Source organism: Mytilus edulis, chromosome 5 (assembly GCF_963676685.1).
Source record: "Mytilus edulis chromosome 5, xbMytEdul2.2, whole genome shotgun sequence".
In the NCBI taxonomy this organism is placed as follows: domain Eukaryota; kingdom Metazoa; phylum Mollusca; class Bivalvia; order Mytilida; family Mytilidae; genus Mytilus; species Mytilus edulis.
In genome coordinates, this window is record NC_092348.1 from 14,032,533 (window position 1) to 14,093,982 (window position 61,450).

A 61,450-nucleotide genomic window follows, 5' to 3' on the forward strand; every position below is an offset into this window, starting at 1 on the left:
TCGGGGCCTTTTATAGCTGACTATGAGGGGATTTGCTCCTTATTTAATGCATTATGATGACCTATAGTTGTTTATTTCTGCTTCATTTAGTCCCTTTGCAATCATAATACATATTCCTTTTTATAGATAGCGATGTTGTTAAAACGACATCAATTATTTTTTTCGAATGACCCTTTTCGGCTTCCGTATATAACTTATTTGTTTTTACAAACATATTTGAAAGGGCTCCGTTCATCATGTGAAGGTTACTTACCATTGTAATTGGTATAATTTGAGACTTGTTACTTTTAACTTCTATAGTGGAATATGGGTACAATGGTTATAAATATCGTTGAATCTAGTTAATTAGTTCATTCATAAAATCTTAATTCTATTATGTAACAAGTTTTGATTTAGTCTTATATGCACGATTTTTTTATGAGTTGTAAGTGTCTTTTAACTAACTATCAGTAACTGCGAGTACTCTTAGGTATGTATTTTTAAAATATCTTTTTGTTGTTGGGAAATACAAGTACCTGGCCACGTCCAATTGTATATCTGTTTGCATCCATCTGATGAGTTGAGCCTTTTTCAACTGAGTTTTATAGTTTGTTCTTATGGTTCACATTGGTTCATTTTTTGTACATAAATTAGACTGTAAGTTTTTTGGTTGGAATTATTTTTCATTTGTCATTTCGGGGTAATTTTTAGCTGACTATGAGGTATGGGCTTTGCTTATTGTTGAAGGCTTATAGTGACCTATAGTTGTTAATTTCTGTATCATTTGGTTTCTTGTAGAGAGTTATCTCATTGGCAACCATACCCCATCTTCTTTTTCATATTTGGTTAAGCTATACGGAATGCATTGTAGGTGTATATTCAGTAAAACATTTCTTAATGACTAAATCAAAATTATGCTTGAATTGAATTGTTACCTGGTTTACCTTTAGAAATTACAAAAAAATAAGTCTGTGTAGTTATTGCTATATTAAGCCCGGGTTTATAGGGTGAAAAATCTCTGACTTAAACGACAAGTTTGAAATTCCATGTGAAGTAAACATGTGAACATGTCGTCATTCTTGCTTTTGTACCATAGGTTCTTTTTATTAGAACTTTCGTCAATATCTTAATATTTAGTTTTTTTTCTAAATTTAACCCATACAAAAAAAAAGCAGAAGGAGACTGGATAGGAAATCTTCAGGAAGGTTGACAAAGAAGCAAGTCTAAAAATTAGGTTGTTTCCGACCTCATTTAAACCGGAAATAAAAGGAAACCCTATATCTGGAAAAACATCCGTTTCCTGAGGAAAGATTACTATTAATTGATGATGTTTACTAAATAAAGTGACACATATGCGTTGGTTGTTCTCATTTTATTGAAGCTTGTGGAGTCGATTCAAGGTAAATATATAGAATTTTATGTTAAATAGTTTTAAACTTTTGCATTACATTTGTCAAAATAGATATGAAAAAATATTTGAAAACATGATACAGTTGAAACATCTTGTAAAATTGATTAAAGTCTGAAAGAATACAAAATATTAATAAGTGAAAATAATCTTTCATTTCTATATTTAGAATTATATCACAGCATTTCAATTATTTCTTTTAAGCGTTCTTCGTGCAGGGTAAATTCCAGTAAAGCGATTCGGACGCATCAAATTTTTAGAGCGTATTGTTTTATTTTTTTATTTGTGAATTGAATTGAATTCTTCTATCTTTATTCCAACAAAATCTTTGTTAAAAAATTCAATACTAAAGTGATGTTTCTCGATTGGAGTAGCAAATCACATGTTGCAAAATGTAAAAATCAAAGGAAAAACTGCTTTTGTAGAGATATTTGTCCATTTTAAGATACTCTTGTATCAACATAAAGTTTAAACACTTCCAAGTTAAAAATATGCATGGTATATAAATTTAAGTCTAGAGGACTTTTAGTTCTGTGAAACAGCGGTCCAGTTTACACATAAATAATGTTCAATCTTGAAAGTCCTTAACCTAAACATATGTTGTTTTTGCTCTGTAAAACACATAAACGAACTTTTATCAAGAATTTTAGATACAATAATTATAGCACAAATCTTCAGTTTAATTCGACTTTTAATTAATAGTTTGTTTTATTGGTTTTTTTCAGGTACAGCTTGTGATTTTTGCCTCTTGTTTTGTTTTTGCAGTACTGATTCAACATGGTGAGGTTTATCTATGTTTTTATTTATTCATGTATGCTTATTTGTACATTGCATAATTGCTTTTTCTGATTTTATTAAAAATAAAAGTAATAGAACAACTTCAGATGTAACAAAAAACTATGACAAAAGAGAGAGAAAACGAATTCCCACCGAGAACCAACATAATACAACAAAGCATTTCGCCTCGTTGTGTCCCTATCTCTTTGTCAAAAAGCAGCACACATCTCATTGTCTGTTATGAATGCAAACTGCAATTTAGAAATCACTAAAATATATAACATTACTTGAGTATGCCCCAGCAGGCAAAGCAGTTTCAAATCCAGGAACTTGTCAAAGGTATTTGAAAATGACTATTATCTTTTTATATTTCAGTCTCTGGATGTGGCCTGATTGTATGTGAGGCTAGGTCTGGATACATCAAATGTCCATATCCATCGAGAATATCGGTCTCGTCAGCAATATATGGGCGATCAACCGATGCATCTATTTGCCCTGGAGCAATCAGAACAACTCATTGCCGTTCAGCAAGTTCAGATTGGATGGTCAAAAGGCAATGTAATGGCAAAAGAATTTGTAGAGTGGCAGCAAACCATCATCTATATGGGGATCCTTGCTACGGAACAACAAAGTACTTAGAAGTGGAATACAAGTGCATTTAATTTAAATTTGAAATGAAACACAAAATTCAGTCATATTATGATTTGAAGATTTGTAATATTTGCATTTGGTTTTGTTTAAATGCTTTTTCAATGAATACAAAACATTTCAGGTTAAGAAATAAAGAATTTATATCTTGATTCTTGTTTGTAAATTTGCATTTTCCGCTAACCAACTCATTTTCAATTTGTTCCTCGTATTCCCCACAAGAAAGACCGTTTCATAACAATAACATTAGATTACAAAAGTGCATATAACATTAACGGTGCCAATGTAACTCTTCACCAGACGAACATGTTGGCAATTAATGTCGCTTTTGTTATGCTAGAGACCATTATATTTGAAAATTAAAAAGTATATATAAAGGTGGAAGAGAGGATTCAAATCCTTGAAAAATTAGTTTTAAAATCATTTGATTTTATTTATTCACCAGATTTGTCTCCCATCCGTTAAAGTTTTAATGACATCTCATTAACTCCGACCTGTCTTATTTCCATTTATGGACGAAAAATCGATGGATTTGTTTTGTTGAATTTGAATTATAAACTTTATTTGTACTTATGATGCTGAAGCATGACGGTACTAAAATAGCGAAATTTTTAATTAATAGGATATCTTTGCATTCGCATTTGTCTTTATGTTTTGATGGAAAAACAATTTGTTTGGACAATTGTTTTTCTAATAATTGCATGTGTAATCTTTTCTTTGTTGTTCTTTTTCGTATTTGTTTCGTGTGTATGCACATTATGATTATAATCACCAATCCAAACCTAATCGAGCCTAACAAACGTGTCCTTTGTTGCTTTATCTTTATTTGGTTGAATTGACATCAATTCTGAACGATTAATTTTTCATCTGACTGAATTCAGTATAGTACAACCGACAACGAAACTAGGTATCTTCGATAATTTAACTTTTTTTCTGTGCAATGTGCAATTTTGATAAAATTCAAGTTTATTTCATGTAGCACTAACAAACGAGTTAGCTCTCAGTGACAAAAAAAGATATATGTTTTCTTCGACTGATTACAGTCAGACAACATGCAAAAATTAAAAAAATAAACAAAAAAGACAAAAACAATTCAGAACTCCGAGGAAAACTCATAACGGAAAGTTGCTAATAAAGTGGCAAAATCAGAAGCTCAAACACATAAAATGAATGGATAACACCTGTCATATTCCTGACTTAGTACAAGCATTTTCTTGTGTAGACAATGGTTGATCTAACCTGGTTTGAAAGCTAGCTATAAACCTCTCACTTGTATGACATTGATGGTTTATATCATAGAAACAATGTGTCACCCTTGTACTGAGAATAGTTCATCTCCAGCTGACAAAGGCCGTTAAAATTTAATAAATCATTCGAAAAAATATATTTCATACAAACGAAGAATACCTAATTTCCGTGGCACGTAGTGTAACGGGAATTAATTGTCTTCTCACGTGGTAGTTCGAAGGCGTATGCTTTTTTTGGGCGTAAACAAAAATCATTGTGTTAAATGATAGGTGTATATATGGTCATTTATAGACCTGCCTTACTTGAGTGAACATCAAATTTGTTCTGAGTGCCACGATGGATCCGGGCGTCGACGATAGTGTTAAGCGGGTTGTCGGGGAAGAAATTCGAAAACCACAGAATGATTTATTGTCACAAATGGAAGGGATGTTTTCAATAAAACTACAGGAATTCGTGGGTTAGGTAATTTAGTTAGGCTTCGAACTAGAGAATTGTATAACTGTACACTGTTAAAGGCAAGTTGGAAGTCACTTGTCGCTCTGACAGCTCCGGCTGTCAAGCAGCTCAGATACTGGTTCAATTCAGTAACGCAGTTAAATGAGCAAGGTTAAATGATCTGCTTGAGTCAGATGCATGTGATTTAGTCGCGTTCACTGATGCCTCAGAAGTAGGTTTTGGGGCTATTTTGTGCCCGCAGTTGATGGCATATGTGCCGAGTCGGTCTGTGACTCGTTATAAATCTAACTGACTGTGGTCTAGAATTACCAGGTAACAGTTTGAATACTGTAGTAGGAAGTTGGACAGTATTGGAAAGTGATAAAAGTTCAACATGGCGTGAGCTTGAAGTAGTAAGCAGCACAGTGAAAAGTTCGTTAAGATGTTCAGAAAACCATTGTTTAAAATTGAATACAGATAATAAGAATGTAACTAGTATGGTTAAAAATGGTAGCAAACTTGTGAGCTAAATTACTTATGTTCAGAGAACAATATAAAAATTAAACCTCATTGGATTCCAAGAGAATAAAATAAAATTACTGATGGTCTGAGTAGATATTCAGATTGCGACGACTGGGGTATTAACACATCTGTATTTCAAATGTTAGATAAGTTATGGGGTAGACATACACTAGACAGATTTGCTACAGATTACAACGTTAAACGTTCGAGATTTAATTCTAAGTGTTGGCGTAAGAATACAGAAGTAATTCATGCGTTCTCACAAAACTGGTTTGGTGAAAACAATTGGTTAGTACCATTACCAAATGTTGTTTGTAAAGTTATAAGAAAATTGTGCAGTGATGAGGCAAGTTGTACATTGGTAGTTCCATTGTGGTAGTCTTCACCTTATTGGTTGATGTTACATGCTATTTTTGGAAATTTGAAACATTTCATAACAGACAAGCATCATATTATGAGCATTAGTCCTGTTGTTCCCGGAAGGGGAAATACTGGTGTATTTGGGAAATATATGAAACTTTCCTTGATTGCATTTAAGATCAGATTTGATTGATTTTATTTTGTATTTTTATACAGGGTTAACGCTTGTACGTTTTGTAACAGAAGCCACTGAGGATAGTGGTATCGGAGAGGATCATCCTTTTCACGATTTGGTGGATAGTTTTTCGTCGAGACTGCTTGATGCCAGAAGTGACAGTACTGTTAGAAAATATAACTATGCTTTTAAAAAACGGAAAACATTTTCGAAAGAACATAATTTGACTCATTTGCCAGCATCGCCTATTCATGTTTCCTTATATTTAGTTCATTTAATTGATTCAGGTGTTACATACAGTACAATCAATAGTGTGTTTTATTCCATTAAATGGGCTCATGACATGTCAAGTCAGTTAGATCCTACAGAGAATGCTTTTTTTTAGATAAAGTTGAGTCGGCTAAACGTACTGCTAAAGCTCCAGTTGTAAAGAAAGATCCCGTCTCCAATGATAATTTGATAAGTTTATGTTCTATGTTTCATGATTTCACAGTAGTAAGTATGGTGGCCGGTTAATGCCATTTCGCGTTTTCGCTTTTTCGCCCTTCATATTCTAAAGGGCGAAAACGCGAAATCGCGATGTCGAAAACTATTTCATGGTAAAGATTAAAAAGAGCAAAACTGACCAATATAGAGTTGGAGATGAAGTTTTAGTTTCTAAAGGTCAATCAATGGCTTGTCCATTTGACATGTTAATAACGTATGTTGGTATGGCGCATTTAGATATTTTTCAGACAAGTATTTGTTTCATCCATTGTACAAATCTAAGAAAAGGTCTGGTTTAATCCAGGTTAATAAACCGATCAGCTACAGCACAGCTAGAGAATGCACACTGAAGTGTTTGAAATTAGTTGATCTAGAGTTAAATCTTAGTTTGCACTTTTTGAGGTCTGGTGGTGCCACTGCGGCGGCTAATTCTGACGTTAACGAAAGGTGCAGGAGGCGCCATGGTAGATGGAAAAGCAATTCTAGTAACGATGGTTATGTGGCTGATTCTATTGAAAACAGATTTAAATTGTCGAAGCAATAAAATTTATGATTTATGTATCACAAGTTTGGTGTTAAGAATTATTTTTTGTTTAATATGAAATTAATTTGTTTATACAGTCTAGCTATCATTGTTGTTTTCTATATACACAAGCAGCAAGCTAGTCGACAAACATACGTTTGTGTTTTAGTTGTATATTGGTAGAAGTGTTGCTATGTTAGGAACATAAGGTTTAGAGAAGTCTTCCTAATTTCCAAGGCACGTAATGTAACGGGAATTAATTGTCTTCTTACTTAGGATTTCGAAGGCGATTTTTTTGGGCGGGAACAATTAGTGTGTTAAATGATAGGTGTATATATGGTCATTTCTAGCCCTGCCTTACTTGAGTGAACATCAAATGTTTTTAATATGGACGTTAAGAAACGTTTTTTTAAATATTTTGTATATGAATATGTTCAAATTAGCATTAAAATTAAAACTTTTTATTATATGGGTCATTTTCAGTACACCCATACTAAAATTTTTATTTCTAATGGAAAATTCAGTTGTAATGGTTTAAATGAAAGCTTGTCGGATTTGTGATTCAGAACATTAATAATAAACACACCTTACATCTATTTTGATAAGATTAAACAGTCCGATTTTGGGGGTATTTTATGCGTACAGTGTCAGCAAAACACATTTCAAATGAGTTTTTTCCGATTTACTTATCGCCTTGATACCTGCAAAAGGGACTTTTTAAAAACGTTAAATATTACTCGAACGAAAAATCGTAGCTTCTTTATCATTGTATATTTATAGATTATCGGTGATCATCTCAACGAGAAAGGCAATCGAGTTGAGATGAACAATGATAATCTTTTTATCGCTATTTAACCTATGACGACGTTGTCATGTCAATTTCATGTCAATTTCATGTCAATTACGTTAGCAACGCCACGTTCATGCTTGTTTTCTAGCGATAATTTTCCATCTCAAGCTAGTAGCATGATATGAAAATTATCACAAAAAAAGATCAAAGGAAAAATGCACAAAATAGCGATAAAACATATTATCTACAAACTAAGTTCAATCAACGCACGGGAGGTTCATGTCCATTCTGTTACCGCTACTCAAATCAGCCGTTAAATTATTCTCCCTATGAATATTAACTCAGTTAGTGTTGATTTCAAAAGTGCAAAGTAATCTTTACATTCAAAACGCCTCGTTTCTTGAAAGACAGTGTAGAGAAAAGAAATTTCAAGACATTTAGTGAAAAAAATAGAGTGTACTTTGTCATGTCTATGCTGTTACCACCAATTTTGATTAATTACACCAACAGTATGCTTGTAAAAAGTGCAATAACGTGTTGGAAACCAAATTCAAAATAGAAAACCATTATCACTTCACCAAAGGGAGTAGTTATTTCGCAACAGCAATCAAAAACGAAGAAATTTGTCTATCCTGTTATGTCTATCCTGTTACTATTGTTGCTATGGTTACAGTAACAGGATAGACAATCGTAAACAAAAACGTCGTTTAATTTTTTATCTTAACATGTAGGTGCAAAACGAATGAAATATTTCGTTGTTTGAAATCATCTTAAGGTTATAACGTCTTACTCTTCCCAATTAAGCATTTGCAGGTGCAATATACTGATATCGGTAGCAGGGTAGACAAAAAGGTAACAGGATAGACTTTTATATAGTGATATATCAGAAAAGTACGTTCCTGTTACCAATGAAATAAAGAGAAAAGTAAACTAACTTATGACGGATTTACTTGATGTTGGGTTTATTTGAAAGGGTGAAAAAATGCCGAACAATATAAATTGCTATCTTAGACTTGCATTACTGGTGTTAACAACCTTTGAAAACCAATTTTTAGAGGCATTTTGTCAGTACAACCTGGAAAATTGGCAAATAACCTATTATCTTACAGAATGAATATATATAGAAGTTTATTCTCTTGAAAATCATATAATTGGCTACGTAAAACAAGCTTAACATTTTATCTAAACCTTTTTTTAATGACCCAGAATTTCTTTTGAAAATGGTAACAGGATATACAAAATATTGTACCACCGATCAAAAAATGTTTCAAGATATTCTTGTATGACATCATTGAGGTTGCATCTTTTAATATGTTGTTCTAAAAGTACTGTTTGTTTTGATTTGCTTATGTAGAGGGTTGTTTGAATAAGTAACTTTTAATAATTTTTTTAATTTCAAAATTAGAGATTTTTGTAAAATGACCCATATATATAGGCGATATAGCTATACAAACGTTATCGGATTTGTTTATTCAGACTCATTTCTGTCTTCAAATTATTTTCATTTAACCGCAGTCTTTTGACTGATAGCAGATATTTGGCATTTAAATGTTCTTTAACATTCTTATATCAAGTGCGGTCCAACACTTTGGGTTTCGCCTGACATTGACAAAAGGACACAGGTATAAGTAGAATATACTAGAAGTCATTATAATTGCCACAATTTTTAATGTGTATTGATGTGACATGTTTGTACATATTTGTTTAATAAAATCGGCAGGTCGGAAAATACACAAGAAGCAAGCTAGTCGACAACCATACGTTTGTGTTTTAGTTGTCTATTGGTAGAAGTGATGTTATGTTAGGAACATAAGGTTTGGAGAAAACGAATGCAACCTGAAATGGGGGGATCCCAATATAAACATTGCATTTTTGATAATTTTTCTTCTGTCTTCAAAATTCTTTTAAGTTTTAAAAACCAAGAAAAGTAAGTATAACAAAAGGACAATAAAAGGCAGTATTTCACACGCATCAACCTGACGCTCACAAACTTTTAACTCCGTTTTATTGGTTATGCTCCTGTACAAGACAAATCGCCTGTATTCAATGGATGAATACGTTGTTTGTAATCCGTCATGTTTTTAATTTTTTATTTTTAAGTTAATTCCGGTTGTTGATTTTCTCTTTTTGAATAGTTTGACGTTTGTTTCATCCCGTAGCTTTATATAGCTAACTTAACGCTATATGTTTACTCACTGTTTTGATGACCTGTAGTATTTCACAGCCCTTTCTCTTGGTTTTTGTTGGATAGCTGTAGTGGTAATCATATCATATCTCTTAATTTCATATTTATAATAAAATGTCTTGGCAGTATAATACGGTTTTAATTCTGTTCCAAGCATTGGTCATACACTTTTTGCTCTAATCCTAAACGTGCTGAAAAATCTATTCAAACACTTGAAGATGATATGGTATATGTAATCATAAATCATAAATTATAATCCAGGTACCTTTGATAACTATAATCAATGAAAATAAAATTAAGAAAACAGAAATGCATAAGAAAAAGTCTGTTGCTTTTACAGGATTCAAAACATGAAACTTATATCATGGGCGATATATCCCCTTTACCTTAACAGAGATCGGATATCTAACTAGTTATTTGGCAACTAGAAGTATTATAACACAAAACTATCAAACACATACAAATTCTGTAGATTATGCAATGACAAGAATACCTTATTCTTTAAATTCTAATCGTAGCCGTAATAGATGAAAAAGAACCTTTTTGTTGGTTTTATTTTTGTCTTATTGATGTATACAAATGAATGTAATAGATATGTTTTTGATGGGGATTGGTCTTTAATAGTGTTCTATGTTGTGTCTTGTGTACTATTATTTTTCTTTTTCTTTTTTAGCCATGACGTTGTCAGTTTATTTTTGATCTATGAGTTTGAATGTCCTTCTGATATCTTTCGCCGCTCTTTTAAAATATGTGGCTAGCTTGTCTCTTTGACACATTCCCCATTTTCATTGTCTGTATCCGGTTGTTCGTCTACTCTTTAATATGGAGTATTGTTTAAAAACTACCTGTCGGAGGTATTAATTAATGAGTAATGTCAATAAAAAAGGAGTTCTCACTGAGTTGCAAAAGTTTTATCCTTTAAGTCGGGGCATTTTTCACCCCTATTCTTCATTTACCTATTAATTGGAGTAATTTCTTTTTCTTTGTATGTTGATTCGTCATATAAAACCTTATATATAATGCATATGCTGAAACTATAACAATTATTTATATGTTTGTTGAAAAGAATAATGGTATATATGTACTAAATAAGTACATTCATAAAATATTGGTTTATATTGTATTCAAGAATATGATATATACAGTTACGTCTTTTAAAATTGAAATTAATATGACAATATGATAACCCATACAGATTTAAAGGGGCCACAGGTTGCCCGCCTCACCTTTTGTGGGAAACATTTGGTTGATTGTGTAGGGAATCGCTTAATTATGACTGGAGCGGGTCTCCTCTTAAGCAGTCAATCTGTCCACTCCAATGAAAATTTCTGTATCCGCCACTTTAACCGAACACAAAATGTTATATGTTTAAATTGTAACTTTTAATAGATGGATTTTTAACATCGGATGTAACTATTTTATTAAAATAACAAGTTAATTGAATTTCCTGGTCTAATCAACTGTTACGTAATGGCTTTTCGTTTTGCAAGAAGTTTAGTAAGATCAACATGGAAGATAGCAGACGGAACAACTTGTCATCGACAACTCAGCATATCAACGAGACTACAAACAATTATTGGAAGTCCACATCCTGACCTCGACATCGGAAAGCAGTCACTTCTAGAATATCTGTTTTCAAAACACTCACATAGGACAGCGCTAGTAAGTATGTCACTGGTAGAAAATAACAAACAAAATACGTTTTTGATCCCACGGTGATATTGTGACGAAAGTTTTTACCCAGTCAGTTCAAATATGTAATAAAAAGTAAACCTTCGTGTACTACTTTTAGAGATAAATGAGGTCAACTTTTTGACATTTTGGTTCTTGGACATTCCCATACTTCGATATGCTAGATTGTTTTTTTTTTATTATTAATAGATTTACGCAAGGATGTTTTAAAAAACAAACATTTTGGAATCTCTTCTCTCCATAATTGCGCTTGAGATTTGTGTAACAATTCTTTTGAAATGATCAATTTGTATCACATTTCCATGAAATTTATTAAAGCTTTATTTAATTTAAAAAAAAATCATCGGTGAGATATTCATAAAATTTGGCACAAAAAATCTTCACACATTATAAAATCAAACGCCATTTCTAAAAAAAAAATGTTTTCAAGTTAAATTATGAGATCAGTCTGAATGAGAAAAAAAGTCAGAAAATGCATATTTTCTCGATATGTCATAGTATGACGACGTGAAAAATAACATTTCACATGAGCGAATTCATCACATTCCCTCTTACTCATCGTATGTTCAATATTTGGATCAGGGAAAGATCTTGTTCGTGTGAAAATACAAATGCAAGTACATTCAGACATACAAACTAATCGAGGGTGCAGAAGATGTCACGAAAGACGCTAGCATAACTTATGTTTCGTGTATTCAATTTTTAATATAATTGAAAGTAAACAGGATGTAAAATTACTGCTTTACTGCTCGGATCATTTTGTTTTGTCTAGAAAATATGGTAATGTTGCAAATAAATATACAGTTTTATGCTGCAGTTTATATTATACATACATAATCTGTTTATGCATCACTAGATCTAATAAAAATGTTTGTATTTTGTGCTTAGTAGACAGACATGCAAAAATAAAAGCGGTTAAATACATTTAAATAACAATAAAAACATATAAATATGGTTTGTGTTAAATATACGATATAGATGTGCAGTGTGGCGAAGTTTCAAGTCTGTTATTGATGCACAAGTCAATAAACCACTTTCGAGTGCATCACTAGTGCGTTTAGGGGCATCTGCACTTCCTTTCCATGTTGAGCGAGCGGTTGAAAAAATATCATATATCATTGATCTCTCAATAGTCATCACTAATAAAAAGCAATGGATTTGATTTTAGCTAGTATCCAAAAACATTTGAGCGTGAACGAACAATTATGACTATTATTTCAAAAACGAAATTGCCCATAGAATCAATTTATTTCAAAGGAAACATTTTAGCGAGAAGCGTGAGACAGGTTGTTACTCATATTTCAAAAATTTTGCATTGAGTGAAATAATTTGAGAGGAAATTATCTCAGATTAACATTTTTTAATAGAAAAAAAGTAATATTTTTTGTCACTTAATATCAATTAATGAAAAATAAAGAGTAATAATTATTGTATTCACAATCAACAATTGACTATATATTTTGAATTATAGGTAGAATATGAGAGTGGAAAATCTTATACATATAGCCAAGTTAAAGAGTATGCTGTTCGGATAGCTAGTGCCCTAAGAAAGCTTGGTTACAAAAAAGGAGATATTATTGCAATACATGCTACAAACAGTCCAGAATATGCTATAGTACTGCTTGCTCTGCCTGCAGCTGTAATCACAATGACAACATCGAATTCCTCTTTCACAGCTGGTATGTTTCAGTAGAAATATCAATAAACGTTTGGCAATCAAACAAAGGAATAACTGTTGAGGTCGATACATTTTGATTAGATGCCCTATGTGTACACGTATAATAAGAAGTTTGATTTTTTAAAGATACTCTTATATGGATTTAAAAAAAGAAAACTGACAACTAGATAATTCCTACATATTTTTAATGTGTAAAGCATTCGTTTCTGTGTTAGGACAGTTAGATAAGTCCTCATGCATATTGTCCTGTTGACACACTCTGTCACACAGTTTGGAGTTCATGAATTCAAGCATTTTCAGTTCGTGTTTGTATGATGTAATATCGTGTTCTGACTGGTCAGTTGTATATATAATTGTTAGCGTTCAATATATGTAAGTAAGCCTCTTTCTCACTCCTTTTGAATTCAAAATGGTTTGAATTCATTGTGTTTTCAATTTGCCTACCATGTATTTGTTCTACATGCATCTGTATTCATCATATTGTATAATTAGATGACAAGAAAGTTTTGATAAAAAGGTGGGAGGGGTAACACAATTACTTGTCGTTTATATGGTGTTTTTTTTTTGCTTGCTTTACATTAGTCAATAATTCAACATTATGTTTTGATAATTACTTTCTTTACCGATTATTTGAAGAGGAGCTTGCCCACGGCCGACACTCGGCTAACCGAGAGATTGGTCGGTTAATCTATATTGAGTATGAGGCTATATGGGCGATTGGTCTTTTAGTCGGGTTGGTTATACGTCTGTTAAGAGTAAAACGCTTAATTTAATGTTAAACTTTATTAAATATACAGATTTTTGGCATGTTATAAGAACCAAATCAAAAAAAGAAAAGTGTCTGACAAAATGATATTTATCATAGAACATTTTGCACTTGTAAAAACGTTTCTTAGTCTGCGCAGTTTTCAGTAAAACTAAAAGGCGTCCAAAAGTATTTTGTATTTTTACTTATACGCATAGCATTTTTTTTTAATAAAAGGCGAAACAAACAAATTTAGATATCATTTAAAGGAAAAAAATTAGTACTTTGGTTCTAAAAAATAAATTGACATTAGTAAATATTTCATAATTGTAAAATAACGTGAATAATACCACGTTTTAGTGTAAATTATGGGAATAAAGTCTGTTAATGGGTTGGACAATTGAAATTGTGTCAGTTAAGAGTTATTTAGCCACGACAATAATTTTGCTACCTTTATATTTTCCCCTGGAAATATTTAAGAATGAAATGTTCCTGAGTAAATAAAAATGACAATACGGTGCCACAGTATCCTAGAAAGAGCATTTTTATTTTGACTTTCTTTGCATTTTATTGAAGGGTGTGTCACTTCAATATAGCGTGATATGGATTGGCCTCTGGACTATGCATGAATTATTTATTGACGTTTTCAATCAGCCTTAATTTTTGTGCATGTCTGTTCGAAAAAGAGGGACGAAAGATACCAAAGGGACAGTCAAACTCATAAATCTAAAACAAACTGACAACGCCATGGCTAAAAATAAAAAAGACAAACAGAAAAACAATAGTACACACGACACAACATAGAAAACTAAAGAATAAACAACACGAACCCCACCAAAAACTAGGGGTGATCTCAGGTGCTCCGGAAGGGTAAGCAGATCCTGCTCCACATGTGGCACCCGTCGTGTTGCTTAAGTGATTACAAATCCGGTAAATAGTCTAATTCGGTAGGTCATATTCATGAAAGGGAAGGGGATTGTAGTTACGACGTAAGGAACATATCCGATATCATTTGTGAAACGGTTATTCCATAACGGTCAACCAACTCGTGATGGCGTCCGTAAAATTTACGAAGGGATGATTTCAACTTCACCATTTGGAACTCTTGGTTTAATAGCTTCCTTGTGAGCAGCAAACCTCTATCAAGAAAATCATGATAGGAAATGCAAGCACGGGAATATCGTATCAATTGGGAGATATATACCCCGTATGCAGGTGCTGCTGGAATGTTGCTACTTAGAAATGGAAAGTTCACAATTGGAAAGCTGAAATCATCTCTTTTGTCGTATAGTTTTGTTTTCAACCGACCCTCATTGTCAATTTCTAGATGTAAGTCAAGATATGAAGCCGACTTAACAGTATCTGTAGTATCCTTTATCTCTAGTTCGATTGGATAGATGCGTTCCACATAGTCACCAAATTTTGAATTGTTTAGTGAAAGAACATCATCTATATAGCGGAAAGTAGAGTTAAAGGATATTGCTAACTTCTTATCTTTCTTCCTAAGAAGTTCCTGCATGAAGTCAGCCTCATAATAATAAAGAAACAAGTCGGCGAGTAGAGGGGCACAGTTTGTTCCCATTGGAATGCCGACAGTCTGTTGAAAAACACGTCCTCCGAACGTAACAAATATGTTGTCAATCAAGAAATCAAGCATCTTGATAACATCAGTTTCAGAGAATTTTTTGTTTGAATCAGAGTGATTCTTTACAAAGTAGGATTTATCCCTCCCTAAGACAAGATACTTGTATCTACGTTGGCCATTCTTTTTTATGAAGCAAAGTAATATCAACTCTTTCAATTTGTCTTTTAGTTTGGAAGGTGGAATACTTGTGTACAGGGTAGAAAAGTCAAATGTTTTAATACTGTTACAAGATGAAAGAGAGTTAGATTGTATGTACTCTAAAAGATCTTTTGAATTTTTAAGTATCCACATCTGATTCACGCCACCTCTAGAATAGGCAGTTTCACAATAACTTTGAAGCCCGTCTTTGATTGCTGATAAAATAGATGTTAATAATTTAGAAAGAGGTTTCGTGGAGCACTTGGAAGACCCAGCAATATACCGTTGTTTGTAAGGACACTTATGTAGTTTAGGTATCCAATACAGTGATGGAAGATCCAGTTCTTCATCTTTGGTTGAAATTCCAAAGGAACATAGAACAGACCTATGATTATCCAGGATTTCCTCTTTGGTAAGTTTCGTGAGGGTATATGTTGAGTTACCGAGTGAATTGTCAATACCTAATTCGTTTATCAAGCAGTTGATGTAGTGACTTTTACACACAAAAACGATGTTATTTGGGGCTTTATCTGCAGGGACAACAACATATTTGTCATGGAGGTCGGATAGGTGTTTTGCAACATTTGGGTCTTTAAAGATTGACGTAGCATGGGCATTGATGGACCCATTCAGTTTCTTAATTCTGATTTGTATCAACGACCTCACTGCCTTAATCCATTCGGAAAGAGTGTCTACGTCTTCCTTCTCGCGCTTAGCCCATTGCCTGGCATAATCCCCGACTGAATCCATCAAAATTTTAAAGTTGTATTTCCAATTGATGGATTTAGGCTCACGATATTTGGGACCTTTCGATAACACATTTCGTAGAGAAGTGTTATTAACAATGTTAAGGTCACCGGTAATAACGTGGCCAGCAGGATTATATGTGAATTTGGAACTAGCACAAGTGCAATCAGGAGGTTTAGACTTGAAGTCGTCAATATCGAGATCCTGCAAAACGCGTTTGTAATTGAAAATTTTAGTTGCAATAGGTTTGGTATAGGAAATTATTGGTACAGACTGGTCTTTGAAATAAGGAGGTATTTTCGATTGCACTAATTTATGATGAAGGATATTGCCTAGGTTGACGCCATCGAGACCTTTGTTGGCAAAGGAAAGATTAAGAAAAGATCTTTTCTCTTTTTCATCTTTTCCAATGCGAACTGGCTTGAAAAGTCTGTGACTTGCAATATCCGAAATTATAGCTTCAAGTTTGTATTGGTTTGAATGAGGGTTTGTAACAGTGGATTCCAAACATAAATTGAACAGAGAATGAAGTTTCGAAAGGGGTAATGAATAAAGTTTCGTGCGAATGTGATGAATACCTAACGGCTTTTGTATGAATGGCAGCAAGTCATTAATAGAGACATCATGCAGAGAAGGTGATGTATAATGACGATGACCATGACTGCGTCTACGTCGAGGAGTCGAGTTGAAAATATTCATCACATTCACCGAGTTACACGAAGGACTAGATAGAATACCTATACCATCAATTTTGTCATTGCAGCCATAAGGTGTTGCAGTTCCCAGTTGTCTAATCCAGTAGACAATTCGAAGTAACACGTTCTTTCTAATACAACACAGGGTACATATAACGTGTTCTCGTTCACATATGCACATGATATTTGTCACTGGACGTTAAACCCTAATTCGTCAGCATCATCCAATTGTTTTTTTTTTCTTCTATTACTTAATCATATATTGTTTACAAATCACTTTAAAGAAGTAAACGGAAAGGAGCCAATGCAGCTACATTTGGTTATTTTAAGTTTCAACTCATTTTATTCCGTTTAGTTCCTTTCTACATAAGTGCAGAGGAGAACTACAGTTGTCTATGGTGGCCGTTGAAGTCCATTTCGCGTTTTCGCGATTTCGCCTTTCATATTCTATAGGGCGAAAACGTGAAATCGCGAAAAGGCGAAAACACGAAAACGCGAAGTCGAAAACGAGAAATCGGTATATAGAATATGTAAGGCGAAAACGCTAAAGCGCTAAAACGCACAATGGCATTAACCTGCCACGATAGTTGTCCGCATGTAAACTTCTAGAATTTGTCACCAATATAAGTACATCGCAATCCGTTACTGTTTCAACAGCCATCGGTGTTACATGTGTGTATTCTTAAACAAGTATTATTTTTCTCTCGTTTTTAGCAATGTATCACTCTCTACTGTCCTTATATATTATTCTATATTCTGCGTTTCCATTCAGATTCTCGTGTATACCATGAGGGTCCGGATTGAGGATATTGTTTATTTCTGTATTCTTTAAATTGTTATGTCATTTTTTTCTACATTTTATTTATCTTACTCATTAATCTTTCTTTTCATATTTTGTCATCCCAATATGTTTTACATACTGATGTTTAGTTACATTACGACGTTTATCTCTGATTTATATACTGGTTACCAATGTAGATGGCAAATTTGTGTCATTCATGACAATTAAACAGAATCAACATGATATATGCGATCATTCTTGGATGAAATTAATATTACTTTAATATTACACTTTTTGAAACCATTTTTAATCAATTTTCAATTTCATGTGTTGTTTCTGTATATGTTATGTTTCATTGCTCATGTGTTGTTTTCGTATATTTTAGCCGCTCGTCTTGAGCCTGCTCATTTGATCCGAAAACACCCCATATAGCAATAAAATAATACTTTTATTGCCATTCATAACTCTTAACAGACCAATTCACAGACCGGGTTTTATACATCCGACCCATTAACAGACCAGGTTTTAAATAAAAATTGATTTATGTCACCAAAACACAGATTTTCGTGTAGATTTTTCACACAATGATATCAATATGGTTAACAAACATAATGCCTTTCTTTTTTCGATGTTCAAAATATTGAATGCAAGTAAATTTAACCAATGTGTCATTTTGTGTACATTTTATGTGTGTAAAATGTGTATAAATTTATTGATGAGTAACCCGCCTTTTCATTTTATAGATCGTACATCGAAGCTAGAAAAATAATAATTACACCACTGAATTCAGTACATTGAATTGTTTTGTCAGACATGAATACTTTTTATGATGAAAATATATTAAGAAAGTTATACAATGAAACATGCTGAACTTTCAATGATTTTCTCGATAACACCTGATTAACAGACTTTAGCCAACCCGATTAACAGACCAACCGCCGATATAGCCGCATATTTAATATAGATTAACCGACCAATCTCTCGGTGAGCCGAGTGTCGGCCGTGTTGCCAAAAAGTTAGAATTAACAGAAGCCTCATGCGTCGTGACGACACCAACACTTTTACCTGTAGTGATGGAGGCAATTAGAATCAATGTTAAAATACAGACCAACATCAAGGTATCGTAACTTTCAAATCATTGATTTTTGTTTGAAATATTTCCATTTTGATCAAATTCACGAGTTATAGATTTTTTATACATTCCGCATGAATATAATTAAATATATATGATACTTATATATCAAACGAAAAGGCAAAATTTCTGGAACATCTTTCCTTCTTACGTACCTGTTACCTAAATATGCTTCATTGAGATGATATCTGTAATTGTCATATTATATAATCTCTGTTGAAATTAGCATTGGATTGATATGTTGCGACAGACGACATTCATTTCCCAGAGACAATTAATATTTAAATATGTGTAAAACTTACCTACTAGATAGAAATCAACCGATACAAACAAAAATTAATAGATATCTGAAGTTTTATTATTTTGTGTAAATGATTTTGATCAGCCTATGATTTAAATAACTACAAGTAATAAAGTCAATAGTCTAAATGAAAATTGAAATGCATATGTTAAATAGAGAGAAGGTGACTACATTTCATTATAATTAATGAAGAAAAAAATAGCTTCTTTTTCTTCATGTAGGATATCATCACTCTGGGTCACGTGTCCGGTTACAAATCTATAAACACATTAATGGAAGATGATGGCACTGCTTTCCCTGAAGATCTACAAGTTGATTGTGAAAACGATATCGTTGTCTTGCCATTTTCCAGTGGAACCACAGGATTCCCAAAGGCAGTTATGTTGAATCATCGGTGTCTGGTTGGAAACCTTCAACAACTAAGGTTTATTTTTCTCCTTCTGTTGACGTATTGTCAAAAGCGATTTTGTTCTTTCATTGATTCGAGGATTTTTAATTTTAACCGTCTATATATATATTCAATGTAAAATATTCTATACTTGAAATAAGGCACTCGTTTATTAATATATTTTTGAGTTATGTGATAGGTACGTGCGCCAATGTTTAACTCTGTTCACATGTCCTCTAGTAAAAAAAACTCACCACAGACACCCGGGCAACATTATGTACCTACGCCAGACGCGCGCTTCGTCCACAAAAACTCGTCAGTGACGCTGGAATCCAAAATAGGGTTATAGTAGTAGACTTCTGATATGTTTCTGCTCTCATATTTCAAATTTTCAAATATGAATTATGTTAGGTATTTGTACCTTTGGTATCTTTCGCCTGTCTTTTAATTGACAAATACACCGACATAAAACGTCTTATCCTGTTATAAAAATTTCAGAATCTGGCAAATTGTCGGTATAAATATTTTTGTATATTAACAACAAAAGTAGTGTTGAGCAATTTGTTTGATTTCAATTGTGTTTTTTTTTTGTTTAAAAATATATGTACCAAGAATGCAGTACAATGATTTGAAAGTCCAGTTAACGACACTTATTATTATTGCAGTTGTGCACTGCCAATGACTCCTGATGATAGCGTTCTTGCAGTTTCACCAATGTTCCATGCATATGGCATGACTGTCATAACATACTTTGCTTTTGCTGGTGGTAATAAACTGGTGACACTTCCAAGGTTTGATCCAGGTTTATTTCTACAAGCAATTCAAAATGAAAAGGTAAAGGCATTATTTCATCCTTTTAACATGTTTACAGACATTTCAAAATATTTTTAAATTGCTGAAAAATTAAAAGACATTGAACGTGTTCAATTATATCAGTTTCAGAATCGCATGTTTGTTTAAAACATTTTGGCCACTTACATGGCTAAATAAAATTGATAACTAACAATGAAAACCAATTATGTACATTTCACTTTTTCGTATTTGTTTAGATATCACTCCTTCATTTGGTACCACCAATGTCAGTTTTCATGGTTATACATCCAATGGTGAATGATTTCAACTTATCAAGAGTTCAAAGAGCCATATGTGGCGCTGCACCCCTTGGCGAAACTGTTCATGAAGAATTTGTGTCAAAGTTAAATATAAATTTATTTCAAGGTATTCAAATGTAATAACTTGTAGTGTAATTGGTTTTAAATTTTTATTATTTTATTATTTGCGAATGTTTGTCAATATTACAAAGAAAATATGAAAACAACGCTTGTAATCTATCAAAACACTACATTTTCTTTATGTTGAATTGTTTAAGAAAACTTTTTTAAAAGATTGATAACCCTATGAACGACAATGTTTGAATGATGAAGTAAGAAACTGTTTACCGGAATTACAATGTATCATCAGTAAAATAAAATGCTACAACTAGTAAAATATAAATATAAAGATATCCAGATACGTCATGAAAGTAAAATGGGCTTTTCTGTTAACCTCTGGGGTCACTTTTAACATCAGATGTACCATTAACTCAACATTCAAAGGAAACTATTTCCTTATTATAAAATTTTTAACCATAGTGAAATGAGATTTTGACGATGATATTGATGATTGTGTTTCAGGTTATGGTATGACAGAATTTGGACCATATTCCCTTTGTGAAGCAATTCCAGCAAATATCGGCACAGTAGGAAAACCAGTTCCCAATACTTTGTGCAAGGTAACATATTCAATTTGAATTATATAAACCCTATTTGTAATTTAGTTAAACATGATTGATTTGAAATATATTTGAATATTGGCATTTTAACTCTTCTTTGCTAATATAGCTCTCTTACATGGTAAAAATATAAAACATGGTCAAAGGTTTTGATACAATAGTGCAAACTTATGTCAACTACTGTAAACCAACTTATTTTTGAGATTTTCACATGTCTTAAACGGGCTAAACACGAAATTAAATATTCGCGAAAATACATTTAAAGTATACTGTTGAAAGTCCAACAGTGATATACAGAGGTTGACATTCTTGCCCTTTATTCTTCGGGGTACTAGGAATCGTCTCGTTTGGGTTTTTATACTTTATATTCACTTTCTCTTGCTTATTTACTGACATTTCATTTATTTGCCATTTGCAAACCTTTTATTTCGGTTAGTCTTCTTTGTATACAAGTAAGAGATATTAATGTTATGAACGTACATTTAGTTCGCGTGTATGCAATAATGGTCAAATACTCATGAGACGGATTGGGAAGAAACATAGGGTTAGCAGTGATTTTACTCTTCAAAGTTATATTATAATAAAGTGTGTAAGGTTATTGTATGGATGGTATACCTGAACTTATCATTTTTAAACTACAAATTAACTTATGAGGGCTACGTCATATATTCCTCCAATTTTGAGAAGGTGAAAATGTCTCCTTGTCCTCTGTTTCGCTGGAGAAAGTACAATAAAACATGAGTTTTTCTTTCACGAAATTGTTACGGCCAAACATAATCGTAAGCGGAGGTTACTCTATGGAAATTCAAACCTAATTTTACAGTTTTTCAATATTCAATTTAGACTGTTGAAATAGTACAATTAGTCATATCTGTATAAGAAAAAGAAAAAGAGAAATTTCTACCGATTACTTTAACAGATATACAAATGAGTCTAATTATTAGGCTATATAGTATAAAGTCTTCACTCAATGCAACTGTTTTATACACAAATACAACAGAATATATTACGAGAAAAAAACCAACATTAAACTAATTTCTTTAATTTTCTAAGATAGTTCACGCAGGAACTACCAACTTAATCACAAATGTTGGCGAGTCAGATGAGATATGCCATAAGGGACCACAGTTAATGAAAGGATATTTACACAACCAAGAGGCTACAAATGAGATAGTCAAAGAAGGTTGGATACACACAGGTGAGTATTGTAATAGCCTTTCATGACGTCATAATTTTTTGGACTAATTTGGCACATACACAAGGCATTTGGATCGTAAATAAAGGCAACAGTAGTATCATAGTATAGCATTGTTCAACATTCTTAAATCGATTAAAGAGAAAACAAATCCGGGTTTCAAACTAAAACCGAGAGAAACACATGAACCATACGTGGGAAACAACGGAACAACAGAAACACTGAAGTGCAACAAAATCAAACGCCAATAAAACATACATAAAAACGAACTATCTAATAACAGCTGCCATATTCCTAACTTGGTAACAAACATTAAAAGAAAAGAAAAAAAAATGAAAAAAAATCAGGCTACATGTTCCTGTTATTTTCACTCAGTCTTTTGCACGTAGCGGTTTCGATAATCTATAAAAATATTTATTAAATTAGCAAATGAAGATTTATATAATTAGACTCATTCAAGCTTGATAATTGATGATGTATATGTTTGGAGTCCTCTTTTAGTTCAACTGCTAGAGTATGCAATATCAATTGTGCATGTAAGATGTCTCTTTAACAATAAAGTTGATAACAGGTCAAACCAAAGTAAAATTAATCGCAATCTTAACTTAATAAAGTCAAATATAGCATTGGTACACCAAATACTTATGAGTTTGAGAATATCTTGTAATCCTTACATCTCTTGTTTTGCTGAATCGACTCTTAGCCAGTCTTAGGCGAGTGGTTCACTGTGTCAAAGTCGGCTGTATTAACAAGTGTTATATATCATACAAGCGAACACTCATTTAATCATGTATTCATTGCTTGCTATTATTTGTTTAATTAAAGATATGCGTTTTAAGTTTCTTATATTTAGGGGACATTGATCATATACGAAAAGATGGTAATGTGGTTATAACAGATTACAGGTAATGTGGTTATAACAGATTACAGGTAATGTGGTTATAACAGATACATAGAGTTAAAGATCTGATCAAATATAAGGCTTTATAGGTAAACGGAATAGTATCATTTACTTGTTTGTATTTCATACCCCAACTTCACAAAATTCCGTACAATCAACAGTTTATTGCCAATTCATCAATATGATTTACAAAAGAACTGTACATTCCATATACAAAGAATAAAAGAGGGTCTTCAGACATACTGTGAAAATGTAAACACGCTTAGCAGTCATATGTGTATTCTAATTAAAAATGTAGACAATTTTAAATCTCGATCTTTCTCTTAAATCAATTCTATCAAAACGAACTCTGAACCACCATTATCCATGTGAAATAGAAAAATCGTCTAAAAGAAATAATCCACAATGGTCATAAATGTTTTTTGATATAGAAATGGTAGCATACGCTATGAATTTGTTATTTTTGGATACCATACGGCATACCTAATTAATAGTGAACAAAAAGGTAAAATATGCTACAAAAAAAAATAAGTGACCAGTACGATGGAGGTTCATATTGACAACATGTTTGTTGAATTTGAAGATAGACTTCATCAATAAAATGTCGGCATTCATATGGTAAGAAATGTGCGCCTCTCCTTTTCGACCTCTTTTTAATTTTCATATTAGTCGGAGTTCTTTCAGACACGTTTCGAAAACAATAGATCTAAGAAGACAGATCATTTACTTTCACATTTAGATACTAGTATATTAATAATGTTCTTTTCATTGACAATCCAACCTTTTCTGATAAGGTTCCATTAATACATCCCCCAGAACTAGAAATTAAAAAAAAAAAAAACAGTCACGCCTTCCTCTGTCTCATTTTAAGAATTATACATCGAATATGACATACCAGAATCTATGACAAACGAGACTAATTCAGTTTTGAAATTATTCTCACGCCTTAGTTGCAATATACCAACTTCACCTTCGTTGTGGGATACATATTTCTCAACTTATTCGGTATTCAATAGATTGCAGCTACTGCCTAGACTTTACTAAACGTCACAAGTGTCTGAGCAGAAAGTTGATGGACACGGATTATGTCAAATAACGTCTCGTCCCTTTTAAAATTAAAGTTTATCGGAGGTACCAATTATAATGTTGTTATATTATTTGTCATTTTATCATTGTTAATTGTTGACGTTTACTGTTTAGTCTATATTTGGTGTGCATCCAATCAATTTCGTGTACTGTGCTCATTTTTTCTATTCTTGTCTTTCATTTTTGCGAATGTGATTTGTCTGTATGCTTTTTTGTTTTTCTTTGTTGACATATTTGTTTGTTTTATTGTTATTAAGGTTATAATACAAAGTTTACCTATTATGTCTGTATGTTTTGTTCACACATTATTGTCAATATAATAGAATTTTAACCAGTTTTAGTCCACTAATTACTACGTAAGGAAATACAGGTACTAAGTCAGGATTATGACAATTGTTTTCCATTCGTTTGATGTGTTGGAGCTTTTGATTATGCCATTTGATACACATCTTCGCTAGCCAAGGGTTACGATCCACTCCCTCTCTCTCCACAGGACTTTCTGTATTTTTGTGTTTTTTTTAACTTTTTGTATCTTCAATATTTACAATTTCATAACAGATAGTGTAAATGATCTGATAAATTAAAGACTTTGTAGTAAAAGGGGGAAAGTTTTACATCTTCACATAGATTTTAACATTGGTACTAGTATCGGTCTGATAAAATATAAGGCTGTGCAGGTAAAGGGAAATGTTTTATATCTTCGAGGTTATAACAGATAGAGTAAACGGTCTGCTCAAATATAACATGTATAAGGTATTACAGTTAATGGAAATAGTTTTATTTCTACAAGGTTAATTATAATAGACAGAGTAAATGGTCTGCTCAAATATAACATGTATAAGGTACTACAGTTAATGGAAATGGTTTTATATCTACAAGGGTTAATTATAACAGATAGATTAAACGGTATGCTCAAATATAAGGCTTTACAGGTAAAGGGAATAGCTTCATAGGTTATAACAGATAAAGTAAAAGATCTGATATAATACAAGGCTTTACAGGTAAAGAGAAGTTTTACCTCTAGAAGGTTATTATAGAAAGAGTAAAAGATCTGATAAAATACAAGAGGAACTTGCTTTATAAATATAACAGATAGAGTAAACGGTATGATAAAATACGGGGTTTTACGGGTAAAGGAAGTAGTTTTATATCTACATAGTAATTACAGACATAGTAAATGGTATGATAAAATATAAAGCTTTTATACAGGTTAAGGCCTTAGCTTGATATAATTAAGGTTATTCCACTTTTAAAGTAGAATGGTTAAAACAGCTAGATGATTTAGAGAATATAATTTTTCTTAATAATCATTACTAATAGTTCTTTAATAATAGATTGCTCCTGCTGTACTGAAAGACGTTTTATTAAAACATCCCGAAGTTCAGGATGCAGCTGTCATAGGTATTTCAATGAAAGATCTGGAGAGGTACCGAGAGCATATGTAGTGCGAAAACCACATTGTCATGTTGAAGAACACAAAATACAGATGTTCATGAAAGGTATGATATAGATATTTTAACATGACGTTTCTATTTATCAAAATTACTTTGTTATATCTTAGTTCAAAGAAGACAGATGTGGTATGATAACCCCCGAGTCAACTAAAACACCAACGGACTCGAAGGTAAATAACAACATATCATCGTTCGTTCTTCAAGCAACTTCCAAACAAATTTCGAAGCTCATTAACTCGACAATTAGCGCAGAACTTCGGAATATTTAGAGACACGTTTTTAAAAAAAAATGCGGTTCATTTGGAAATCGTTTTTCACATAATGTATGCACGTTTTGAACAATAGATGAAATTGCATAGCTACCTTTAAAAAATGACTGTATTTTTTCATTTGCAGATCATGTTGCTGACTTTAAGTTGTTAAGAGGAGGAATTCAACTACAGAAGCTATTCCAAAAACATCTAGTGGGAAAATACTTAGACGGACTCTAAGATTTTTTTAAAAGTTCTTATTAAAAATGATGTTTAGAATACAATTTGTAGAGGGTTCCTAGATTGTATTAGGGTGACTGTAATAGCAATTTGCTATACCAGTCTCAATTATATTACTTTAAAACAATATATTATATATTAATTATTTAGTTGCTTTACAAGCAACAGAGTGCAATAAAACAAATTTATTTGGTTTATATTTTTATTGATTTCAAATGCCAACTTATGTATAATTTGGTTCCCTTTCCTATTAGGCAATTTGATGTTAGCTGAATTTCGACTATGTTTGCTGATTTTTTATGAAGGAAAATGTATGCTTACCCTTGCAGAGCTCCTGGCTTTATCAGAGCACGTATTTATTAAACGTATTTTTAATTGAAAAGAGTATAAAAAGTAAAATCACAAAAATACTGAACTCCGAGGAAAATTTAAAACGGAAAGTCTCTAATCAAATGGCAAAATCAAAATCCCAAACACATCAAACAAATGGATAACAACTGTCATATTCCTTACTTGTATCCGGCATATTTTTATATAGAAATTGTGGATTAAACCTGGTTTAGCTATTCAAACATCTCACTTGTATGACAGTCGCATAAAATTCATTAAAAACATTATATTGACAACGATGTGTGAACAAAATAACCATACATAATAGAGGAAAATGTCAAAAATAGGGGAACAGCAGTCAATATTGTGGCATAATTTTAAATGCTAAAAAAATGAAACAGAGCAGCAAAGAAAAGGCATTGAAACAAAGCACTTTAGTAAAAATGAAAGACAAGAATACAAAACTGTACCATAGCGCAATAACACAAGAACGGGATGTATAACTACATAGCCACGCCATAGAGATGCATAAGTACAGAGCCACGTCAAATGGATACCACAAAAAACAGACTAAACAGTAAAAGTAATATCTATGAAGACAATAAAAGAATATAAAAACACATTATTTAGATGGTAAATAACGTCAGTATCCAGAATCTATACTTCAAGACCATCATGTATTATTAGTGAAGTTGATACTGAATATTCATCAACAAGGTCTTGGTACCTTCCGATAATATTTTTTTAGAAAAAGGACAAGACGATCTTCGACATACTCCTGGTTCATCCACTTTATGATCAGACACTGTTGACGTTTTACAAAGACTGAGTAGGAACTACAGGCTTTTCAATGCCGAATAAGTTGGGAAATGTTTATCCTATATGAAGGTGAAGCTGGTATATTGCTACTTTGGTGTGGGAAATAATTAATTTCAAAATTATATCGTCTCGTTTGTCAAAGATTCTGGTACTGAGATGACTGTGTATGTCAAATTCGAGATACAAGTTTAAAAATTAGGCGTAGGAAGCTGTTTCTGTTGTTTCCTTAATTTCTTGTTCTGGGGATAAATTAATGGACCCCAATCAGAAAAGTTTGAACTTTTAATGGAAAGAACAATATATATCTGAATGTGAAATTAAATGACCCGGCTTCTTTGATCTTTTACAAGTGTCTGAAGGAACTCCGATTCATATGAAAATAAGAATAGGTCGGCAAGGAGAGGCGCACAGTTCGTTCCAATAGGAATGCCGACAATTTAAGAAACATGAACCTCCAAATTCAACAAATATTCTGTCAATAAGAAACTTCAGCATACTGACAACTTGTTTCTCAGAGTACCTGTACACATGAAAAAAAAACAGAGTATCACCCATTCTTAACTAGATTTGAAATGTTTTCTCAATGCATATAGATGAGTTTCTAACCTCTTAAAAATTTCAAATTATCAAAATTCAATATATTTGCCAACTTTAATGTTCTAGCAGGAAGAAGAATATGTACTGTTCTTAATATTTGGTAAATATTTCAAATATTTTATTTACGAGTATATCTGTATTATGTGATGTCCTCATTTCAATAATTCAACACATCACATGTGTTGACCTACTGCTAATAGTATCATAGAAAAGGACCGAATCGTGTAACTGTAATCTTAATCATTGAACCATGCAAGGAGGTTGAGGTCAGATGAACCATATCTGACGGACAGGTAGACGTTGCAAGGAACATATATAATAAATATGAATATCCTGTTTGTCATAAAAAGTGAAACATTCACATGACAAACACAAACTGTAATTTTTTGTCAAGCATCGCTGAACCATAAAAACGAGGTTAAGGTCAATGAACAAATTAATTACAGACGTAAACTTCGTGATATAAGGTAGCTGCACACAAGTTGTAGAAAGAACAGGTCTAACTTCATGAAAGTATTCAGCTTTAATATCGAATAAATTTCGTGGACGTCGACGCCGCCGGATAGTGATCCCTTTGTCCCGCATACTGCAAGTTTCGTCACTGGCAAGACAATAAATAACAACCTTATAATTTTAATTTTAACAAATACATTTACAAAACTTAAGTATCATACTTTAAAATTAAATCAAAATAACACGGATACAAAAAATGTAGTCAACTAACGGGGCACTGAGGAGTAATTTTTTTTCCAGTTATATATATAAAAAGTTCAAATGTACGCCATTTTTAGATAGCAAGTAAATATCAACAATTTATCTTGGCAAAGTTTTGGTCGTATTGCTCATCTATTTTTTAAAGATTTTATGTGATTTGTGTAATTTGTTGATGCATATGGCAAGCAGTTCTCGTCAAAACTATGTTTAAACCCTTTTTCGAAAAAATATACACTGAGATTTAAAAACCTAAAATAACACACTGAGAAATCGAAATTACACACTGTGTGTCTTTTTGAAATCTCAGTGTGTAATTTTCAATTCTCTGTGTGCGTTTTTCATTTTTTGTAATCTCAGTGCGTCTTTATGAAATCTCAGTGTGTAATTATTAATTCTCAGTGTGTAATTTTCAATTCTCAGTGTGCGTTTTGAAGTTTTTAAATCTCGGTGTGCTTTGTTGTAATTCTCAGTGTATAAATTTTTCGAAAAAGGGTTTAAACATAGTTTTGACGAGAACGGCTTGCCATAGATGCAAGCACAATTGTTTTGTAATTTGTCCTTGTATTTGCCTTTCGACTTTTGGTTTTTGATAGCCCTTCCCCGTTTTCTTAAGTTATTTATTGAGATGCTAGCGTTTTTGCCTTTCTCCTATTAAAATTGCAAAAAAAAAAATACTCGTAAGTCATGGACATTTCAGTATAAAATTATTACGAGCATCTTTTATCGAAGTTTTCATTAGAAAAAAAAACCCTATCTGTGTATCTTCCAAATTACGATAACACCTTCTAAATACTATACAAATTAAAAATCGTTTGAGAGTTGTCGTTAAAAATAAATTCACATATATTATGCAAAACCTCAATTCATTTCACGTTATATATAGGAACAACTTACAAATATGTATACACATTATGTTCCGCCAAATATTGAGGCTATTCAGGAATTTTTGTTATGTGTCTTGCCACTAACTGTGTATATGACCCTGTGGAACACAATTTAAAAACAAAAAGTCGGGCCAGAGTACAGGAAAACTAGGCTTGAAACCACTCTTACAGACTATACAAATGACAACCCAAGACAGTCACACGGACAATATTGGTGTATTATTTGGTCGATATATTGAAGATCACATAAGGACACAACTTGGACCATCAGACTGAAGAATTCAGTCCGTTCTACTTCCACAGTGAATAACACATAAGGCACAGATAGATAAAATGTGAATCAATTCAAACGACAAAACTAGAGACCGAAATACGCTTTTCTTATTTATTATTATTTACAATCAACAAATCGACAATCAATGACAATTAAAGGCTCCTAATTTGAGACAGTCACAAAAAGAATGTGTATAATTCAACGTTTTTTTAAGAGTATACCCTTCCACTACCCGTTGAAAAAGGCAAATTCAACCCTAGGAATCCCCTGAAGGAATTTACGTTACTTTCAAAAGGAATGTAAGAGCACTGCTTACATTTCTCTAGTAGGATCAACAATGGAATATGCATCAACAGTATGGGACCTCTAGCAGAATCAAACAAGCTGCAACGAATACAACGCCAAGCAGCACGCTTAATAACAGGCGATTACAGAACTAGAAATTATACCTGCATAACAAACATGCTTACAAAATTAGAGCTACAGGAATTACAACTGAGACGCAGAAGCCAAAACCTTATTGATCCAGACGACTTCCTCAAATCAGCAGCAAGACGAACAATCACAGCTTTAATAAAAGTTTGACAATTATCAAGCAACTAACATAGTTGAAAAACAAGTAAGGAACAATACTTTGTGTTTTGACATTCCTATCAGTAAAACACCGCAACATTCAAATTCAATCTTTTTGTCCACAATAATAAACTGGAACCACCTAGAAGACACTATTGTTCGCGCAACAAGTGCAGAGAGCTTTAAATCTGTTCTCGCGAAACGTCAGTAAAACGACGGCCGGCATCTTCACTCCCGTTGTAAAAAAGAATTGGTAGCTACGACGTACCCATAAGGATACAGATACAGATACAGATACACACTGTAAAAACAAAGTTGGAAATGGATTTGACTCGTCTGGTTGACATCATGAACAAACTTGACTGAAAAAAGACACACAAAAAACATAAAACACCAATTAATCTATTATAAGACAAGCAGTTACTGAACAATATAGTTCAAAGCCCACTTCGGCTGCTGTAATAATTTGATTACTTTGACAAACCCTTGAGGGGCCTCACTAAAACGTAAGCATTGATAACTGTATCGCAGTACATATTTATTCTTACTAATAATTTCTTATATTTGAACTTATTTGACTCGTTCAGGGATGAGGCCCCTCATGGGGGGGTCCTAGTAATCACATAATCACCATTTTTTTGCCAATATAATCACATAATCATTAAATATTTGCTTATCTTTAGTAATCAAATAATCATAAACTAAAAATACAGTCCTAGGTAATCAAATAATCATGAAATATTTGGCTTAATAATCAAATAATCATTAAAAAAACGGCCAAGTAATCACATAATCAAAAACCCCATGAGGGCCCTCAGGGATAGTCACATATTAAACTGTATTTACGAAGGTAGATAGAAAACGGAGAATAACAAAAAGCATATTGCACGGTTATTTTCAGAATATCTAAAAACCGATATACTTTGTGATATCATGGAATGAATGTTATGATATTGTTAATTTGAAGAAAAAAATCATCAAAAACATTTGTAAAAAAAAGTACATGAAATAACAACTTATATGTTGTTATTGTCTAGGAGGCAATATGATATCTATTAAATTCAGTCACCCTTGTATCTATCATCTATGTTTATATTCGATCAGTCAGTCGTCACATAACAATGATAAAGTAAATCAACTATGAAACGGGTATTTTACTTCCTGTTTAACTGTAAACAAGTTAAGGTAGGTTTAATACAGTCGGATTGTTTTTCTTGTTCATTGCCTCAATTAACATTTACATATTCAACTTATTAGTATAACCAACGCTAATTATTGGCAGTCAACATATAATAACGTACAAAATAAGTTGGATATGACAGTATTGACACTTGGTACTTTCAGTTTACGTCTAAAATGTGTAGACATCCCTTAAAGTATAACTAGGGTTGCCTTTGTATAAAACTTCCCTTTATATGTGTGTCATTGGCAACGATTGTGTTTTGTAAGGTTCTATTATCGATTGGTAGATATGAAATCAAAATTTCAAACCTTTTTTTTTTCATCAAAAGCAATATTATATCGTTTTATAGATGCGTTTGATTAGCCATTCAAATTCAAAACTGCATAAAAAAAATGTATTAATTGAATATTTAAAATATTTGTTTATTTGAAGGCCAAATCTAAGCTTACTTCATTTATTACATATATAACTCAACGTCATGCATTAAAATATCGACTTGAAACATTTTACACATCATCTAAATAATTTGTTTTTATAAACATAAAAATATATCAAATAGAGGTCAACGTACGGTCTAAATATCATGGATAACCCAATGCTCTAAATCACAATTTTGTAGACAAGTATAGATGGGTTTCAATTAATACAGACTAAATAATTCCTAAAAATAAAATTTTATTAAAACTTTAACATATAATTACTCAAACTCACTGTGGACATTCATATGACAATACAGAGACTGAAGTTGAACTAGTTTTTGGAGAGACTGCCCCCATCTTTTACTTCAAAGAAGACGAATGTATAATGAAACCAGACAGTTCAGAAAATTAGTATAACTATAACATACTAGTTCAATAGACAGCAAACCGACAGCACGAGTAAGATAATACAACAGCTTTCATTTATTTTTTATAATTCTATCTTGTTTTTATTTCTAGGTATATACAATATGGCTTCAGACAAGACTATGTTGGTCGCAGCAATAGATTTTGGCACCACTTATTCTGGCTACGCATTTTCACTACGACACACTTACGAGAAAGACCCTCTGAAAATCCATGCAAACCAGGCTTGGAATGCCGGTGGTCGGCAGCTTTTGTCATTGAAAACACCGACATGTTTACTGCTAGACAACAATAAAAAGTTTGTATCGTTTGGATATGAGGCAGAAAATGAATACGCTAACTTGGCAATGGACGGAGATCAGGACAAATATTATTATTTCTACAGATTTAAAATGAAACTTCATAATAATAAGGTAAAATTGATGAACTTAATTATTCCTACGATTGATTAATTAATGGTTGAACCTAAGGTCATTTATACAAATAAGATGACACTCTATAATAATAAGGTAAAATTGATGAACTTATTCTGGCGGTTGATAAATTAATGATTGAACTTTAGGTCTTTTATATTAATAACGGAATGATTTAGTTTCCTTGGATGACAATGTTTTTTTATAAAGATTTTTGTAATTGTATGCTTGTAGGTTTTATATTAGTGAATTATTCTAATAAAATCCAGCATATATATATTTAATTGGGACGCATCTAGCAAACTCTCCATTAAATAAGAAAAAATATGAAATCCAGATAAAAATACAGCTAATTTGGTGTCAATATAAGGTCATCTAAATCCTAATTTTCATGTCACCACTCCCCTAAAAATGTCGAACCCTGAATCCGCGCCTGGGATATAAACAAATATTTAATTGTTTTTAAGTTGATTACTCTTTTTAGCACATTACCAGCGACATGGCTGTGGAAGATATAACTGGAAGAGCATTACCAGCAATTGAAGTTTTCTCTCTGTCAATCAGAGCATTAAAAGACCAGTTGCTCGAGGAACTTGAGAAACAAGGAACTGGACTCAAGGTTGATGAAATAAAATGGGTTCTTACAGTACCCGCAATTTGGTCGGATTCAGCTAAGCAGTTCATGCGTGCCAGTGCTGAAAAGGTATTATCAAAATATATCTGTGTGTTGTTCTAGTGTGTTAATTTGTATTCCTTGAAATTGTGAGATACATTTATCTTTTAATCTGTTATGTAGTTAGTGAACAATTTTTAGATTTAATGCGTCCGTAGGCAGCCAACTCAGTTGTGCTCGTAAGTGAGTTTCCCCTCATGGTCTTGTAAACTACTATCAAAGATAGGTCGCAATTTGTGCGGATTTTGTTTTGTACATAAATTTTACTGCAGTGTCTGCTGTGGCTGATTGCACTTAAAACTTTAACGGAAAACTTTAAAATTCATAACAATTGATTCATTACATATTAATGTATAATATAGATAATGAACGATTTACAAGGCATTGTAAATAGCTATTTAATTAGTACTGTAATTACAGGCTGAAATACCAGGAGAACGACTATTAATAGCTTTGGAACCAGAGGCCGCATCTATATATTGTCAACATCTTCCTATAGAGAAACTCCAAGGTGCTAGAATTGGATTTACAATGGCTATGAAAGGAACAAAATTCATGATTATTGATTTAGGCGGTACGTTTTTATTTATGAAATATGTATCAAAAGTAAATATACAACGATCAGTTATGTATTAACGTGCCGGCAATACGAATTGGAAACTGTTTTCATAATTTTTTTGTTATTTTATATCAATAACGTTTAAAGAATGCATTACATACATGTCTTTGACTTGTGGTTAAAGCAAATATTGTCTGATTTTTAGGTTCTTAGTTGTATGATTTGAATTTGCAATTCACCATGCATTGGGAGTTTGGATCTATTCCTGTACAGTTTTTCACAATTTTTCATTAAATTATTACCATAAGTTTAATTTATTTTATAAAGGTGGTACTGCTGATATAACTGTCCATGAAAAACTTGATGGAACCAGACTGAAGGAATTATGTAAAGCTTCGGGAGATGCCTGTGGAGGGACATCAGTTGACAATGCATTCTTCCAAACATTTGTGAAAATTCTTGGTGGTCCAGTAATGAGAAAACTACAGAAAGAGTATACATCGTCTTATATGGATCTATTTAGAGAGTTTGAGACATTGAAACGAACTATTAAAAATAGCACATCGGGGAAAGTTAATTTTACAGTTCCATACGTTGTTTTGGATCAAATATGTAAGGAAAATTTGGACGAAGATTTTCCAAAAACAGTAAAGGCATCAACACTCGCAGACAAGTTATCTATTCTCGGCGACAAGATACGTTTTGATGCTGAATTTATGAAATCGCTTTACAAACCGACAATCGATAACATCATTGCGCATGTCAAGGACGTGCTTCGAAAGAAAGAATCAGGCGATGTTGACATTTTTCTGCTTGTGGGTGGATTTTCCGAATCGCCAATGATACAAGAGGCAATCCGAAAAGCATTTCCGAACACAAGAGTAATCGTACCAGAAGATTCTGGTATTTCCGTTCTGAAAGGAGCTGTGTTGTTTGGTCACAGACCGGATTTTATTTCTTCCCGTATTGCAAGATATACATACGGAGTAAGTGTCACGCCGAAATTCGATCCAGAAAAACACGATGAAAGAAGAAAAATTAGAATGGGAAATGTTCCGCATTGTAATAATGTTTTTAGTAGTTTCATGAAAGCAGACACGTCTGTTCTAGCAGGTCAAAAGATCATGCAGGTTTATAACACGACTACGCCCTTTCAAGCAGAAATGGGGTTGCATGTGTACTGCACATCACTCGAAGACCCAAAATATGTGGATGATGATGGGTGTACTCTTCTTGGCGAATTGGACGTTGTTGTGCCCAACCCATCCCCCTCAGAACACCAACTTGCAGTGGAGTTTCACTTTGGAAATACTGAACTAAGTGTTACTGCAGTGGAAATTCCGTCCTTAACACCATGCAAGGCAAAATTCAAGTTATGATTTCAACATGTTTCTTGGATTCTTCCTTCCTTTTGTAAACATTAATAATTCATGAATACTAATGTGATCATAACCAAGGTGTATCAAATTCTTCCATTTTCTTATTATTTTGTTAATTATACATGAAAAGGATACAAACCTTTAAGTTATTTCTCAAATATCGCTAGAACATCCAATGGTTCAGCAAAAACCTGACTTCTGGTAAATTATTAAGTGGCTTATTCTCTTATTTGTAGCATGTGAATTAATGAAGGAAAATCTGGATTAAAATTCAATAACTATTGAACAACACTAGAAACTCTTTGATAAAATAATATAGTATAATTCGAGCACTCCCAAAATTATGCACAAACAAATTCATAAAGCAAACGTAATATCTCAATACTGAGACCCATATATGAGATAGTAAAAACACAAAAATACTGAACTCCGAGGAAAATTCAAAAAGGAAAATCAAAAATCAAAAGGCAAAATCAAAAGTCCAAACACATCAAACGAATGGATAACAACTGTCATATTCCTGACTTGGTACAGGCATTTTCTAATGTAGAAAATGGTGGATTGAACCTGAGAACAAGCCTTTTGAATGAATTTATTCTTATGATTTTTGCTAGTGACTGTAGGACATAAAACAAAGCTTATGGGTAAACTTTCTGGAATTCATTCAAGAGAGGGGCGAAAGATACCAGAGGGACATTCAAACTCAGAGATCGAAAATAAACTCACAACATTCACAGATTGACATAGGTGTTTTTCAATTCAAGCAATTTTTCATTAAATCGACTGTTGTTTCTTTTTATCATGCATATATTACTTAATTACTGAGTTCAACATAATTTCTGACAACAATGTTATCAAAATTGAAAAGATAATAAATAAACTTTTACTTCATTTATTCTGATATGTATATACATGATATATTAAAGGTATAACATGGGGATTAAAAATATGCAAGGAATACTTTTTCGCCAAGTTACCTCAATCATTTACTATACAATAGACATAAACAAAATAAGGTATAAAAGAGTGGTGAAAGATACCAGAGGGACAGTTAAACTCATAGATCAAAATAAACTGACAACGACATGGCTAAAAAAGAAAAACAAAGACAGACAAATAATAGTACACAAGACACAACATAGAATTCTAAAGACTTAGCATCACTGTAAAGATTTTTCTTCGACATTCTGTCATTGGTCGTTGCAGTAAAATATAGACAGAGTAATATCAAAAAGTAAATTAGTGTACCTGATCGCCATAACATACAAATTAAAATTTTATTCACGTTAAATGAGATAAATTAAGTTGAAATGTGATACTATATATTACAGATATATTGTTAATTACATTTGTTGCAATGAAAGTCTGGGCCATATAAAAACAAACATATTTCACAAATGAAATTAATCCTGTAGTTTCACCCCTCTGACGTTATACAATGATATGATGTCAAAACGAAGAGAGAACCTAAAGAAAAACATTTATTCCTAGTTGTTTCTTCTAAATTTACATGTACATTGAAAGTCAATGTATAAAACATTGACTAATCCGAAAGTTCAATAATCGAAAAGTATTTGTCTGATGACTGTCAGTCACTAACAAATCACTCATGGTTATACATGTAAGATTGGTTGGATAGACTTAGGGAAGTGGAAGAAGCTATTGATGTTAGTGTCAAAAAGTCAGACTCAACGTTCAAGATTACTTTTACTAACCATAGGTTTATGGATAACTTGTGTTTAAAATATATCGAGTTCCCTTTGCTGGGTAGGAATGAATCTTTTATAGATGGAAGATATAGGGAAGGGTAAGAATCTATTGATATTGGTCAATAGATCTAAGTTAAAGGTTACTGGTACTAAAGTAGAACAATTTCAAAATCAAAGCGCTGTAAGCGCTGAAGGCAGTTAACCAAAAACCAAGGCAACCGTAATTATGAAAACTGTGGCAATGTTGCCTCAACATTAAACATTCATATATAGTACATTCATGTTTATCTAATGATTTATTTATTAAGGCAAATAATTTATATGTTATCAAGGTTTCAAAAGCAATGCATATATCAATGTATATTTTTTTATGGTGAGTCTGCAGTGGTAAAAGTTCCCAATGATTGCAGTTGTTCTACTTGGTAGTTAACCTTGGTTTTATTTGACTGCTAGAAGTTCAATTTGACTTAGTATGAACATGTAATAGTATGAATGGACTGGTTTCCCTGGAAAGAAAACTGAGTTTGTGTTCTATAGTACAAAAGTTATGAGACACAAATCAGACAAATGTTCACTACAACAGGGATCAAAGGTGAGGTCTGACTGACCTGCCCATAGTAAATGTAAATGATTTGTTATTTTGTCCCATACATATGAATATATTTAATTTAAGGGTGGGGATCTCAACGGTTTTCAAGTTCTCAAACAGGTAGGGGTAGGCAGAGGATTTAGGGGGGCAGGGGGCCCGCCCCCCCCCCTTTTTGGGAAAAAAATTGGTTGCTTATATAAGGAATCACTGAAGCGTGACTGGAGCGGGCCCCCATAGGTCGGTCAGTGGGCCCCACTTATGAAAATTTCTGGATCCGCCACTGGGGGTAGGGTGACCCTAGGGACTTCCCCTACATTTCATGTTATTTGTTATATTGTCCCATACATGAATATATATGGTTTAGGGGTGGGGATCTCATTGGTTTCCAAGTTCTCAAACAGGAGGGGTAGGGTGACCACAGGGACTCCCCCTATATTTCATTTAATTAGTTATATTGGCCCATACATGAATATATATTGTTTTGGTGTGGGGATCTCGACCGTTTCCAAGTTCTCAAACAGGAGGGTTGGGATGACCACAGGGACTTCCCCTATATTTCATTTGATTTGTTATATTGTCCCATACATGAGTACATGTATATATAGTTTAGGTGTAAGGATCTTGACCATTTCCAAGTTCTCAAACAGGAGGGTGAACAGTGACCTCAGGGACTCCCCCTATCTTTCATTTGAATTGTTATATTGTCCCGTACATGAATATATATGGTTAGGGGTGGCGATCTCAATGGGTTTCAAATTCTCAAACAGGAGGGGGTTGGGTGACCCAAGGGACTCCCCCTATATTTCATCTGATTTGTTATATTGTCCCATACATGAATATATATGGTTAAGGAGTGGGGATCTCGACCATTTTTAAATTCTAAAACAGGAGGGGTGGGTGACCCCCAGCGACTCTTCCTATATTTCATTTGATTTTTCATATTGTCACAAACATGAATATATATGGTTAAGGGGTGTGGATCTCGACCGTTTCCAAGTTCTCAAACAGGAGGGGGTGGGGTAACTCCAGGGACTCCCCCTATATTTCATTTTTTATATATTATATTGTCCTAGTATACTTGAATATATGCAGGGGCTGATTCAGACGGGAGAGGGTTGCGGGCTTGCACACCCACTTAAATTTGCAAAGCATGGGTTGTTCTCAGCTTAATAAAGAATATTCAGATAATTTTACCTCAAATTTTTTTAGCCTCGCTCTGCTCGGCAAAATTTAAGTTTGCGCCCCTCATATGGTTTAGGGGTGGGGAGATCGACCGTTTGCAAGTTATCAAACAGGAGGGGGTAGAGTGGCCCAAAGAATGCCACCTATATATCATATGATTTACTTACATTAAGGTATATATAATATAGTTGCATTATTTGTGAAAATAAAGAAACTTTCAGCTTCTTTAATTGACCCTTCAAAATTGAGAAAAACAAATAACCCTTCGAAATTGCAGTAATATGTTTACACTTTAAAAGCATCTCACATGCATTATCATCATTCATCATTTATAAAGAAAATTTAGACTGTGACCATGAACATATATAATGTTAGATATACTATTCCCAGCTGTCACCTTGTATTGGATTTTTAAATTAAAATTTGTCAAAAAGTAATTTGGAAAATATTTTTCTGCTTTTTCTTTCTTTTACATATATCTTTTGGTTTACAATTCTAGTGTTTATATTCATTTACCATGCGTAGATGTATTTTTTTCACCTGCTTTGATTTATTTTGTAAATGATCGCCAAACCCGGAATTACCCTTATCCGCTTCCGGAAGCGGATCCGATATTGTAAAATTTTGTCTTCACGGCCGCCATTGTTATGTGTTTACAATGTTGTTTTTGTCAATCAGATACGATTTTACTCAAATTTATACAATATTTGTCGGCGATTTTCTGTATAAAGCTAGCGGTTGAACAAAATGAACATCGCTGTCATGACTAATAATGATAAAAATAAGTTTTTAGCTCGTTTAATTGGAGACTTTGGTGAACATGGTGAAAAGGTTTGCAAAGTAATTTCTTATTTTCTTTCAAGTGGAAGGTGACTACGTCGGGCGTAGCTAGAAACCAACTATCCTATTCGAAATTCTGCTTGCAAAAGTAGAAGATCGCGGACCTCAGACCACCGCTAATTTGCACACCTGCCTCCAAATTGAAAAGCTACGAAAATTTCTTTTTCTAATTTGAAATTGCCGCCAACAGCATGAACAGGTGAACTTATTATATAATAGACTACTGACGTAGTTGTACTACGTATTGATGACAAACAATATTCCTACGACTTTTGTCATTTGGGAAATCTAAACTACTTGTCTTAAGAGATTTTCGGCGATTAAATATTTCATACAATTAATATTTGTTCTTTGACATCTTTATAGCTAAAAGCACAAGTCATAATGAACTACACAAGGATTCTTAATAAGCACTACTTCCTATGTGTAACTTTAAAACTTTTGGATAAATCGACGATCATTTAAGGTTTTTCTGGTCATATTTTTTGTAATCCAGAATAAAAAGTATTAAAAAAGTGTTCAATTAGTTATATAGGGTGCGACTTTTTACCCCAATATACCCCAACATACCCCAATATACCCCAATATACCTCAAAAAACAGTTTTAACATAACAGTATTGAATAATAACATTATTTTATGCATTTTCATGTTATTTTAACACCAATAATACTTTATTTTATGAATATAATTAATTTTAAATCACTTTTTGCATTGAAACTTGTTCCGTTCTTGTCAGCCGCTTACGATCACAAAATGACTTTTTACAAATAAAACGTTTCAGTGCAATATTCATGTTGTGGAAGGATATTTTACCCATATTTATTTAAAAAAAACAACCCTATGCACATTTGTGTGTATTTACAAGCTTTTAAAACTACCGTTAACTCGAAAACTGATAATGGTAACACTAAAGACCAGAACGGACCTGAAAATATACAGGGCAGTTTTTAAATAGCTTATCTTTTTCACTCCTTCAAATTTAAGTTTTATTTAAGAACATTTGTATTTTCATAATTAAATTTGAATCGTTTTTCATACATGTAGATAAAATTATAAATATTTTATTTATTTTTTGAAATATTTTGTAATTTTGATTTTTTTTCTCATATTTTTAAAATAAATGTCTCAAATAAAATTTGAAAATGTTCTCTTGCATGAAATAAGATTTTGAAATTTTCATTGAACAATTTTATTTTATAATCACATGTTTAAAATTGATGTAAACTTGGACGGACCAGAAATTACAAAGTTGGTAGTTTCAATAGATAAACTTCAAATTCAAAACTTGTAAAAAATAAAATTTATTAAATTTCATTCATCTACATGATCTAGACGAAAAATTATTTTTCTGATGCCACAACTCAGGCATGAATGGGGAGATTTAGACTTGGATGGACACCAATCTTATGTAGGGATTCATTTAAACTTGAGAATTATTTATTCAATAGATGTCTTTCTTATTATAAAGTCGAGGCTAGTTATTTAAAATTAACCAAAGTTTTAAAGAATTATATGTTTGTGATATAAAAAAAAACATGGACCTACATGATAACATTAAAAGACATCAAGACAAGAAATTCGGATTTTTTTTTTTCATTTATTCATTTATCTTCATAAGTTATCACTAATTCCAGACCGACCGGGCAAGGGTTGTGTTGCCAGTCAAGGTCGTTAAAACTTTCACTACTGTCTAATTCCAGCACTTTGTTAGGACTGAAATTGAGAAAAACATAATTTTAGATGGGAGGTATATCTAAAAAAAAAAAGCCTGAATGTTCTGTAGATCATACATAGCATATTGTTTAATATTTATTGGAAGAAGAAATGTCTTTAAGCAACACTCTTTTTCTTCTTCAATATAGTAGTTAAAAAACCTCAATAAAGAGTATTCAATACGTGTGTCTTAGTATAGGTGTCGAATGTCTATTTACAGTAACAGATCAAAGATGAAAAAATGTGGTGCATGCTGTACAGTCGGTGTAGGATAAAACATTCCATCATCTATTTAATCAATGTCTTAAAAGCTTCAATAAAGTTGGAGCTGTCAGTGTCGATTTCAATAATTTAGTGTAGGCTATTACTGTTCTTGGAAGTGAACTGGAAAAAGAAAAAGGCCTAAATGTTTCTAAAAATATATTGTTAGATTTATTGCCGCAAACTTGTATATATATAAAACTCTTATATTTTCAATGGAATACCAGGATCTTCTGCAAAATTGGATTATATTAAAGAAAGACACTGTCGTTTTATAAAATGAAAAGATCTGAATAGCTCTGAAAACTGAAAAAAAATATATACCTACAAAAAAGAAGATGTAGTATGATTGTCAATGTGACAACTTTTCACCAGAAACCAAATATTGTATATAGTAGCTCACCGGGACTAACCCACTGGTGGCCTTTGGCTTTTGTCTGCTCTATGGTCGGGTTGTTGTATTATTGACACATTCCCCATTTCCATTCTCAATTTTACTATTACAATAACCACCCCGTATAACCCCGATACATATGTATCCGGACGTAGACCATAAAGCATCTGGGTATTGAATTCTGTTGACTATACATTTGGGGTATGTCGGTCTTGCCTTTGAAATATCTACTGCTAGAGCTACCATGTATTCTCTCATGGGAGCTGACTTACATGGAATAAATGGAGCAAATCCATGGATTTCATATAAACTGTGGAGAACATGTGTCATACCAAGAATGCTATACGCCTTTGAAGTTCTTACTAAGACAGATATTTTAAAATTGAGAATTTCCAGAAAAAGACATTTAAATATCTGCTGTCTCTGCCACAACGAACTGCAGACGCTGCAATATATATTTTGCTTGAGGCAGAATCCATTGAACAGTTAACTCTTCAACAAGGCAAAGATTTCTCTATTCCTTAGAATTTCGAAAGATACAAATCCAATTCAGTATAAAATAGGAATCGGACAATTAGCGACAAAAGATGAGTACTCCAACAGCTGGTATATAAAAGTGGATCATATTCTCAAATTTTCATATGAATCGATATGAATTGCCCTCTGCGCATGAGATAGTCTTAAATCCAAAGGGCAGTAAAACCCTCGCCGAACTTCGTTGGGAAAGAAATAAAAAAAAAAAAAAATTATTTGTCATTTTAATTATTTGTAATAAGAACAAAACATTTAAACCTTAATCTTAGCGATACAATTGTTAATTACTTTAAAAAAAAAAGCATGATTGTTTAATCAGTTGTTATATTATTTGGCATGTGTCAATCGGTTCTCTGATTTTGGGTACATCAAAGAAAACGGACACGTGCCTAAATAATGTTGAATATCTTTTTTTTTATGATTATCTTTTTTTTTTAAATTTGAAATTTATGCGTTAAATATCAATCTCTAACATAATATGTAAAAATAATACATACAACAACACTCCTTCTAGTCCTTAGCGGCATTGTATAGTCCTTAATGCAATAAGGAGTCCTTAGCAGTGTATATGTTACAGTGAATTTGTATAATCAGGGATTATGTAGAATCCCTGATTTTTCAGGGAATATGTAGAATCACTAAAATCATTAGTAATTATATATAATCCCTGGAAATGACCAGTGATTTTACATAATCACTGAACATTTTAATAATAATTCTACAAATTCCCTAATATGATTTCAGGGATTATGAATAATTTAATGATCCTTTGTTTGATAAAAATTAATATAGACAAATTATATTTTTTTCTTTTATTAATTTCTTGCCAGATGAAATAATTTTGTTTTTAAACACAGAGGATGATCTAAAAGATATAATCAACACAGGGTTTCGAGATAAAGTTGAAGACTTCAAAATTAATAATATCAACATTCCCTTTATAGCAATAGCTTTACATGTATTGTTTGTTTATTAAAAGCCAGCGTCAAATGAATATTCAGGTAAAAAAGATGATGTGGTGTTATTGCCAATGAGACAACTGTCAACAAGAGACCAAAATGACACAGAAATTAACATCTATAGGTCACCGTACGGCCTTCAACAATGAGCAAAGCCCATACCGCATAGTCAGCTATAAAAGGCCCCGAAATGACAATGTAAAACAATTCAAACGAGAAAACTAACGGCCTTATTTATGCTCTATTTTTAAATCCACAGAGCATGTTATTTGTGATACATGTAAAGCAAATGGTGAAGACCATAATGAAACATATGTTTTGTGTGGGTTTTTTTTTTGTTTGTTAAACAAGACATTCAAACTGTGAGAACTTAGGCATCTAAATATAGGAAAAACAGGCAGAACTTAGGAATGACTCAGAGAAACAAATTTTAGAGGAAGCTTACATTTGGTGTAATATTCTCATAGCGATTCCACATTAGTAAAAAAGGGAATGAAAACCCGAAAAAAAATAATAACAATTGTTTAAAAAAAAGTCTGAAAAAGGATATCGCCTGACTACAAAACATGGTATCTTTCTTGCTCAAACTGGTTCAATGTTGCAAGTTCCCATCTTTTGTTGAGGGTACCTTCAGATGTTTTACTGAACACTTTATTTCACTTAGGTGTGTCGTTAAAATCTGATTCGATATGTGCAGGAAAAGGTTTTCTAAAATGTAGATATTGTGGTAATAACAGATGTGAAGCATATTATTTTGATATATTGTGTATCACATTTATATGTAGTGTGCCTAACATTTTGAAAAAAATGGGTTATCATTTTGATATATTGTGCTTAACATTTTACAATTTATGTTACTTTAAATTGATGTTTTTATGTGATTTTATAGAATAAATAATTTCAATTTTATTCATTTTCTTTATAAATAATTTTTTTTCTTCATTTCAGTTATTATGTAGAATCCCTGACGTTTTTTCTAGTGATTATACATAATCCCTGAAAATTTTAGTGATTATATATAATCTCTAAACTAGCCAGTGATTCTACATAATCCCTGAAAATTTCAGGGATTCTACATAATCACTGATTATACAAATTCACTGTAACATATAGACGTATCGCTGGCATGTAACTGGGAAGTCATTTTTTTTACTTTGTGCAGTCGTATATTTTTTTGTTTTGCTTGAATACCATAAAATACTAACATACTTAAAAGCATAAACACAATAAATTTTAAAGCACCGGCATTTATAGCCACAGGTAAGTACTCAGAATATGTCACACTGCGCCCTATGTATTTTCCTTTGAAATATCAAAAGCATGGCACTGCGCGTAGTGCGGACCTATGATGTAGGCGCAAACGTAGCATTTGAGAAAAAAAGTTGTGGCGCAAAAGGACGCATTTTTGGCGCAAACGGATCTCTCCCTGATGTAGATGGTATTTGCCGACATCCCCCCAATAGACTAATTACTTATCATAATTATATTTAAATCATCAGGCACTCGTCTTATCAGCCGATAATTAATATACCTTACCTGTCTCGCGGAAGCAATTAAATGCGTCTGATTGTAAAGGTTCGGATATATAGTAAATTATTAGGAGAAAATCGGCCAACAAATTAAAAGGTTATGCTGTTGTTGAAAAAATAACATAGAGAAATTATGGAAAATAGACTTTAAATAACTTGTTCACATTTTCGACCACGATTTAGCATGAAATATTTGCTGCTGCACACTATGGGAGGCAAAATATACCGTCCAATGGGGAATTAAAAGTTATAAGCCGAAAACATACCGTCAATACCAGGCAAAATAAAACGCAAAAACGACCAAATTTAAAGACAAAAGGAATTAAACAAAACACAACAGAAAATTTGAATTTACCCGATCTTTGCAGAAGGTCATAAAATATTATATAAAAATATGTTTCCAATGGCATGTAAGAATGAAACACAAGCATAAACACATACCTCGAGCCCAAAAGTACTGATTTAAATTGTACTCTGGTCATAGGCAAACATTAATAGGATGAAAGGAGATGTGAGATAAATGTAAATTATAGGCTAATCAAACAGAACAATTTTAAGTTTGATGCATATTATCTTTATTTTTTGTTCCCTATCCATGGTTTGCTAAGAGGACACATATCGTTTACTGATGGTATACGTGGTTAAGAGGTCGAACCTGCATGGTCGAATTTTTCAGTATGGCGAGTTAAAGAAATTTCTTTTTCATAGTGTAATCATATTTTATGCCAGAAAGAAGAAATGATACAAGTGGTGAAACTTTAAATACGGTAACACGAAGTTTTGGAAAATAAAGAATAAAATTGAGAATGGAAATGTGGAATGTGTCAAAGACCATAGAGCAGACAACAGCAGAAGGTCACCAACAGGTCTTCAATGCAGGAGAAAATTCCCGCCACCGGAGGCGTCCTTCAGCTGGCCCCTAAACAAATATGTATACTAGTTCAGTGATAATGAACGCCAAATTCTACACAAAAAACTAAAATTAAAAATAATACAAGACTAACAAAGGCCAGAGGCTCCTGACTTGGGACAGGCGCGAAATACATTATTTAAAGTTTGATGAAGCAAACGTATATGGTGGACATACTGAATACAGTAATTAAATACATGTAATTGGGAAATAGCACAATTATTATGTCTCTGAATTTTCTTCTTCTATATACCTTCCCGCTTACCATAATGTGTGCTTGTTTTGCAATAAAATAGGCTAGCTGGTGGTATAATGTGATTGTCGATTTCATTTTTGAAGTAACCAATATATAGATTAAGCGTTATAATGGCCATGATAAAATAAAATATGGGAGTTTTGTACTAATTCATTCATCATGGTTTTCTCCCCTTTCTTCTTACAGTTGTATTAGAGGTGTGATTCGTACCAGAGACATGTGTCTGTTCGTACTATGATATTCAGGACTAACAAGAACACTATAACATCGATTACACTGTAGATGAATAAATTATTTACGAATATAGGAGAAAAAAATACAAACTCCCATGCATTCAACGCATTTCAACATATCTTATGTGTAATGAGGATATCTAAATCGGGTATTTTCTACATTTCATAACTAAAGAAAATAACAATAAATATGTTTGTATAGTTGTCTATTTGTCTATCGCAAGTCCGTTTCCCGTTTTTTTTTCACAATTAGGCCAAGGATTAAAGATTAAAAAATAATAGTTTCATAATTTCACTCATTCAAGAAATGTTTTACTACATGAATGAATTTAGATCAGATATATTCAATCAATTTGGTTTTGACAGAGTTTATACCATAAAATATTTGTCTCAGTCCCCGATGGTCACATGAGCATGATGGTAGTTCATAAAGAATATACAATATACAAGGTTGTCGGGTAAATGTTGATTGCGGATTAAGAAGTTGGATACAAAACTTGAATAAACAAACTGAGGCGAATTCAACACGGATATGTATCTTCTCTTCAACAATATTTTAATTCTCTGTTCTTCATTTTCATTCAAACTAGGCTAACACATTTTATGGCATATACTATAAAAATGAACATCAGATAAAATTGAGAATTGAATCGGGGAATGTGTCAAAGAGACAACAAAACAGCAGATAACAGCCCAACTGATTGGTCTTAATCCAAATGGTGGTTCAAATATAAACAGGCGACGAACAGCAAACAATGGCTCCAACATTTGATAATGTCAACTATAAAAAATAAGATGTGGTATGATTGCCAATGAGACAACTATCCACAAAAGACCTAAATGACACAGACATTAACAACTATAGGTCACCGTACGGTCGTCAACAATGAGCAATGCCCATACCGCATAGTCAGCTATAAAAGGCCCCGATAAGAAAATGATATACCATTCAATATTTATTTATGTCTCACCTTATGTATAAAATTACACAATACATTTATAAAAGATACATTTTGTATACATAAGTCATAAGCCGATCTGTACAGATTTATGAGAGACGATAATCAACTAAAACAATATGTATATATGTACGTAATAAATATTAAACCTGAATGGTGAAATTATACAACAAAAGTATTCAATTATTATTTACAATATAAAACTTCTCAGCGTCTTTTAAGAATAAAATTACAGGTTTTGGCACATAATCTTATAATAACTTGGTTCGAAAATAAAAATACCATTTTCTGACCATCTGTAAAACTATTAAAATGTTCATCAATTTTAAGAGACGCAGTAAAAAGAACTTGTCTAAGATCATTATAAACAGGACAATGTAAAATAACATGATATTCATCTTCGACAGTATTAAAACAATTAAAACAACATCTTTCTTCCAGCGGCAAATTTTCATACCTCCCAGTTTCCAGTCTAATAGGAGCCACCCCACATCAAAATTTTGCAAAGGCACTTCTTTCACAAAAAGGCATTAACAGTTTGCAGTAGTTTTCAACAATATAATCCTGCTTAAAACTATTATAGGTTCTCAATTTATTACGCCCATTTCCCCGTCTTGAAAAAAATGAAGATTTTCATAGCTAGTAATACAAAAATCAACAACCGATTGACCCTTTGATGAAACACATATGAAGTCATTGTTTTTACCAACTCTACCTTTCAACATACAACAATTGCTACTTGTTAATAAATCAATAAATGTAGTACAGTAACTATTACGTGTAAAATCTATAACACTTCTCATATTTATACAATCAACTCCAGGAATGTAATCGTACTCATCGCCACATCTACTATTAAAGTCTCCACAAATATAAAATAAACCATCATTTTGGAATTCATAAACTTGTGAAATTAATGCATGTGTCGAAAAATAGTCCCTTACACCACGAGACCACAAAATACCCTTTGAATATATTTACATACTTTAACTATTCTATGGAATTTATTTCTGCACAAAAATAAATTCAACAATTCATATTTTAATGCGAATTGGATCGATTGATTGTTGATTGCCTAACGTACAGTGGCAAATATTTCATGCATATTTAGGACGAAATGTCATTTATGGAGTAATAATCAATAATTATGACAAATGTTCGTATCATATGGTCAAACATCTAAAGTCAACTTTGCCTGTGTAGCTAGAATGAAACCGTAAAAACAGTAGTTCAGCTGAAACGTGCTCCTTATTAGTATTTAGTGCAAGAAATTTAAAACGTTTGTGAAGTTCTGTAAATCTAATTTAAACAGATTTCTAATCGCTCCCGTTTTCTGATGTGTCGCGACCCATTTTTATTAGATTGGTGAACTGTTAAAGACATACTGGACTCCTTTAATGCACTTTTTAATTTTATGTATATTATTTTTTAACTTCTCTGTACTTGCATGGTTTTATGAGAATAAACTATCTAAACTATCTAAATCTAAACTAAAACTTAGCAGCGGAGTGTTTAGACGCACCCCTGCCGGAAGAATCGGGGTTTCCATGTGTTGTATATCCGTTGTTCCTTTGCAAGACTTGTCATTCATATTCTTCAGTAGGGTGCACTATGTCTACGCTAACAGACAAGAATACTGCTTAATACCAAACAAGCAATAGTATTTTTAAATGTCTTTAATTTATTACCAAGTTGAATAAAAACCCGACACTCAATATGTTTCCTTGAATATAAACATATTCTCATTCGGTCTGAAAATAAAATATGAAATTGATATACAGAACATTCACAAATGTGAATGTTATAAATTGTTGTTATATCAGAGAAAGGTATTGAACGTCATTATAAAAGATGAGCAGGTAGTATACATTGTATATGTTGATTTGCAATACCCGGAAATGTCAAGGTATATCACTACCTATATGGCTATACAGAATGTACCATGGCAAAGAAATTCGTAAAGCATGACCATGCATGATTTAAGTGGGGTACAGTATTTTGTGGACAAGCAGTATTTTTAAATTGATTTAATGGGTAATAAAACACAATTAATTTGATAGCCAATATGTTTCCATCAAATAGTACATGATAGCCTCATTTCACATTATAGACGTCGTTCTTGTCCAGTAATACAAGCCTTTAACGAATTTCAATGTGTAAATACATTCTGAAAAATGAATTTGTCTCCGTTTTCTGAAAATTATCATATTTTAGTATTACTTCTAAACAAATTGTGAGTCAGTTTGTAGTAAGATTCTTATAACTGAATTCTAAAAAATGATTTGTGGTAAATTGACAAAAAAATGTTTCTCAATTCTTCGCATGTTATACTGTCCTAAACATGTGCATCGTATTTTGAACTCATTTATCATATTTTGGTATTTTACCGGTAGGTCTAAACACCACCTAGGCCGCCTAAGTGCACTAAGCCCATGATGGTCCAGACAAATAAGCACCAAGGTCATTCAGTACAATACAGATTTGAATAAAGAGCATATATTTAAATGTTAGTGTAAATATATTCAGAAATAAAAGAGTTATTAACATTTTATATGGCACGCGCCGATTTGGTGTAATGTGTCAAGTTGTCATATTGTTGATTTAATCCAATGAAGCTTGACGAATTTATAAATACTGCACTAAGGCAGAGACATATATACACAAGGACTAAGGATATGAAGCAAAGGTCAAATCAGGAACATATATATTAATGTTAGATATACTGTTCCAGAGACATATATACATGTGTATATATGTCAAATATGCACCAAAATCATTAATTAAGATAAATCATTAAAAAAAATATGTTAAAAGTTGGTTCGACCAGAGACATATATACATGACTCTGGTTCGATGATATAAAGAGATTTAAAAATTAATTCCATTTTAAACGTGACACGCGCTCTTCTTGTGTAATGTCATATTCTCACTCGGAGGGATTATCTTTTAACTAGTAAGAAGTTCAGGGGCTCTACTGCTAGCGCACGAAACCAGCAGATACTCCAGGCCGCCTACACTCGTAGAAGACAGACTTTGTTTGTTTTGTGACAGTTAAAATGTAGAGACTGAAAAACATTTTCTTATGGAATGCACACTTTATGACGATATTCGATATAACCTTTCTCATGAATGTTTTATTCAAGATTCTCACAGCCTTGATATATAGACAATAAATTTATCTTTCCTATGCAAATTTTTATTTAATTTTTTCTGGCGAAGAAAATTGTTTTACAGCTCTATGAAATTTTTACTAGCTTCAGAGGTTTATTATTTTAATTTTAATTACTTACTAATATAACACGACAAACAAAAAGGTGTAATTATAAGCCATATAATTGATATGTTTATTCATTTCTTCATGGATCAGTGATTGTATTACCTGGTTAATTACTGACACGTGCCGTCGGACAAAACCTTTGATAACAGAAAAAATCAGATTACGATAACTACAATTTTAATGACTAAACAATTATGATACATTATCTTCATGAAAAACTACGTCCGATGGTATTTTTTTTTTCATTCATAGCTTTTTCGTTAAAAATATTTGTACACAGCTGTAAATCTCGTACTGATAGCATGTATCTTTGTGGAGTTTCGTTTAGATGTCACGTACGGTGTTGGTGTTAGTTTTGGCAACGTTAGTTTGACGTTATTTTCATGCATTGTATAAATTTATTTATTCATGAAATGCACATTTATACCCCTGGGGGTTATAACGTCGTACTTTTTTCATTTCGTGCAGCTCAATCATACAGCATAATTTATATGAGCGCTTTGCTTGACTTGCTACGTAAAGAACCGAAATGCAAAAGCGTCACATATTTTTTTAAGTACAGGTAAATTAAAACAGAAAAATAATATTCATTTAAATTCGTATCCCCTTGGAGCAAAAATATTTTCTTTTTCTTTTGATTGAAACAGGGTATTTAAAAAAAAGTTTAAACCACTGTCTTTTCTGCTGCTTTTTCTTTTAGTTTAAACATATTTATTTATGGTGGATTGGGAAACAAGTTATTACAAGTTATTACAACTTATATTAATTCGTTTCCACTTTGAGGGAGCGAGTGCTTCCTTGTAGCCTTAGCCTGCTCTTTTCGAAATCTAAAAGGGTGCCTTTTACGTGCAAGAAATATTGCTCTCTCTCTTAACACGACTCAGTCATTTATCGCCCCCTTCCGTCGGACTAGCATTGTTTCAGAAGACCATCATACTCGCAAATGGTGTCAAGGGCTTATTCTTTTATCCGCTTTTGATAATTTCCGAATAAAATTTTATTAGTTGAATCGTTTGTTTCATCGCCTGTATTAACTGTTAAAAGAATCAACCGTTGAAAGCAAATTCAAAATTAACATCAATAAAAATAATTTTATCAAATTTGCCATCATAAACAAAAGGAAATTTAACCTCAACTATGAACAAGAAAACAGATTGGCGCAGATAATTTGAGCGAAAAATGTTTAACAACTATGGGACATTTAAGAGCAGACATTAAAGCATTGTAGCGCAGGATTAATCCGTTCAGCTGTTTTTAATTAGATTCGATAAAAATCGGTTAAGATACATGTATTGTCTCAAAAAAAAAAAATTATAAAAAAAGTTATGGTTAGCATGATACGATATTTGCCACAGAAGTCTTTGAGGGCCATGCAAAGTAACTTTTTTCAATTTGATATAACAAATAAATAGTAAAATAACAGATTATCAATTTGATATAACAAATTATGATAATTTGAAATAACAAATTATGATAATTTGAAATAACAAATTATGATAATTTGAAATAACAAATTATGATAATTTGAAATAACAAATTATGATAATTTGATATAACAAATTATGATAATTTGAAATAAAAATTTATAAATTTGAAATAAAAATTTATAAATTTGATTTATCAGATCCCTTTGCACTGATTGTGCATGGGTTTTCCCTTCTAGATCTCGCGCATGGGTCTTTGTTTTTAATAAAAAGTGTCCAAACAAAATAAATATTGAAACAAATATATTATAAAGAAAAATGCAAGGATGAACTTAAGGATGTTTCATTAATCCTTGCATGTGCCCATCGAAATTGATAAAGAAGCATGCCAGGACTTTTGAGGAAGGAGAAGCATTTTTTTATCCTTGCATTTTCCTATGGCCCTAAAACACAAATATTTCAATAGAATTATCCATTTTTTCTGACTTGAAAATGTGCAATATACATTGATCCTTTTTTTCTATTATAATCGTTCGTTTTAAGACACCAGGGCCCAATTTCACGAAGCTGTCTTAGGACTAAGACATGTCTTAGGATGGTCTTACGACATATCTTAGTCCTATGTGGGTTTCACTAAGTGGTCCTAAATTAGGACATCTCTTAAAGTTGGTCATAAAGTTAGGACAACGCAAGAGGTGTCTTATGATGGTCTTAGGATAGTCATACGTTTATTTATATAAATTACAGTATTTTTTTTATATTAATTTTGAATAAAATATCTTATTATCATCTAATTATCTATTCTGCTGTTCCTGCTTATAACGTAATCTTTCTAGATTGATGGATTATCATGATTTGTCAATAATTAAAATTTGATGTATTGATATCAAGAATGCACGATTTTATCCCTTAACCTTTTATAACCAATACAGTGGAAATTGAATTCAACTCACTTGTACCAAAATAATGTCATCATTTTATATTCTTTTTTTTTAATTTTGTATTAAAAATTTCATATTTATATTGATGTATTGTTTAAAGATAATTTATATATAAATTACTTTTATTTTTTTTTTATATTAATTTTTCAAATTATGTCATTATATTAATCAATACGTTTAGAATAATTTATAGTAAAGACAAAAGTCATACTACATTTACATGATTTTTTCCGTAAATCATATTGATATTTAAAAATTTAAAGAACTTGCGACAGGTTTAGGACGTCTTAGCTAAGATCATCCTAAGACAGCTTCGAGACGAGGTCTGAGATATGTCCTAGGATAGTCATAAGAGGATCATAAGACATGGACTAAGATATATCTTATGACATGTCTTAGAATAGCTGCGTGAAACCGGCCCCAGGGGCCTGTTTATCGAAACTGTCCTAAGTTCCGTCCTAAGAATTTCTTAGGACAGACTTAAGGATAAAGTTAGGACCGACTTACGACACGTCTCAGCATGCACATCGAAGCTATCTTAGGAATATCTTAGCTAGGACCTCCTAACCGATGTCCTAAGTATTGGTGAAAAAGAAAATACAAATTAGATATGAACAAATACAATATGATATCATATTTTATCAATAATTTTGATTTTTCAAATATAGTTAATTAGAAACTAATTATTAGTGTTACATAAAAGATAATAAATGATTATTGTATAATATTTGTACATTTAAACTGTATAAAACCAAACATAAGACATAAAATAATAATAACGTATTATATAAAAATTTAACAAACTAATTGTAAACTAGATATATAATCGGTAAAAATCATTACATGTTTTTGAGTGAGTTGAATTCGAAGTGTCAAGGTTTCAATATTTTTAGTCCAAAGACAAATCTCGTGCATTTTTCATATAAATCCGGAGTATTTCAACTATTTTACTACTGGTAAAAACAACAATACGTGTGAAAATGATCAAAAAGCGAAATTGAATATGGGCAGGAATTCACTAATGCTACTTTAGTGTGACATTGTAAGAAAAAAATTAAAATCATTATAAGCTTCTAAATTTTTTACAAATTATTGCTACAATTGGTGTCCTTCTATTTGTAACCAAAAAAAATCATTTTTAAACTTGCATCAGTTTGGAACCAAAGCAAATAATGAATTTGGAGCATGTAACATGGACACTTTTTCCAAATTGAAATTAATGATTCCTTAACTTATTCAACATTCAATATCATATATATTGATCACAAAACATTGTCTATCATCAAAACTCTAAAATTTATATTTTCATTTCTTTCAGAAATTTTGTGAAAGCAAGTTTCCTCTACTTTTCTGTCAATGTTACATGCAATGTTTAAGAGATAAATACAGTAAGAATCATTTTCTTTCTGAACATGTAAAGGCTCTTTTTCATTGTGTTACCCTCACATTAAAAAATTGTATTAATATTTTTGCAATTATCTCATTTCTGTCATAAAATAGTGACTTAAATGTTGCATGTAACGTGGACACAAAAAATATGAATAATGAACCATGCCAGAATTGACCTTAAAAGATATAAAAAGCCTCCAAACAACCATCTGAATGTAAATTATACAATTATACTGCCACATTTCTCATATATGATATTATTTAAATAGTGGTTAATACCAAAACCATTCACCTAAATTTCAGACAGCAGACATATTTTTTAACTATACCAGTAGTTATGCTTGTTCATGGTGGTACACTATGGAAGGCTAAATTAAACGATATTCAAATGTCAAAATAACCAGAAAAATAAAATTAAGACCAAAGATAGATCAATTGATGAAGGAGTCATCCAAAATTTCCACAACATGAAACATTTTTATATCAGTAAGTAAGCAACCCGTTTTGTTATGCACAGGGATGAGATTGATAAGAAGACAACCACACAACCATCAGCATCCACGAAGTTTCTCACTCAATAACTAATACTGACAAAGTAAGGGTACAAAATGATTACATGTATCCCTCATTCATGTGACACAGTTACACTTAAAACTAATAGTATGAAAAACCAAGACAAAATATGGACAAATCTACGAGAGGTTGATACAGCTGCATTTATTGAGAATCTTATTTTCAATCGTTTACATAACTTCTATAAAGAACAATTTTGGTTTCATCTTTGAGGTTGTTGTCTGATAGACATATTACCCTATATCTCGTTTTATTTCTGCTGGTTAATTTTACATTTATGATAACTTTTTAAGGTTTAAACAATAAATTTTATTTCAAACATTAAAATATTCAAAACAAGTTTCTTGTTTCTTGTTTTCTGTCTCCAACATCTTCAACTATCTATTTGAAAAAAGAAAAAAACAAAACACAATTAATCTACCCTCAATCAGAACCAAAATCCATGCATAGATTATAAAATTTACAATAATATAGAAACTCTCAAATATCTTGTTTCGATTTTTCAATGCCATTTCATCTTGAAAACTTGTTACCTAAACTACAGGAAGCCACAATTTAAAGGGCCCCATAATGACCAGTGCAAAACAATTCAGAAGAAAAAACCAACACTCATTAGACCATAGTCCTGTTTTCAACTTTATTTGGCCTTCTTTTACTTTTTTGTTTCATTAGCGTCACTGAATAGTCTTTTGTAAACGAAAAGCGTTTCTGGCCTACAAAATTTCAATTCTGGTATCCATGATGAGTTTTTTATTATTATTTTGAAATCAGAAGGAGCCTGAACCTCTTATAATGCAAAAGATATTCTGGAATGTCAATTATTGGCATAACAATTAAAAAAAAATGTTACAAATTGAATTCCTCATGATTTCTATAATGAGCATCAGTAAATACACATGATACATGTGTTGACTGGTGAATGAAAAGGGATAAATAAACAAGATTTTGAAATAACTATCTTCTACGCTGCTGTAGAATGGTCAAATTGGAGATCACTAGTATGTCTGCATACACAGTCACCATCATCTGGTTTTCTGACACAGAACTGCTATCTGACTGGCTGAAAGGACCGTCACCACCTGACTCACTAATAGGGACCTTATCAGACTGGCTAACACAGACATCATAATCTGCCAGGCTGATAGGGTTATCACCATCTGACAGGCTGAAAGGGATATCACCATCTGACTGGCTGACAGGGACATCACCATCTGACTGGCTGACAGGGACATCACCATCTGATTGGCTGACAGGAACATCACCATATGACTGACTGACAGGAACATCACCAACTGACAGACTAATATGAACATCACCATCTGCCAGGCTGACTAGGACATCACCATCTGTTGGCTGACAGGGACATTACCCTCTGACTGGCTTACATGAACATCACAGACTGACTGACTGACAGGAACATCACCAACTAACTGATTGACTGATATGTACATCACCATCTTCCAGGCTGACAGGGACATCACCATCTGTCTGGCTGCCAGGGACATCACCATCTGACTGGTTGACAGGGACAGTATCTTTTTGCAGCATCTTCCTGAGAGTTTTCTTCATCACATTTATTGCTGATCATCTTTTTCTTTCTTAGGTTTATATTGCCTGTAGATTTTTTTTTATTAAAAATTGCATGTAAATTTTCAAGACCGACACATATTTTGTTGTCAATGAAGAAAATACACTTCTAAAAAGAATATCTATATTTAGAAATAAAGATGAAGTTTGATGGTCATGATGGTGGTAAAACAAGTTAAATTATCAATAATCTCTTTATAGAGCAAAGGAGTAAGTAAATGTTATCAGTTCTGTTCATGCGTGTAACATTGACAGAAAAGTAAAAGGTTGTATGTCAATGTTACATACATGAAGACCAGAAGATGAAAGTGGTGTGCTTAATAGTCAACTTTGGAGAAATAATATAATTGCTGCCCAGTAATATCTAATTAATCATTTAGGTTATAAAATGTTATATAAATGTCTGACTTTAAGGAAGTAATACCTTTGCATGTAACATAAAAAAATCTTGACACAAAATATTGTTGTCAATGTTACTAACTAGTGTTAAAAGACAAATTAAACAGGAAAACATGAAAACGCTTTAATTTTGTAAAATAAAACTAAGATAATAGCTCCATATGGCAGTAAGTTTTGTTTACGCATGTAACACTGGCCTGAACATGTAAAAGTCTAAATAATAGACTGTCAATGTTACATACACAATTTCTTAATGAAAAAAAAGTTTAATTTGGGTTTACTTTATACATTATTTTTTAAAATAGGTATCATAATAATAACTTTGAATATTAAAAATTAGATTAACTGTTGATTTCAACACACTAAAATCTTCTCATGTAACACAAAAAAGACCTGATACAAAAATCGTAGTCCATGTTACTCATAAAGTTATCATAGGAGCATCAAAGAAATTGTGTGATGACAATATTTCAGATGTTAGTCATTTATAAACTCAGATAAACTCATTTTAAAGCTCATAACAGAGGTTTGGAAATCAATGCTTTTAAAACATTATAATTCTGGGTTATGTATGTAACATTGACAGGAACACCAACAAATGATGAGGAAAAATTGCTAGTCTATCAGGAAAAAAATAAACACAAATAATTAAAACTCATTTATTTCTTTAATATCATTTTAATGAAGCAAATTTAAATTTCAACAAGATTTTATTGATTGAATAATTGTATGCACATTTATTAGGTTGTAGCATGTAACCTGGACGCAGAAGATGTGTCAATGTTACATGCCTTTAAACGATAAGAATTACAAGTAAATATTGTAAAGTCTAGAAATCAAGAAAGATCAACAACTTCTCTGTTAAGAATTCAGCATAAATTTACATTTGATTTAATATTATGCACTGGCCAATTATGCTTTAAGTGTAATAAAGTAATATTGTTTTTATTCTGGTGTCAATGTTACATTTTATGTTTTCAAATTAAGTGGCCAGTTATCTTTATAATGCTGAGAATGAATACGAGTACTAGTTAATCAAATTGGCAATTAATCTGTGGTATTTCATGTAAAAAATTAGATTGATAAGGCAAACCGTACAAAAAAAAGCTTTTGCATGTATCATAGACACCTTTCCTTTGTAAATATTTTCGTGTCAATGTTATGTACAGAAATCTCTCTAGCAATAAAATGAATATCGTAAGGGTCAAACCTGTTTAAATACAAGATAAACTTATATTTTTTGACAAAATTGCAAAGCAAGTCACACACCATTATCAAAGAACCTAATTTACACAGAAAGTGCATGTAACACTTCATTGTGAGGTCAAATTAACCTGGTCCCACTCTCTTATCATCTGCTTGATCACTGGTCATGCTGGTATAAGCCTAGTGTGAAAGATGACAAAGCCACATTTTAATGTAATTGTCAGTGGGTTGAAATGTGAAAAAAATAATTATGGTAATGCTTACTATAAAAAGTATACAACTGTTATAAAAAGATGAGTATTATTGGGCAGTATTGACACGAAAATGAAATAAATTTTCTTACCTTCTATATTTTTCAAACTTCAGTTGATTGATAAAAATCATGAAATCCAAATTGTACCCATTGTTGACACCTTTCAAAATTTGCCATGCTTGACCAATAACTTGTTTCCAAAGCTAATCAGCTAATGAAAAGGTGCATGTAACATTTGTTGACGGGAAAAGTTACATGCACTTGTCCATTTTCAAACGTATTTTTTTTGCAGCAATAATCGGATTCTGTACAAAATGGGGTTTCTAAATGATAGACGGATCATTTTGCAGTTGATTTTCAACTATTATAGTAGAACAATTCTTCAGGCATATTCTAAATATGACTAGGGGTTTTGCCACTGCAGAAATGTCACACTTTTTGTCTACAGTTTTCAACTACCAGCACATAACAAGTGCTGATTTTTTGTTGATTTTTTTAATTGGATCCATTTTTTTTGCATTTGGCAATAAAGACTAACCCACTTTGATATTTAAACAATGTTTATTCTCCATATTTGCATGATTTCTTTATTTTTTAATTGAATAAACACTATTGACCCTAAAATTTCACTAGCGAATTCCTGCCCATATATCCTAAAGTTAGGACCATCCTAAGACCATCTTAAGACACCTAAATTGATATCCTAAAGTTAGGACAATTCCTAGGGTTTTCCTAAGTTGAGACATGTTTGATAAACCAACTTAGGACTAAGATGTGTCCTAAGTTGGTCTTAGGACACGTCCTAATCCTAAGAGAGCTTCGATAAACAGGCCCCAGGTCCCGTGTACTGAATATAGAACATTCAAACTAGTCCCGCAAATTGCCTCAAATAATAGATAAAAGGGGAGGGAGAGGGTTTCAGAAACATTAAACCTGTTAAGAAAGTTTTGAATAAGCATTCAATGACATATTTGTCGCTGGACGTTAGATAAACAATCAATCAATACACAAAAATGCGCCAATTTCCCTAATGGAAATATAAGCCCTCTGGCACATAGTTGCGGCAGCAGTATGGCTATGCTGCGGCTTTGTTGCTGCAAACTGTTGCGGCTTCGATGCAGCGATAGCATATTTCGTATGCAAATTAGTTTTCTGGCACCATAATTGCGGCTATATTCTGGCACCGTTGCGGCAATATTCTGGCATCATGTTGCGGCACTGATGCGGCTATAGCGTATTTCGTATGCAAATTAGTTTTCTGGCATTATGATTGTGGCGCTGTTGCAGCGCTAATACGGCTATATTCTTGCATCATTTTAGTGACAAAACATGCGAATAGGCCGTGCTTTGTATAAAATGTATTGTGCCGGCAAAAACAAGTTGTCAATGCATATATATGACATGCCTTCATGCATTATAAATTTGTATGCACGGGCACATAAAATAATGTCAGCGGTATCTGCATAAAAAATAATGAAAATTTTTAATGTGCCCTAAGTTTAGCAAATAAGGGAGCTACCATTTGATTTTTATGGGGGGGCTAGGATGAAATTTGAAAAAAATAGGCAGGACAGGGGTTTTGAGTAAAAAAAAAAGGCAGGATGAGACACTTGCAAAAAAAAAAAGTCAGGACTACAATTTAGGTAATAAAAAGTCAGGATAAACTAAAAAAAAAAAAAGCAGGACCGAACAGAGTGAAAAATAAAAAGGCAGGACAGCGATTACAGCTAAAAAAAAATGCAGGACAAAATTTTTCATCCTAGCCCCCCCATAAAAATCAAATGGTAGCTCCCTAATATTGTGTTATTTACCAAACTACAAGTATGCAATTAAACTGCTGCAAAAAAACCAACACAATGTCACCGATACATGTATAGTGAACTCAAATGAGGCCATGTTATTGAAATACACAATGCAAGATTGATCTTTTCTATACATGCAATTACTTGATATGAGTTTACTTACAAGTCTTCGAATCTTCCAAAAAAACCCAGCTAGAACACCAAATTCTTCAATACAATTATAATCACAAGCAACATGGTGGATTTTTAACACACTAGTACAGAGAATAGCTAAAAACGCAGGAAATGACATCATCAAATTTTCTGGCTATATTGTGGTGCTCATTAATTTTGAAAGGAATTAGTGTCGCAATGATGCCAGAACAATGCCGCTAGCAGCATCATCCGGCACTACTCCGGCAACAATCCTCTGGCAACCTGATTAGGTTGCAGCTTTAAAGCCGCAACGCTGCGGCAATGCTGCAGCAACATTTTAAATTTCATAAGGGTTGGGTTACGCAATGTTTCAATCAATCTCATTATTATAATTAAATCATACTATTGGTAGAGAAATTCACAATTTGTTATATCAAATTGACAATTTGTTATTTCTAATTGATAATCTGTTATATCAAATTCATACTTTGTTATATCAAATTCATAATCTGTTATATCAAAATTGATAATTTGTTATATCAAATATATATCGTAATCTTGGGGTTATGAAATTTCATGTATATTTTGAACACAGAGAATTACCTCGGCATCCTTTGCAAAAAAAAATTCTTCTATGAGACTTTTGACTTTATGTTTTGAATAGTAGTTCCACTTTCCATATTTGGAGTTTATTCTGAGGCAAGTGTTTGTGCGGAGACTCAAAGTAGACACCATGCATGTCAGTGTATGAGTGTATAACGGCATAGTAGCTCTT

The 61,450-nt window shown here is 32.3% G+C and overlaps 2 protein-coding genes and 1 long non-coding RNA gene across 3 annotated transcripts; all 3 read left to right on the forward strand.

Annotated features, from left to right (window-relative positions):
• Positions 1–840: 840 nt before the first annotated feature.
• Positions 841–2,964, forward strand: LOC139523023 (uncharacterized). The gene is made up of 2 exons (XR_011664547.1): positions 841–2,167; positions 2,540–2,964. It is a non-coding gene; the product is annotated as an uncharacterized lncRNA (long non-coding RNA).
• Positions 2,965–11,006: 8,042 nt separating this feature from the next.
• Positions 11,007–26,376, forward strand: LOC139524943 (uncharacterized). Its single transcript, XM_071320117.1, has 11 exons — positions 11,007–11,198; positions 12,700–12,867; positions 19,312–19,514; positions 20,144–20,312; positions 20,528–20,696; positions 21,152–21,249; positions 22,303–22,447; positions 23,298–23,349; positions 25,222–25,363; positions 25,766–25,832; positions 26,282–26,376. The coding sequence occupies exons 1-11, from the start codon at positions 11,007–11,009 to the stop codon at positions 26,374–26,376; spliced, it is 1,500 nt and encodes a 499-aa protein (XP_071176218.1).
• Positions 26,377–31,384: 5,008 nt separating this feature from the next.
• LOC139523042 (heat shock 70 kDa protein 12B-like) lies at positions 31,385–35,757 on the forward strand. The gene is made up of 5 exons (XM_071316792.1): positions 31,385–31,752; positions 32,689–33,008; positions 33,493–33,711; positions 34,102–34,255; positions 34,568–35,757. The coding sequence occupies exons 2-5, from the start codon at positions 32,700–32,702 to the stop codon at positions 35,617–35,619; spliced, it is 1,734 nt and encodes a 577-aa protein (XP_071172893.1). The 5' UTR covers positions 31,385–31,752; positions 32,689–32,699; the 3' UTR covers positions 35,620–35,757.
• Positions 35,758–61,450: the final 25,693 nt, after the last annotated feature.

Bases quoted from the DNA above. Each gene is read 5' to 3' on its own strand.
- LOC139523042 (XM_071316792.1), top strand. From the start codon at position 32,700: ATGGCTTCAGACAAGACTATGTTGGTCGCAGCAATAGATTTTGGCACC. The intron at 33,712-34,101 runs GTATTATCAAAA...CTGTAATTACAG, and splicing joins TGCGTGCCAGTGCTGAAAAG to GCTGAAATACCAGGAGAACG. The intron at 34,256-34,567 runs GTACGTTTTTAT...TATTTTATAAAG, and splicing joins CATGATTATTGATTTAGGCG to GTGGTACTGCTGATATAACT.
- LOC139524943 (XM_071320117.1), top strand. From the start codon at position 11,007: ATGGCTTTTCGTTTTGCAAGAAGTTTAGTAAGATCAACATGGAAGATA. The intron at 20,313-20,527 runs GTAAAGGCATTA...GTATTTGTTTAG, and splicing joins AAGCAATTCAAAATGAAAAG to ATATCACTCCTTCATTTGGT. The intron at 22,448-23,297 runs GTGAGTATTGTA...TCTTATATTTAG, and splicing joins AGAAGGTTGGATACACACAG to GGGACATTGATCATATACGA.